The following is a 72089-nucleotide window of genomic DNA, read 5'->3' as shown; positions in this document are numbered from 1 at the left end:
CGCAAAGTCTGGTGACAGTGAATGCAATCACCATGAGCTCAGGACGGGATATGGTCTTTATGTCTATCCCTTTGTCTCTAGCCTGGCTGTTGCAGTACTCTAGCCTGAGGCTATCGACAGACTGGCCACCTGGCCTAGCCGCAAACAAAGTCAAGTCTTCGCCTCTCTTAGGCAAACCAGTCAAGAAATATATGTCCGTCGGCTCGATTTCAAGCTGGTGGCCACCAATGAAGAAGCACTGGTCCTGTATGCTCCATCTGTCAACCAACCACTGTAAGAAATCCACCTGAGCCCTCATGCCAGGAATGGCCCAGAATTTGTACAAACCGCACGCCCTCAAAGAATCAAGTGAAGGCTGATGATTCCATGCGGCAGCATCCACGTCCTCATGCTCTCGTTCACGCTAATCTAGCATGATGTACTCTCTGCATCAAGCATAAAGACAAATTAAAATGCTAGAAATTATTTTTGTGTGGGTTAAAAACCCTTGCGACGGGGACCGCACCCTCCGGGTTAGACACAGTGCGTGGGGCCGCACTTTGTCTACATGGAAGGTGCGGACCCCGAGCTTTTTCCCAATTGAGAAAAAGTCGGGGTCCGCAGGTCCGCAATGGTAAACCTGCGGGCCCCCACGCGCAGGTTTTGTGCCTAAAAACCCTCCCAAAAATGAAATAAATGACTAAAACAAAAAATTAAACGGTTAAAAATGAAGAGTGGGATGATGTGGATTACCTGGAGAAGACGGCGTTCGATTCCGACGGTTGGATTTCCCGCAATCTTCACGGGAAGTTTTCTGAGCAAAAGCACTATTTTCTCACCCAAACTCAAACGGTAAAAATGAATTAACAAAGGCCCTTTTTATAAGTTTTTTGAGTAAATAAATTGCAAATTTGTTTATGTTTCACTTTGAAAAGGTATTTTTGCGACATTTTTATCTATTTCAAACAGGTATGAGTAATGTTTGTGTTTTTGTGCAGAATAAAGGATTATTCAGGCGAAATCTATCATTTTCGACGAAAAAACATGTAGAGTCACCTTTAAGCTCTTTTCTGACTCCTGAAATATGAAAAGATTGCCGAGTGTTTCTTTTAAACTCGTTAAAACGGAATTAAAAGACGGTCCACTTACAGCTCTTTTCCGACCGTAAAAACATGAAAAGATTGCCGGATTTTTGTCGTTTCAAATTCGATATCGGTTATAAAACGACGTGTTGTTGATCGCTTTTTTACTTTTTCGGGTCAAAGGCACTAATAACGAAAAGTACTCCTTGGTCGTAAAAGATCAAGCGGTTCTCTCAAGTATTATTTTATACTTTTTCGGGCTTGGGAGACACAAATTTACGAAAAAAGGTCAACCCTGGAGTCTTCTTAAGTTTTTTCAGACTCTCTAAAATTGAAAAACGTTGAGTTTCTCCTATACTAGACTCGTTAAAATTTCACAGTAAAGGACCTGTTCAATTACAAACAAGAACGAACCACTCCTTCTTAGGGTTCGAATTTAAACTAAGTTGGACTCATCCGAAGGATGAGCTTATAATCAAGCAAATGTTATCCTCCTCAAGCTTGTCAAAAATAAATAGGTACTTGCCAGAAATGGTGGGGGAAAAGAGAGAAAAATGAGCCTGTTTGTCATACTTTGTAACCACTCTTGAACACGACACTTTTATTCACCTGGGTTGGGAAATCCTTTGCCTAACAGTTGATCAAACCACATTGAAAGTCTTCAGCCGGTTTCTGGGTATTAACTTTGGGTCAATTGTCACCAAGCCATCTGTCGTGTCGTTATGTGTTCAAGAGGTCACTGCCAATAAGCCATTCATCTGCAAAATATTTGTCATCCATCTTGACCATCCCTGAGTCAGTCCTTGCAACTAAATTTCTTCAACTTGATCTATGGTTTCGTGTTGTGGGCTTGCCTACGACGGATCGCTTTCTATCGACATCAGCTCATTATCTAGAAAGATGATCTAGGAACCGTCAGTACCTTGAGATCTGCATGCCTCAATGGCAGGTTTCTCGCCTTTGACGACAGTTTACATCATTGACTTTCGATCAAAGGATTCCGTGACATGTTCGACATCAACACATTTATTCGCATCTCATGGATTGTATTGGGTACTTTGAGAGCCATTGACATCACTGGTGGTTTCTCTCACACTTGTTAACAGTTTACATCATTGACTGGTAATCAAGTGGTTTCTACCATGTTCGACATCAACACATTCATTCGCATGGATAGAATCGTACTGTTTCGGGAAGTAGAAATGAAGACCCTGGATCTAGTTTCCACAATCCAGGCTGCGAGGAATTTTGTATTCATTATATAATGGACTATTCATAAACAGATGGCTGCGTCCATACTGTGTCCACATGAGTCTTTACTTGTGATGTTTTACAAGATCATTCCTATATCAGAGCAGTAGTTAGTTTTCTAGTCAGTTTTAATCTAAGTATGGGAATGCCTACTTCAGCGATGATATGATCTCATATATATATCTTGCATTGAATGTTTTTACAGGTTCCAACCAGGCTCTCCACAAGATGATCCTCGAAATGATAAAGTACTTCACTCTTCCTAAATGATAAGAAATCCTCATCTACTACAGACTTCGCACTTTAGGGGGCAATCTGTTACACAAAAATATTGTCACCATGATTATTTGCAGTCAGTATGGGTCTATCATCACTTGTACTATCCTCCTAAGCAAGTCTCAGACCTCAGCTCTTCAAATCAAGCTTTGGAAATGGGAGAAAGACATTAAAAATCAATGTAACTCTGGTTCCGCACTTTCTCTCATTGTCACCTGCGGTCCCGCACCTTCTGTGTACAAAAACTGCGGACCTGCTCGCTCTGTCCCTAACGGTGTAGGTGCTGACCCCTGTGAAAGTCAAAAGGCGCAAGTTTTATCTTAAAAAACTCACTTTGGGTTAATTCTAGAGGTTTCTAGAAGGAATTTTGACGTGGATTGTTCGCTCTGAGGTGGTTCATGCATCCCAAAAGAGAAGGAGCTAATCCCTTGATGAGAGGAGCTATCCCTTTGAAAGAGAGCTTTATCCCTTTGAAGGAGGACCTAGTAACCTCCCTCCATTGCACTATAAATACAGGCATTGGGCTGGTTGCTGGAGAGGTTAGAAGCTGAACATTTTTTAGGGTAAATGCTGGTGAAATCAAGACTTCCTAGTTGAGCTTAAGAGGATAGATCACATACCTTTTTGGCTTCATTGGGGAGTGAGTGAAACTTGTCAAAGTAGAGGAGACTTCTTGCTGGACCCTGGGAGGAGCTTGTACAGCGTCAAGGCAAAGGTTGTAAAGTTCTTCTTCTTTTGAATTAATACAATCAAACTCATTTTTCTCAACAAGTATCTCATGTTATTTGTTTCATGGACTCCTTGACTTTCATGTTAAATATGTTTTATGCAATTGGCTTTTCAGGTGCTATTTAATTTTTTTGCCTTGTTTGTGTTTGCAGATTCGCGACAAAGGAGCTCATTTGGATCGAAGGAGCGAGGGCATCCACAAGCTTGCGTTGGACCTAAGGTAGGCCCTAAAAACACTTGTTTGCTATTGTTTATCAAAGCATATTTAGAGAAAGATAGTGTCTGGTTGGTTTGCTTGTCATTAGGTCTTCTTTAGATTCTAGGAAGGTCTATCTTGTCCGCAAGATCGACTTATTCCGTGTGACAAAATCCAACCACTTACTTCTGTCTAACAAAACATGATTTTTACAAGCTTCATATGCCTCTTTAAAATCTAAATCTTTCTCATATAATTCTTTAAGAAAATCAAAACCCAACACTTGAATTTGACTTTCTTGAACTAAAATTCTTTTTCTACTTAAGGCATCTCCTACCTTGTCTGATTGGCCATTTATATGTTTTAATACAAAATTAAAACTTTGAAGATATTCTACCCATTTTGCATGTTTCTGACCAGGCTTTGGTTGTTGCATAATGTACTGTAATGCATGATTGTTTGAATAAAGTATAAACTCTTTAGACATCAAGTAATGTCTCCACTTTTTCAATGACTGCACAACTACATAAAATTCCTTATCATAAGAAGAATATTTCTTCTTCGATTCATTCAGTTTTTCACTGAAATAAGCTACAGGTCTGTCCTCCTAACTTAAAACATCGCCAATAGCTTCTCCACTAGCATCACATTTCATTTGAAAAGGTTTATTAAAATTAGGCAAAATTAAATTAGGTTTTTCAGTGGTCTTTCTTTTCAATAGCTGGAAGTTCTTTTCTACGTCAACAATCCATTTAAATGGTTGTTTATCCTTCTTTATAGTGTCAATAATAGAAGCATTGATCTTACTAAAATTCCTTATGATTTTTCTATAAAAACTAGAAAGGCCATGAAAAATTCTTACCTCAAAAACACTTTTCGGTGAAGACCACTCTATGGTTGCCTTTATCTTCTCTAGATCCATCTTTAATCCACCAACAGAAACAACAAAACCCATATATACCAACTCTTCCTTCATGAATGAACATTTCTTTAAATTTAATAGTAACTTTTCTTGTTGCAGCTTCTGTAAGACATAACTCAGATGTCTCATATGTTCCTCTTTAGATCTGTTGTAAACTAATATATCACCCAGATATACTATTACAAATTTACCAATAAATTCTTTTAGCACTTCATTCATAAGCCTCATAAATGTACTAGGAGCATTTGATAACCCAAAAGACATTACCATCCATTCATACAGTCCTTCATTTGTTTTAAAAGCAGTTTTCCATTCATCTCCTTCTCTAATCCTTATTTGATGATAACCACTTTTTAAATCCAGCTTTGTAAAATATCTTACTCCACTTAAACAATCTATCAAATCTTCAATTCTAGGTAAAGGAAATCTGTACCTGATTGTTATTTTGTTGATTGCTCTTGAATCAATGCACATTCTCCAGCCTCCATCTTTCTTTGGACTCAACACTGTTGGCACTGCACAAGGACTCAAACTCTCTCTAACCAGTCCTTTATCTAACAATTCCTCAACCTATTTTCTGATTTCTTCATTTTTGTGGGAATTATCTTGTAAGCTACTTTATTTGGCAGATTTGACCCTGGAATCAAATCTATATGATGACTGATTTTTCTAATGGGTGGTAACTCATTAGGCAAATCAACTACAATGATATCACAATAATTTTCCAGCATCTCTTGAATTTCAATTGGCAAATAAATTTTTTTAGGGGAAGTAATTATTACCTTGGGTTTGCAAATCAATGCAAGATTTACCTCATTCTCTTCAATCTGTTGCAAGTATTCTTTTCCACTCAACAATAGAATCTTTGGATCAGATTTTCTTGATGCATCCTCTTCTTCCATAGGCAACAATGTATGATTAATTCCATCTTTACCAAATTTGTACGTGTTCTTTTTCCCATCATGCATAGCTCCTTTGTCATACTGCCAAGGTCTTCCCAACAATATGTGACACACATCCATAGGCATCACATCACACAAAAATTTGTCTTTGTATTTTCCTAACTACAACTCCACTTCACATTGTTCATTCACTAACAACTGATGTCCTTTTTGAAGCCATGACACCTTGTAAGGTGTTGGATGTTTCTTTGTCTTTAATTTCAATTTTTCCACCACTTCTGTAGAGACCAAATTATCGGTGTTGCCACTATCAATTACCATTTGACACCATTTTCCTTGAACCTTGCACACAATCTTGAACAAAGTCTTTTTGTGTGTTGGTTCAACAACTTCCTTTGCTGGTTTTAGCAAATATTTGTTAACTACTAAAGATTCCCCTTTCTCTGGTACATTTTCTTTTTTTGGCACCTTTGCTACGTCCTCTTCAGTATGAGCAACATCTACATTTCTCTGATTTGTCCCTATGTTTTTTGGGCACTCATAGGCTTTGTGTCCTAGCTTGTTAGATCTATAACATCTGATTTCTTTTCCTTTGTCGCTGCCTCCTCTTCCTCTTAAAAACTCCTTCTGCCACTTGCATCACCTTCTGTGGGTGTATGCTGATTCGAGCTGTTGCTAGCTCCATCTCTAGGTGCTGGAGATCTTCCTCTACCACCTTGACTTCCTCTTCCTCGAAAAGTACCTCTACTTTTGGTAGATTGCTTCCTCATGAGTTTTTTTCAGCCCTCAATACCATCTGATAAGCCTCTTCTACTGTTTTAGGAGACAACACACTTATCTCATCTTAGATCTCCATTCTGAGACCATTTATATATCTTGCAACCTTCTCGTTTGTATCTTGAATTTGTCCAGCTCTTATGCTTACTTTGTAAAATTCCTCTGTGTATTCTTTCACTGTCAGAGACCTCTATCTAAGATTCTGCATCTGTCTAAACAATGATTGTTGATAATCACTTGGCAAAAACTTACCTCTCAACTTTGCCACCATCGTGTTCCACTTTTTAATTGGCTGCTTACCAAGTCTCCTTCTTTCTTCCTACACTTTATCCCACCAAAGTGTTACATGTCCTTTCAATTTTGTGACAACAAATTTCACTCTCTTTCCTTTTTCCATTTCTTCATAATCAAAGAATTTATCCATGTCATTAATTCAGTCTATCAACTCCTCAGGGTTGAAACCTCATGTATAATTTGAACCCTCAAGTCTGGGTTTAGATGTGGATCCCAACACTGATTTAAAGAATCTTATTTCAGGAGTAACTTTTGCAAGTTCCTCTTCTTTTGCAGCTTCAACTTTAGGCTCACTAACATCTCCAACACCTACATCTCCTTGATTTCCCATTTCCACTACTCCTAATATAACTTGCATCTGTTGCATAGCTTCCAACACTTCAACTTTTGCAACTGGTCTTCCTCTTCTTCGACCACCACCACGTCCTCCTCCAACTTTGAAAGCCATGTTGGATTTCTTTTTCTGATCTTTGAGATCCTGCTCAGTGTCAGTAGGCTACTCTGATACCACTAATGGTGGGCTGGTTGCAGGTGTTAAGGATAATCGTTCAAAACTAGAAACGATTTCTTCAAGTTCGGGTGGAACTTCTTCTCAGGTTTTCTTTGGAGTATCAGTCATCAACCTCCAAATTTTAACTAGCCTGCTAAAATAGCAGAACTGGTTAATTTACCCGGAATATGACAAACTTCCACTTTTTCCACGGAATCAAAAGGAAGTAAAACTGCAGTTCATATCCTTATCGCGTCCAAAATTCCACAAACCTTTAGCGCATTAAATCTCGATCGTCGATCTCATTCCTCAATCCGACGGTTATCGCTTCACCCGCTCGCCAACTAGCTTGGCCAATCCCCATAGTGGATCAATTCACTTGATCCAATATCTATCACGTAATGTCGCGTGGATTCTTGCTCGGTCGATATCAGGTCAAGGGCGCGTGAGAAAAGTAGTTTTATCGTGCTACATGTCACCCGCTAAGGGTAATCGCGTGAAATTTTAGAATACCACTTACCACTTTGAGACCGCACGAGATACAACTTACACCTACAAGGACCACTCTTCTATTCTGATTAATGTCTGTGCTTGTTGGCATGCGATGACCATTAGATTTGTCAGATCTATTCGATCAGACGATTTAGATCTTCTCCTGGATTTCTTGTGAATTTATCAGGTTTCCTCGCCAGACTTAGCACTTCCGTCAAGTTTAATCTGTCTCTGAATTATTTAAATACATAGTGAGTGAAGATTTAGATGCGACAACACAAGATTATACAAACTCAACGAAACTCAAAAATATTTCGAAGGAAATTAAAACCTTTGGGATTTGACCATTCATGCACAATATTCACAGAGATACAAAGAGATTCCAAATTTTACATTCATATCTTCTTGAGCCAAAATCTGTCTAAAATCCGTCCCATTCTACTAATTCAAAACTTACATAAATACCAATACATACAACAATCAGATCCTGAATCAATGGATCGGATCTGCCTAATCCCAGATAACATCTAATCTGCATGATATTCTCCTCGAGAATCTCAACTAAGCCTAAATACTTGAATTAATTACAAGATAATTCAAATCCTTGAATTCTAGCTCAAATCCTATCTAGAAAGCTTTGTAAAGTGACAGCTAAAGGATCCCACTCCTTTGCTTGTATTTTTTTTTTTGGAATAAAATTCGAAGCCTTTTGTCTTCAAGCCTTATGCTCCTGCATCAAGATATCACATTCTAGATTGAAAGAGGGGCTCCAATAATTCAAATAGAGTCCTTGGGCCCCCATGAAGTAAGGGATGCTTCTAAATATCAAATCTTGATGCGTTTTGTTTTGGAAAAAAAATGAAAAACTCTTTTTCGTAGGAGGAGGAGACCTCCCCTTTGATCAAAGGTTTCCAGTTGTTCTCTACCCACTACCTAACAATTATGGGTGAATGCCATAGTCCTATGAACTAACCTACCATCCTTCGATCTGCAAGTCTGAGGGATCTTGCATGCACCTGAGGAGATGTCATTGCAATAGAAAGGATCTCACCAATATTTTTAATGAATCGGGAGGCAGGAACTTTCTGTAGCTTTGGATCATTCTCCACCAACAAATTGAATGTTGTTATTTTTGGATCCATGCATGATAAAGATGTTAGATTGGCCATTTTGACCCCTTAGCCAGGGTGGAGTCCTATTCGACTGCAGTAGAAGCTCAAGCTTCAACAAGTAGATGAGAGCGAAGAAAGATCAACAAGGAGGCCAGAGGCCTCGCTGGGCGATTGTAGTTAGCCGTAGGTTTGATAGAGGCCTAGGCAATTGCTAAAAAAGAACCAATGGCAAGCAACCAAAATATGAAGAGTTCAGTGAATGGGAAGGCCCGCGTGGGGCCACAGGAGCCTCCGACTAGCCGTTGGAGACAATGGGAAAGGGCACTCAAGGTTTTAGGGCCACAGAGCGAAGAATGGCCAAAAACCCCTAGCTTTGTAATACTTATTATAGTAGTGTAAGACTACCTAATTTTGAATTTCATAACATTTTAGTTAGTTGGTATATCAATTAGTAGTTATGCCACAACCCCTATATTAATATAATAATTATGTTTTAGTTAAATAGTAATAATGATGGTGTAGATCCCTTATTCAGTTTAAAGTATAATAATAATGGTGTTGATCCTCAACAACTCACAAGATCATTATAGTTCATACTCTCTTGAGAATGGTCAATTAGATTATAAGCATTCCCTCATACCAATAGAGAGACCTGATAAAGTACAAAAACATCCAAAAGATCGAGAATAGGTAGAAAGAGATGAAGCCAAAATCATGGTTCATTCATTTATTCACATAAGAGTACACGGTATATAGTACAAGCCTACAATAACTACATTTTTTATAACTAATTATATGTTTGACTAAAAGATTAAAGTTAAATTATTAATAATTTTGTAACCATGAATTTGTCTTTTTTAATGTAAACATGGTTTAGCACCTTCAAATAAATTTATTGCAACGAGATTATATAATGTAGATATTTGATATTTTGTAATTTCATATCCAACATGATTAGTTATTAGATTTTATTTTATTTTTATTATTTTGAGTTTAAACTATCACCATTAAAAAATTGTTATTATCATAATGAATTATCTATATCATATAATTTTGTTAAAAATATTTATCAAACCATGTTTAAGCAATTATGATTGTTGGTGATAGTTTTTTAAGTGAACTATGTGTATTAGCTTCAAACTTTCCGTATTTTTAGTGGACACTCCACACATCGTCACAGAGAAATAATGCTAAATGAATGAAACAAGTCAACGAAGAGAGGAAGATAAAACCAAAGAGAAGGGTGGTCATGGGTTTATCATTGGAGGAAAAGGCTGATGGGAAAGGGTTTTAAAGTGAAATATATCAAATAATAATGAGTTAGACGTTATAAAAAAATTGGAAATTAATATAATCAATGAATTAGTGGTTAAGAGAGAGGAAATTATTAATATGATAATGTGAAATGGGTTATAAAAGTCAAAGGAAATAAATAATGTAAAACTATAAATAAACTGTTGTAAGAAGAGAAATAGAACATGCCTTAACTCAAGGTCAAAGCAATTTCCCTGAAGCTCCTCAGTGCATTGCGAGCCCCTTCCTATCCACCGAGGTTGAGGAAAATCAAGGTATTCTGCTAGGAGGTGGCCAGAACATTTCAGAGGTAAATATATCCTCCTAGGTATCCATGCAACATTTATTTAGCTTATTGGAACAAATAGTCTTGTAGGGAATAAAAGAATAAGGAGGAACTGATAGCAAGGTTGAAAAAGTTGGAATAGAGGGTCTTAACCTTGAGCAAGAAGCAATATCTATGTTTATCTTCACTTCAATTGCTAGCCTAGGAGCTTGAAGAGGAACCTAATTTAGATGAGTCCACTTCTACTCCTCTTTAGGGTAATCCCGGTCAAATTGAAGGAAAGTAAGGATAACCTCGTCAATTTTGTGTCTTGATTTTTTGTAATGTCCTATGCAAACTTGGCCATGAAGCCAAAACCAAAATCTCTTTTGATGAAGTTTATAGTTTATATAGAATAATGCAAGGACAACATCATTCCTGAAATGGTATAAAGGCTTTAAGCATGGTTTTGTTACAACTAAAGATGGTTTCTTGTAGGGTAGCCCTAGTTGTTATAATTGTATGCTTTGTATATTATGCTTGAGAATATGAATATAGTAAAGAAACTTACCAAAAAAAGAGAGAAATAGAGTAAAAATTAAAATAAAATTTTATATTAACTATATAGGGAAAGGGGGGCTTATAATAGTAAAAATAAATAAATAAAGTAAAATTAGAAATAAAAACTTTTTGTACAAGAGGAATATATTGAAGAAATTAAAATAATATTTTTATATTAACTATATAAATAAAGAGTGTTTTAATTAAAGGAGAAAGATTAAAATGACAATGTTTAGGGGGTATCTATTGGAATTAAGTAAATTAAACAAGCAAGGGAACTCAAACAACTGAGGAGTAGAGAATATGCTTCAAAATTGGTGGCAAAGAATCAAGAAAGATGAGAAGAGAAAGGTTAAAGATACTTGATAAGGATCAAAGAACAAAGAGAAAGTAGTGGAGAGGATTAACAAGGCCTACATTAGAGGTCAAGGTGATGAATGGAGGGCTTTTAGCACTGACTAAGTCTATAGCCATATTCTCTATTGAAGTTATTTTGGTGCTTTTCAATATTGAGGGCGTCACAGATAATGCAAGAAGTGCAATGAGGGAGCTGAGGCTAATATTTGAGTTTGACTCAAGCAAATTGAGTGTTTAGAGTTAAAAGAGTGTTCAACAATGCTATATTTGGTGATGTGATTATGGTTGGTCTCATCTATAATTTCCTTGATATGAGCTTTGAAGGTTGGTCCAGTTTGACTGATGTAAAATTTGCCACAAAAGTAGGGGATATGGTAAACCCCTAATCCCATCATGGGATCTAGTTTATCATTGGCTGTCCATAATAATTGATTAAGAGTTTTGTAGGGTTTAAATAGGGTCTTAATATTCTTCTTAGCTAAGAATTTGAGAATGGTGTTGATGGTACTTGGATATAAGGAAGCGAGATAAGAGCCCGAGGCTGGGATAGGGTGGAAGATTTAGAACCAGGATTCCTAACGCTCCTCCTTTTCATCCATAGCTTTTGAAGATGCTTGGTGAATTTCCAACTATATATGGATTGGTGTTGTGTCATGATATATTTTAGTAGCTTCTTGGGCTCTGGTGGGCATGAGAACTACCTTCTTCTCGAGAGAAGGAGCTACATTGCCACCTTCCCTACTGGCATGGAATTGCAAACCAAGTCAAAGAAACAAGGGACAATTGCGCATAAGGAAAAATGACATGATTATTATAGGGGAGGTGGACCAAAAGCTGAGTGTAGAGGGGTGGAAGGTAAAATAGAAGACTCAAAATGAGCACAAAGGGTGTTCACGAAGGACAAACAAGTAATGAGAATGCACGCTGTAACCATGGAGTGGATACAATTGAAGAGGACCAAAATGAACATGGTAAGGCATAAAAAGTCAATAGAAAACAATTGTCCCAATGCCAACAAGAGCCATTGAAGTAGACAACCTTGAAAAATTAAATAAAATTTGGGATGTGGTGATAGAGTTAATTGCCTTAGACCATTCATAGAGTTGCGGTAGATGGAGATGGTTCACAACTCACTGGGCTGCATGTAAGACTATGTAAATTTCCATCACAAGCTTTCTACACACCCTCTCCTGTAGAAGCCTTTGAATTTCAGGCTCACTAGCCCATCTTTGTGAGTGACCGAGATCAATTTATTGACACTGAGTTTTCTAGAGTGATTATAAATGGTGAGTCGGGAAGGTTAGGTTAGAGGGACTTGGATATTCCCCTAGTGATAAGAAGGAAACAATAACAAAAGTTAGCAATACGAGAGCTAGGTTGTCTAGATGCCTTTTCAGCGAGAGTGAAATGAGCCTATTTCCTTGTGAACCAGACATATTGGCTTGATTAAACACTTTTTGAGTTGCCCACAACACCGTCATATCTGGGATTGAATGCTTGATGTTGTGGTTGTTTGGCATCTTTAATAAGTCATGCATTGGATAGGCATAAGGCCAGGTTACCACGCCTCCCCCTATTGAAGCTCAAGGTGATGGTGGAGGCAGAGCCCTCACTTTAACTTGCATTGCTCCTCGACATTGCATTACATCACTCTGAGTGGGGAGAAACTTCTATTCTTTATTATAAATACTTAATTTTTATATTTATATAGCAATTATAATTTTCAAAACTATATATATATATATATATATATATATATATATATATATATATATATATATTTATATTTTTAAAATATTTAAAGTTTTAAAATAAGTAAGAATTAAAATCAAATTTATTTTTATATAATTTTCTTATATTTTTATATTAATTATAATTTCTAAAACTTCATAAATATATATATATATGGCTGTGTTTTTTCTATTAATGTTTCAAACATTTACATACTTAAGTTTATATATATATATATATATATATATATATAAATTATATTATTCTAAAAATATATTATTTCTATATTCTGTGATCCATAATGAATTAAGCAAAGTCTTTCGATGGAAATCACATTTTAGAAATTTCTCAAAACACTTTGGGCAATTTTTTTTTTTTTTTTTTTTTTTATCTTATATGATTTCTACCAAAAAGCTTTACTTAATTCGTTATTTGCTTAATTCATTATGAATCACAGAAACCTAAATATAGAAAATATATTATATTCTCTATTCAAGAATTCCTACCCTTATATTTCTAGGTGTTTAATGACACCTCAACCTAATACTTCATATCATAACAATTTTAATTGAAGTATTTAAAAGCTTTATTAACTCATTTAAAAAACATGTTAATTATTATTTACATAATATTTCAATATTTTTAACATTTTAATATTAGATTAAGTTTAAATTGAAAATGATGCAAAAATAATTTCTTTAATCTCCACTTTCAATACATACTATAAAATTTGAACTTAAAATTTCATACATATTAAACCTTATACAATTCCACTCATTTATATCTAATGAATATTTTATTATAACACACTACTTGTATATTCCACAATAATTTTATCTTATAATCAAAATTTGTTTTAAAATATATATCATTTAAAAATTGAGAAAATTATAATAACTCAGTGGTCAAATAAAAAATAAAAGATAATCATCAACAAAAAATGAGGATAATCATCACTAATTATTATTGTAAATACAAATTGACTCATCAATATTATTCCATGAAACCACATATTGACTCATCACTATTATTCCATAAAACCACACCGCTTAAAATAACATCACTAACTAAAATCCAAAAATGCAAATACTCATAAAAAAAACCATACCACTCAAAATTAAATATATATCTTTTAATACAAATTTTATCCACTTAAAATGCTTAATTTTTTTTTTTTTTTTTCAATTATAATAGTCTTTGTCCAAAACATTTTTAAAATTTTCCACAATCTACACCGAAAAACACTTTGACTACATTCTTTCTCATTACGAAGCACCACCCTCCCTACATATGACTCCGCTCTCTAAAATTTTCAAATGCAGGGGCTTCCGCTAATATTTTCGCAACTCTCTTGAATCTAACGTCCAGAAAACTCTCCTCATTTCTCGCACACCCTAGCCCTCGGATCCCGCCAAACTGCGTCCAAAACCCAGTGAAATCATTTCTTTTGCTTTGGACAAGTGCCTTTCTCTCTGCAAAGACAAAGCCGAAGGCGGGCCATCGTTCGCAAAGCAAAAGGCACCCCACCATCTTTACTCTTCGGCAACAGCAATTCCTCGAGCACATTCATCGTCTCGTATTTGTTTCAACGCTCTCAACGGCTGAGTGCAGAGTTTCAAGATTCACATGCATCAGTTTTCCGGCAGCTTATTTGACTTAGAAATTCTGATAAATGCCATCCTAGGATTTCGCAGAAGGTCAGTGGACGCAGTTGCCGCGTCTGAAACATTGGAAGGGGTCCAGATTCCCGAGATTTCATCAGAAGCAGCAAGGATTCGAAAAACTGCAATCAGAAATTAATCAAATCCCAGTATCATTTTTTATCGAGCTTCACAAAACCTACCGGCGAAAAAAGAACTGAAACCTGACTGTGCACGCGAGAAGTATTTAACAGGATGTCTGCCAATACGTCGGCGTCTCCGACTGCAGGAGTTGGAGGAGCTACTGTGCCGCTTCGGCAAAGTGCTCGAAAGCGGACCACCGCTGTCGTTATGCGAAACGCCTTGGAAACGGAACGAAACGTCACAGAAACTACTGACGATCTCCGGGTACTCAGGGAGAAAAATATTCACCGGGAGACTGCACATTTGGCTGCTGAAGCCGACGGGAATTTGTCGCAGGGTAAGGATTCTGGTTATGGTAGAGTTTATGTTCGGGATTTTGGGAGGGAAAATGCTTTACCTCCTCAGCAGAATGGTAAATTAGCAAACAAGGTCCATGATCATGATCAGGGGGTGAAAAAGGGGGTCAAGGTCGTGCACAGGAGTAAAAGCCCTGTCCGCGGTGGAAGCCCTCGGACAACTTCGAAGTGGCAGCTGGCGGCCAGGGTTTTTACCAAGTGGGTTATGCTTTTCATTTTTCTGGGCGGAATTGGACAGACGTTGTGGAATTGGACCATGAAACCCTCCGTCAAGGATACTGTTGGTCCTGGCAATTTCGTATCGGAGGGCCAGATTGCGGAGCTGGAGGAGTTACTGAAGACGACGACGAAGATGTTGCAGTTTCAGGTAGAATTGGTGGATATGAAGTACGGGAAGGAAATGGAGGGGTTGAAGAAAGATTTAGAGGAGAGTATAGAGGATCATGCCACTGCTTTTTACACTGAGCTTCGGAATTTGAAGGCGCAGACTGGTGACATCGAGGAATCGCTGTTGAAGTTAAGGGGTTCAGGGGTTTTAACCAAGGACGATGTGTTGGGCTTACTGAATCAGGTGGTCGACAAGCGGGCGAGCGAGGGAGAGGGACAGGCTTTGAGCTTAGATGATATCAGGGCCGTGGCGAGGCGGATGGTGGAAGTGGAGATTGAGCGGCATGCTGCGGACGGGCTGGGAATGGTTGATTATGCTGTGGGCACGGGTGGTGGCCGGGTGGTGCATCATTCTGAAGGGTACTTATACGGGAATGGAAGGAAATGGGGTCTTGCCGCAGTTGGATCTTTGCTCAAGACAGGAAGCCCAATGCATCCTTATGCGGGTAAGGTATTGGAACCGAGCTTTGGGGAGCCTGGTCAGTGTTTGCCTTTGAAGGGGAGCAGGGTGTTTGTGGATATTGCTCTAAGGACTGCTATTTTTGTCAATGCGGTTACTCTCGAGCATGTGGCAAAGGTATGTTGTGATAAGTTTGATTCTCTTCTTCGTATCCCTCCCCCTTTTTTTTCCCTGAGATTGTCCGAAAGGGTAAAGTACATTATCTAGAGTTGATTTTGGGCAGCAATTGTCAGCTGTTCATGACAAGTTTAATTCATCTGGTGTATATGTTAGTGTGAATGATATCCACTGGGCATAAGTTTTGTCTGTTTTTGAGAAGGTCTTTTCTTGATCACTGAATGGTGATTCAACTCATATCATCAAAAAATTATTTCCTACCTAGATTGGAAAAATATTAGGTGTATTTTTTCTTATACGTGGGTTCGACAATCATGTGAACTAAATGTAAGTGAACTGAGATCTAGGGTTTTATTGCTTCAACTCTGGAACTAAGAAATTTGACAAATATGGCACGGAATATGGTCACGTGAGAGAAAACCAGTCTTACTGTTGTCTCATTACATGAAGGCAACAAATCCAGTCAAACACAAATTTCATAAACTTATCCTTTGGATTGGTTCTCTTATAATATGAAAGAACAAATCCAGTCAACTGCAAGTTTCTTAAACCTATTGTTTTTTTACCCACACATTGGAAATGTTTCTAAATTCTGAATAACGTAAAAATTTCAGAAATCTATACGAGAATTACTCCTCTTTTTTGTTTATTTGAAATGCTGCATATATTGCTTTGAAGATTAATTCAGTACATTGTGGAACAGAAAAATCACATCACACAAACAACAGGGGCCTTGTGAAAATCTGACCTTGAAAATATGCTAAGAAGGCAAGCATATGAGCCTGTGCACCCAGAGAAAGGGACTCGACATCATGACAAAAAAACTGAGTTTGGCTTTCACAGTTAGAGCCAATTCCTGCTTGAAGCTCGTTAATTCCGCTAGGCCAAAAGAAGAGAAGGGGTTACAATGCTTCCAAGAAAGCCAATAGAAAACAACTGCAATGAATGCTACAGGGATTTGTGCTTGTCTGAACGATCCATCATCCAAGGATCACTCTACAACAATGCTCTAGGCTAAAGAAGAGGGAGGGGACCTCTTGAAAAGAAACTTCACATCGATACTTCCTGAGAAAGCCAATAGCAAATAATCACACTAGATGCTACATGGATTTGCAGATGTTTGAACCATCCAAGCATCATCCTGAAGAGGCATTTTCCACAAAAGCATCGTAGTAAATAACTGAAATTTAGCTTGAAACCATGCTTAGAACACTTTCATAGCTCAACATCTTTAAACAACACGCACAACTGTTTTTTCCTTGCCATGAAAAGCACAAGCAACATATGTTACACTTGCTTTATGGATCATAATCTTGACAATTGACCCATGTTGGAGTGAATGTCACCCCAAACTGTTGATATTTCTAGGCCACAAGCTAGAATATATTTTTCTGCAATAGATAATTACTTCCAATGATCAGTAAGCATTAGTTCTACGTAGCAACTATTTCAATATCATTAAGCAGTTATATAGAAGAAAAATATCAACCAACAAATATGAAAGAGCAGTAGAAAATAACCATGAAACAATGAGACAAGAGACACAGAAATTAGGCCTGAGGCCAGGGCAAAACCCACAAGGGGAAAATCCAGAAAAGTCTTTCCTTATATGTGAGAGAGAGAGAGTTCATAGTTCATCAGTACATCAGAAACAACATCAAGATAATAGCCAAACCAATAATCAAGAACAAGAGCAATGCCAAGCCATGTGCCAAGCCAAGAGACAACCCCTCCTTCAGATTTTCAGCCTCCACTTTCTGCTCCCAACTTTGCTGGATCAGAGATAACCAAGATGTAATTTGATGTACCAAATGAGGAGGAAGGCTCTCCATTATATAGACTTCAAAGGGGGGTTGAATGGGTGCCTCTTAGGAGCACAACTAACTTTAAAAAATGGTAGGTAGTCGACTTGAACAAATTTGGGACACAAAATTCAAAATTCAAATTTTATATTTCGCCATGTTGAAAAGATCGACCATGGCTACCATATTTTTCAACACTCCCTCTTAGCTAGAGAGGTATTTTTCATTCTCTCTCAAGATCAATCTCCCTGACCAGTCCATGGGTCTCATGGCCGACAACTTAAGTGAAGAGATCACAAGTACAAGTATCTCTCTCTTTCATGATCAATCTCCCCGACTAATCCATAGTTCTTCCATCCACAACCTAAGGGGGAGATCATCAATCACATCATAAGGAAAGATACATAACATCCAACCTATCCCACAAGCCACAACCCCATGGCATCCAAGTCAGTGCCCTACTGACTAGAGGGGTCAATCAATGAGGCCAAATCAATCATATGCACAGGGTACATCTCCTGGACCATAAATAAGGTCTCCCGAGCCATAGCCTAAGGGAGGAATCCCTATCTCAATTCTTGATTATTCATTATCTTGTTCACGACCTAAGGGAGAGAATTCATCCTTCCCAACCAAACCATAGGTCTCCTGACCCACAACCTAAGGAGGGGAACTCAAGTTCTGTCTCCCTGACCAATCCATAGGTCTCTTGGCACACAACCTAAGGGATAGATCACAAACTTAGTGCTTCAAAACCAAGCTCCCCGACCAGACTCATTGTTCTCTTGACCCACAGCCCAAGGGAGTGACAATCTTCTTGACCAATCCATAGGTCTCTCGGCACACAACCTAAGGAAGATTGATGATGCTATCAATCAATGCTCCCTCTCCAATGACATTCTCAGCCATTCTAGGCTTGTCATATAAGCATCAACAACTTGCTCAACAACAGAATAGTAGCCATGGTGGTTTTCAACACTTTACCAAACATTCTAGCAGACAACAACATCTAGCTATTCATTCAGCTTCAGCTGGGGCTTCTCACGAAAGCAATCATCAACAATCATGGTAGAATCCAATAGACAACAAGTGGCTTCTCACAGAAGCAAATATCAACAACTTGCTCATAAGAAGAAAAGTGTGCCATAGTCGAATCCAACAGACAATAAGTGGCTTCTTACAGAAACAAATATCAACAACCCACTCACAAATCAGCGACATTTATAGCTTCAATCGTGCTATATGTAGCAGGACCATCCATGTCATTCAAACCAATCACAACTCCCAAAATACATCTAGTCCAGATAGAGTCAACAATTTCATGTATTAGGTGGTTCAACGAGCAAGTGTCCATGGATTCACAATCCATTATGCCACAACCTTAGCAAGGATTTCACTAGGCTTGTGTCATACTATCAATCTCACAATTCTTCAATCAACTCCCTCTTACATTGGACGAAAAGGACCCCAGTCCTTGTCAAAAAGAAAAGTCGCAGGCTCTTCTTCAACATATTTGGATCAACATTAAGCTTCAAGACTTCAAGCCATCTTCTCAACTAACTTCTTTACATCATGGATCAAAACATGCTTGATCTTGTTTGCTCTCTCTAAGTCCAAAGCCCATCCAATCACGAGTCTTCTTGTCACTTTGTTCTTCCATCCATTGCCACAACCTTGTCATACTAAATCACGTTCTCGCAATCCTCACTAAGAGACCATGGAAGAACAAATACAACCAAGCAAGACATACAAAGACAAGAGACTCATAATGAAACAATAAGAGAAGCAATCAAGAAAGTACTTATCTCTTGAAAACATGTCAGCTCCCTCTTGATCTTAGTCTTCCCTGGTCCAGTCAACCTCGTTCAATTCATCAAGGAGTTAATCTCATCCACATTATCATCATCAAGGAGTCAACATCATCAAGGAATCCAAATCATCAAGGAGTCCATATCATCATCAAGAAGTTGACCTCGTCCTCATCATCATCAAGAAGTCTGTACATATATACTAATATGCCTCCAGTCGCACTTTTAGATCTATGTGCTTACACATTTAATCGGTCATGCGCACAACATCCACAAGAGATACGCGCACTTGCTCTGTCTCTACCACAGGTCTGTACATCCTTCAATCCTCAATACTCTGTACATTCATACTAGCTAAGCAAGCCATGATCACATTCTTTGTCCACAGGCATTCGTTCACACAGGTTATTGTGCACCAGATCAAATCTTGTCTTTGGCTATCACACAATATAGGGGATAGTAATTGCTTTACAAAGTGCCAAGTTCTGCACACACAATGAGCACAATCCTTCATTCGATTTTGATACAGTTCAACATGCGATCTCCACTCTATCAAAATCGCACATCTTGAGCACAATTCATTATAGAGATCGAATAGTACCAAGCAACCATCGCACCAATATTTGCTCTTCATGTCTAGCAAATGATACACTTTACCCATGCATGCACTATGTCTCACCAAAATGCGTAAGCCATACGCTATAGGAGAAAATATTCACATAGATCAACCATTTTCAAATAACAATACGGACTGCCATCGTGCTGGTGATCAAATATATTTGCTTGAAATCTGATCGTTCTACTCAAAGAGCCTTCAATTGGTATAGTCTATGATGAAACTCTTCGAATTTTCCGGCCATAGTGACCAAGGGAATTCGATGACATGACCCAGAAGTGATTTCCCTCAACGATTCGATCCGCGTCTATGAGTCTTTGCCAGTTGTCAATAAATTACGCGGATGGCCCGCATTTTGGATCATTTATAAACAAAACGGTTCTCGACTATAATTCTCGCCAGCGAATGTGATAATTTGAGCTCCAAATTTTATACACAGTCTCATAATAATTATGTTTTGTCCCTCGGATAAAACAAAAAATATAGTGCGGCCTTGATAGACAATTTGCACCAATGATGTGCGAGATATCCCACTCCTCCAAGCTGAAGATAGATTCATACGAATTGGGCACTGGTGTAATCCACCCCAGCAGCCGCTTGCTAACTTTGCACAAAAACACAATTTCTGCTGTTCCACAAATGCCTCGATTTGGATGCAGAGAAGGAGGCTCGGATGTCTTTGTTTCAACTGCTCAACGAACCATAGCTTTGATACCATGTTGATATTTCTAGGGCACAAGCTAGAATAGATTTTTCTTCAATAGCTAGCTACTTCCAATGATCAATAAGCATTAGTTCCACATAGCATTTATTTCAATATCATTAAGTAGATATACAAAAGAAAAATATCAACCAACAAACATGAAAGAACAATAGAAAATAACCATGAAACAATGAGACAAGAGACACAGAAATTAGGTCTGAGGCTAGGGCAAAACCCAAAAGAGTATTTCCCTATGAGAGAGAGTGAGTGTTCATAGTTCATCAATACATCAGAAACAACATTAAGATAATAGCCAAACCATTAACCAAGAACGAGAGAAATGTCAAGCCATGTGCCAAGCCAAGAGACAACCCCTCCTTCAAATTTTCAGCCTCCTTCAGATTTTCGGTCTCCACTTTCTGCTCCCAACTTCGCTGGATCAAAGATAACTAAGATGTAATTCGATGTACCAAATGAGGAGGAAGGCTCTCCTTTATATAGACTTCAAAGGGCGGTTGAATGGGTGTCTCTTAGGAGCCTAATTGACTTAAAAAATGATCGGAGGTTGACTTGAACAAATTTGGGAGGCAAAATTCAAAATTTATATTTCTCCATGTTGAAAATACCGACTACCATATTTGTCAACACAAACTTTGTGCTTAAAAGAAAAATGTTGTTTTAGATGGATATACACTTCCTTAATTAATGTGTGCCATGTGATCTTTCACCCCACATCTTGTTGATTTGGGGTAGCATAGGATGTGCTCTAGCCATGAAAATTGGTGGAGAGGCTAAAGCACATGAGATCTCCAAGACCCAGAAATGGTTTGGGCAGATTCTACTCAATTTAGGAGATATTAAAATAATTAATATTTTTAATGGAGTTCCTAAGTCTAAACTTAGGAAAAATAAGATATTAATGGGTATTAATATAAAACTGGGTTAAAAGGTTGCAAGCCAATTCTAATCTTAGCTGTTGATTAGAGATGTAATCTCGGCCGTTGAAGGACCAACAAGAAAAGTATGAGAGGAGGCTTGAGGGTCAGTTGGAGAACACATTAGAGTGATCAGTGATTCGATTTACTAGAGCGGGGTTTGCTAAGTAAAGTCGAAATAGTGATTAGTTTGCAGTGAGGTGCAGTGAGTACTGGACAGAAAGGCTGAGATAGTACCGAGAGACCAGCGCAGAGGCAGAGAGGCAGACATAGAAGCCAGAGTAGGCCACGCAGAGCCCAACAGAGACAACGCAGAGCCAGAAGGGCCTGCGTCATCCACGCAGAGGGCAGCATGAGTGATGCAGAGGGCCATAGAGGCTGCGAAGTGCGTCAGAGGGCTGACGCAGAGGGGTTTTTTTTTCTCTGTCTGGTGAGCCAGTTTGGCACCCAGTTGTACTCAAGGATAGACTGCATAATAAACAAACCCTCAAAATTGCTGCACCGGTCTTCCCAAGTTGGGTTTTTCCGGGGACGAGTTGTCCAAAAATAATGGTGTCACTTGTGTGTTTGCTATGTCTTTCAGCTGTTGATTTGTAGATGGTTGAGACTGTATTGTGTTTATTTTGATGTTTATATGTTTAAATAACTTGTTTGTAATTAATAAGTAGGAGAAATAAACCATAAGAATACAGATAAAATTTCTAACGGTTAGAATTGGAAATTTCAACATGGTATCAAAACGTGGTTACAGATCACAGGAGCTGAAGGCACCAACTGAAGTAGAGCATTTGCAGCAGAAACAACTTTCCCGAGTGACAAAAGCTGTTCCTAGCGGAAAGCAGCAGAGAAGGGTTGAGGCAGAGGGACTACGTCATTAGTCTGGGCTAGAGAGAGGCCAACACAGAGGTTGAGGAGGGCAAAAAAGGCTCACGTAGAGCCACGTAGAGACTAAGAGGGTTGACGCAGTTGGCTAGGGGAGCATTTCAGCGAGTGTTGGGATTGCACAGAGCCTAGAGGCTTAGTCCTTTGATTGCTAGGGTTTAGGAAGCTGTGGGTAGTTTGCGAGAAGTGAAGTTGGTGGCGTGCTGTGGATAGAACAGTACCTACCGGGCAAAACCAAGGTAGAGGGAGACGCCATCGAGGCGGATTTCTAGCCAAGGAATTCGGATCAGTGTTGCAAGTGTACATGAGATCGGAGAGGTACGACTCGACGGTTGGCAGGCGAATTTCCAGGAGGGAAATCGAGCAGAGAACTTCTAGACAGGAAGTAGCGACTCAGAGGGAGTCGAAGAGAGAACTTCCAGAGGGAAGTAAACACTCGGAGGAGTCGAAAGGAAGAGTAGAGAGATGACCATGAATGGACTGAGGGATCGGGGCAGGATGGATGGGGCGTCCAACTTTGTGGTCTGGAAGGCCAAGATCCTGTCCATTCTAGATAGACGTCGCATCAAGGCCTTCGCCTTGAGAACAGTGGCTATCCCAGTTGACTCGGTTGATAATGAGAAGTATGAGGAGGCAATGGCCAAGGCAAAATGCATGATCCTTGATGGGGTCAAGGATCATGTGGTCCAACATATTGTCGAGAAGGATACGACAAAGGAAATGTGGGACACCTTGAAGATGTTGTACCAGCATACTTCCGTGCAGAGGAAGATGTTACTTGAGAATCAGCTGCGGTCATACCAGATTTAGAAGGGGGAGCAGATAAATCACTTCCTCGGTAGATTGAAGGAGATTCAAGACTAATTGAATTCCATAGGGGCCACACTGGATCAGGAGTTGATGGTGAGGATTGCCCTAAACGCAGTTTCCGAGGAGTGGGAGACATTTATCTAGAGCATTCTGGGCAGGGCGAATCTTCCAGATTGGGAAGAATTGTGGGTAGCTCTTCGCTAAGAAGAGATCAGACGATTGAACAAGATGGGAAGTAGCAGCAAAGGAGTCCGGATAAAGAAGGAAGAGGAAGAGGAAGAGGATGCAACTCTGGCATCTGCGGGGAAGCAGAAGAAGAGGAAGAAAAAAGACCTCTCCAAGGTCAAGTGCTTCAACTGTGGGGAATTGGGGCATTATGCGAATCAGTGTCTGAGGAAGAAGACTAAGGGAGAGGCATCTGACTCCAAGGCAGTGCCATCGAAGGCGGAAGAGGAGGTAGAGGAAGATGATGATTGTGCCATGAGTGCTCATGTACCTCTAGAGAAGAGGTGGGGAGACATCGAGGTGTAGTTAGGAGGTAGGAGGACTACAAGCGGTGAGGGGCAGGATCCTTGAGGTACCCAAACTCTTGGATCATACCTAGCTACGGGAGCCTCGAAGTGAGAGTAGCAGGATGGCGGTGTTGGTAGAAGCGGATAAGTGGTAGAGAGTGCTAGAGTGCAGTAGTCCCAGGTAGCGCAGAGAGGGTTGCAGCAGTGCGAGAGGCACAGAGGAGGTTGCAATAGTGCAGGATGGCACTTAGAGTTTTGCAATGGTGCGAGAGGCAGGGAGTTGTTGCAGCAGTGTAGAGGCAGTAGAGGGAGCACTTGATAGTGACAGAGAGAGCTTCAGCATCGGGAGTGTTTCTAGCCTGACAGGGATGTTAGTAGTTGGGTGGATCAATTACTTACTTCTCAGTAATTGAGTTGCAGTGCAGTAGCGGTTAGCAGTAGCACGATGCAACATGATGAGAGGGGGTTGCAGTGCTGATGCAGTGTTGGGAGAAAGGACCAGCAACAACATAGATGCAAAGGGAGTTGCTGGACAGACGTAGCAGTGGCAGAGGCAGAGCCATGGGCAGCAGTATAGAGGATGTTGGGCGGGTAGGCCTAGCATCAGCATAGGTACCGGTGTCGTATAATCAGAGTGATACTCAGTTGGAGTATTGCTAGAGCACAGTCCTTGCTAAGAGGGAGTGTTGATTTGGGGTAGCATCGGATGTGTGCTCTAGCATTGAAAATTGGTGGAGAGGCTAAAGCACATGATATCTCCAAGACCCACAAATGGTTTGGGCATATTCTACCCGATTTTGAGATATTAAACTAATTAATATTTTTAAGTGGTTTGAGGAATCAAATAAAAAATGGAGGCACATTGCACCACAATTGGAAAAGGGGTAGAAACCTGATCTTGGAAAATTCCTTTTGTTGGACATTGGATAAACCAACGCTCCTCGCGTGTTTCGCGATATGGATTAACCACCTCTTGTGGATCCTTATCTCTGGCCATGCGATCATTGACTAACACTTGTGGGTTTTGGTCTAACGACAATCGTGATTCCCAGCAAGTGGTATCAGAGCGTAGGTCACAAGTTCGATACACACACGACTCGCGTTTGGGGGGGGGAGATTGTTGGACATTGGATAAACCAACGCTCCTCGTGTGTTTCACGACATGGACTAACTACCTACCTCTTGTGGATCCTTATCTCTGGTGATGCGATTGTTGACTAACACTTGCGGGTTTTGGTCTAACAACAATCGTGGTTCCCAACACCTTTGTTCCGGGCCAACCATATACCCCAACAGATAATTGGGGGTATGTTCCTTAACTGATCTTCTTTTGAATTAAACCACCAATTTTGCCAAGCTTCCACCAGAGTAGAACCATTCCAATTGAGTCTGATACCCAATATATTCAGGGAAATCTCCCAAGTTTTTATAGTAAAGGGGCAACTTAAGAATAAGTGTGATGAATTTTCTTCAAAATTTTTGCATAAAATACACCATCCCGACCCGTGCTTGTTCCTTTTCTGCAAGTTATCCCAAGTAGGCACTTTGTTCTTTAGTATGCACTAGAAGAAAAGTCTGGATTTAGCAGGGCAACCTAATTTCCAAAGTGGCTTGTGCCACCACCTCCGATCCCCACCAACCCTTCTATTCATTTGAAGATTATAACCAAACTTTGGAGCATAAAGGCCACTGGGGGAATGAACCCACCGGAGTTCGTCTGCCCTATCCCTAATTCTAACATTTGTTCTCTACAATTCCTTGGTATAGGCATGCTAGACAACACCCCACTGCGGCTCAAGGTTTAAGTCCTCAGATGACTTCTAGCCCTGATTCCAAAACAAAGTGTTTTCCTTGTTTGCAATTTGATTAAGATAATAAATGACCCGAGTATTGAGATGCTCCCTCAAATCCCGTGGAAGAGTGTAGTCTTCGTAGCAGCCCACCCAGGGATCCACCCCCACTCGAAGCCTAGTGCCATCCCCAACATGCCAGGAAAGACCTTCAGCAATAAGATCAAACGATTCTATGGTGGCCTTCCAAATGACCCGAAGGGTTTTTAGAATTCTTGTCCAGGTTGCACAACAGTCATCCATAGCCATTGGATCAATATATTTCCTTTTTATCATTGATGTCCAAAGATTGTCCTTAGTTAGAAGGCACCACCCATATTTTGCTGCTAATGAGCGTGAAAAGTTTGTAAGGTCCTTAATTCCCCACCCTCCCCAATCCTTTGGGTGAGCAATTTTCTCCCAGGCAACCCATGGAAGAACTTCATCTTCCTTCGAACCCGCCCATAAGAAGCGACCACAAACTTTCCTGATCTGTGCAAGAACTCCTTTCAGAACCCATGTTAGAGCGATCCAGTATACTGGAATTGCAATTAAGACAAATTTTATAAGGACCAGGCGCCTTGCCCTTGATAACCACTTGTAGCTCCAATGCTTAACTCGCTTTTCAATTTTTGCAACCAACCATTTCCAGTCAGTTTTCCTGTAGGAATCAGGCTTAAGGAAAAAACCCAGATATTTGAGGCTTTTCGACATAGGATTAATTTCGAAAGGAAAAATTGATAAGATTTTGTTGATCTCCGCCCCTGAGAGCCCATTGTGTGCAATAGAGGATTTTTGGGCGTTTATACTCATCCTAGTTGCTTTAAGAAATAAGTCCAGAACTAGTTTCAGCTGGGATAAGTCTCCCCTTGATCCATCACAAAACAAAAGGATATCGTCAACAAAGAGGAGATGAGTAATAAATAGGTTTATAGCAACTTCAATTCCTTTGTACTCTCCCCTTTTGATGGCTGCGTGAATTCGTGGGTTTAACCCTTCGGCTGCAAAGACGGAGGCCTCGCTGACTAGAGAAAAAGGGAGAGGCAACACCATTAATAAGAACTGCAAAACTCACATTTGAGATACAACCCATGACCCAATTAATAAAACCAATGTCAAACCCCAAATGAGTCATCAAAAGACGCAAGTACATCCAACTGATCTTGTCATAGGCCTTTGAAAGATCAATTTTGACAATCATTCCCTTCTTGTTGTATTTTTTGATACTATGCAAAGATTCCTAGGCTACACCGATGGCTTCATGAATCTGCCTGCCATCTAGAAACCCAAACTGTTCCTGGGAGATGTTTTTAGAAAGGATAGGTTTTAGACGGTTTGCAATTGTTTTGGCTATAATTTTGTAAGTGCAATTGCAAAGGGAAATAGGTCTGAAGTCATCAAAGCTCTGAGGATCATCAGATTTTGGAATTAAGGCCAAAAAAGTAGCATTGAGGGGCTCGTGCACAAAACCTCTAATCTTGGATTCCTCCACCACCCCAGCCAAATCATCTCCAAGAAGCTCAAAAAAATGCTGGTAAAATTCCACCGTCCATCCATCAGGACCCGAGCTCTTATCCTTTTGCATAGATTTTAGAACCCCTTCCACTTCCCCCTTTGATACAGGTGCCAAGAGAATATCATTGTCATCCTCCTCTACAAAACTTGGAAAAGCAACCCGGATTACTTCGGCAATTGTGGCTTCAGATGGAGCCTTGAACAAAGATTTGAAATGGCAGACACCTAGAGCAAGAAAATCGGCAATAGAATTTGCTGAACCTCCATTAACTTTTTCATTTCCCAAATAGTGTTTGAATTCCTCCTGCCCTTTGCATAGTTTTGGAAAAATTTGGAGTTTTCATCCCCAACCTTGCCATATAACCCTACTTTTTAGCCTCCACTGTTCTTCAATATCTTTCAGAATCCTATGTCTTTCACCCTCCATAATTTTTATCCTTTCCTTTTTCTCTTCCGTCTCATACCCATCCCCCTCTAGGCTTTCCAAAGCCTCCAGTTCTATCTCAATGTTTTTTAAAACAACTTCATCCCTTAAAGTTTTTTCCTTTGCCCAAGATATCGTTGCATGTTTCAATCTTTTTAGGTTTTCCATAAAGGACTAGGCAAGAGAAAAGCCTTGGGATCTGATAAGTGGTCTCCATATCTCACGAACAAGGCTATTATAAGACTGATCTTTTAGCCAGGAGGAGTTAAATTTAAAAGGGGAACCAAGCTTCCTACTGGCCCCTTTTAACTCCAAAAAAATAGGAAAGTGGTTAGAATCACCTCCGGAGCTAACCCACTGTCTGAAGAAAGGAGTTTGAGCTGCCAGGTCCTCTTTTATCAAGAAACAATCCAAACGCTTTGCCACCCTAGCCTCTCCAACCCTCCTGTTCCTCCAAGTGGGCTTATCTTTTATCAAATCAACATTGATGAACCTGCCCATCCAAAGTTTTTTTAAGAAGAAGTCAGCCAAAGGGTTTGCCTGGGCCAGTGGCCCTCATGATTCTGATAGACCTAAGGAGACATTTAGATCCCCTCCCACCACAACCTTTGAGTTATTCAGCAGAGATTTAGAAAACAAGTTGTTCCAAAAATGAACTCTTTCTTGACACGAGCCATAGATGTTGACAAAGATCAAAGGAGAACACCGCCGCCCCTAACACCAAGTCTGATCCCCAGGAGTTTAGGAGTTTTATACTACTATCCCTAAAGCCCATAGCTAAACCCCTAGATCTTCCATTCGCGTCAAGTGCCACAAAAGACCAACTAGGCAGCATAAGGCTCAAAGATTTCATCACAGACTCCCCAGCTCCAAGGGTCTCTTGGAGCATAATTACATCACAGTTAACATATTTAAATAAATGTTTTAAAGCCAACTTCTTCCGGGTGCTGGCTAGACCTCTACAATTAAAGGACAACAAAATCATTTAGAAACCACCACAGGGGCCAACACTGCTCTAAGCGACCCTTTGAGGTATAATTTCTTTCCATCAGCAATATCAAGTTTAGCTTTTATCTGGGCCTTGGAGATGTTCGTTTTCTGGCCATGGGTCTTAGGAGGACCAACAGATTCCTGAAGGAAACCAAGACCACCCACAGGTTCATTTAGGAATTCTCTTTTATCCCAAGGGCGAAGGTTGTAATGAGGTTCTTTAGGAGGTCGCTCTGATGAGAAGGGAAAGACAAAGCCTGAATGGGGGGGACCAGATAAATTTAAAACCGGAATGGATGTAATAATGCTATCTAAGGCCATAGAAATATTGCAACAAGGGGGAAGGACTTCAGATGATGGCCTGGATGGACCAGGCCTTTGACAAACATCCAATAACGACATCAACTAAAACTGTTAATTTTAGGTATGTTCTATGCTTAGAGCCATTTTTTTCAATTTTCACAATTAGCTCAATATCTTTTCCAGATTAACAATCACATCAGCATTAAAGTAAATTGCAGATAGAACATAAACATAGATCGCAGAAGACAAGCCAAGACAAGAGGACACAAGATGTGGTGCTAGCCAGGGACAAACCCCAATGTGGGGAAACCCTTGATCAATTCTTCTTATATGTTCTTCAATAGTTCAACATAGAGAGAGGGAGATAGTATGTATACAACAGAAGTCAACACTTTGACTTATCTAAGTAAGAGCATAGATCATCTCTAAGTAGATGATACATGAGGTAACTGAACTCAGTTGAAGACATGCTGCTTCAACTGATTCTCCTAGGTGACTCCATCACCATGCATTGTGCTGTACCTCATCATCACGCTTCACCTCACTGTGCTGCACCCATCATCACTATGCTGGACCTCATTACCATACTGCTGCACCTTCCTGTACCTTATGATCTTGTTGCACTCACTAGTGCTGCCTCATACTGTACCTCACTGTACTGTGTCATGTACCATTGCTGTCCCATGTGCCATTGCTGCACCTGTTGCCACATTGCTGTCCCATGTGGCATGCTGTACCATGTTACCATACTGCTGTTCCATTTGCTTGCAACATCATGCTTGCCACCATGTGCTTACTGCACCTTGCCCAATGTGCTCGCAGCACCATGCTTGCCACCATTTGCTTGCTGTACATTGCTTACCGTACTGCTGTCCCAATTGGCTATTGCTGCACCATGTCATAGTGCTGTCCCATTTGTATTCCTGCTATCCCAATTGTATTGCTGCTGTCCCAATTGTGCCATACCATAGCTGTTGTCCCAATTGTATTGCTGCTGTCCCATCACAGTTGCTGTTCCAATTGTGCCATGCCATAGCTGCTATCCCAATTGTACCATGCCATAGCTGCTGTCCCATCTTCCTTTGCTGCACTCATGTGACCTTGTTGTCCTATCTTTCTTGCTGCCAACACACCATACAAATGCTACTGATTGTCATGTCATTACTGCTGTAATTTCTGGGGCTGGTTAGGGCACGCAACAGTCCCTAACCATCCTCAAATCTGGCCCAGAATCGCCCTCATGAAATGCGGCCTATGCTAGTGTAAACCCTCTGCCTCCACGCTGAAGATGAGAGTATAACATGACCCCAAAACTGCCTACGCTGTCCCATGTATCTTTGCTGTAGCTTACGACTCACACATCAAACCCAAACAACCCTCCTCTGCCTCGGCCCCCCTAACAACAAGTTGGCCTTCACATATGACCCTGAAACAACCACCAAAAACCCACGCTGTTCGGTCTTCCTTACTGCGGCTAGGGCAGGATAGATCTGCTTATTTGGGCAGCATGAATAGGTCTTCTTCACTGTGCTATGTCTCTCCTTTAGGCAGCGTAGAGGGCAGGTTGGGCAACGTATAGAATCAGGGGTCTTCTCCCTTGGATTGCAGCTAGATCATCCACTTAAGGACTGCGGCTAGGGCATCCTTCTCCTAGATTTCTCTTCCACTAAAACCCAGAACAAGTGGAGAGAAATCAAGAGTGAAGTGTGTGTAGAAATGACTATCAAGTCATCTCTTTTTATATTAAAATGTGGAGCACATGTGTAGGTTATTTGGTTGCTGGCCGACCTTGACGAATTGTTTTATAACACAAATAAATTTATAACTCCATGAATAGTTATCGGAATCAGAGGATCTTTAGATCAATCCTACACCTCCCAATGAGAGGGATCCAAGAAAAATATCAGCGGCCATAAATAAGATGACCCACATTGAGTTTGCCCTAGTTGCCAATTTTAACAGAAACGCATGAGAGGAGAGAGGGAGAGAAGCAGTACCCGCGAGTTGAGATGCTTGACCCATGTATTCCACCTCTTCCATCTCTTCCTGCATTTGATTGATCACAAGGTTTTCCGCACCTTCAGGGATCCCCAATTGGACCTCCTGTACCTCTATCTGAACCAGAACCTCTTCTTGTTGAACCCTAGCCACTTCCTCATCGGGCTGTTCCGGAACCCATTGGTCCAACTCTCCCCTTTGTTTCCTTCGTCTTCTAACCCCCAAAGGACAATCCCTCGCCAAGTGTCCATGCTTATGACATCGGTGGCATCTGTAGGGAAACTGTTCATAATCGAGTAACTGGGTGAGAGAATATCCATCAACCTGTATCTGCATCATATCTGCCAGACCCTCCCTCGGGTCCAACCTCACCAAAATGTGAGCGACCTTCCTTTCCTTGGTCGAATGAAAAGACATATCTGCATCAAGAAAAGTGCCCAAAATGTTTCCAATAGCCCTGAACACATCCATCGACCAGAGCTGAGGAGCTAGAGCCGGAAGGCGCACCCACACAGGAATTTCTTCAAGTCTTTCTCTTTGGGCGTCAAAAAGAGGAGTCCATTTTTTGAAGAAAATCAGAGCTTTCCCAAAACCCTAATTTCGTTCAAGTACCCAGTCCACTGCTTCACCATTCGAGAATCTAACCATAAACCATCCTCTAGTCAGGAAAATGACCTTCGTCTGTGTAGTCGGACCCTCATTCCACTCCTTTTTTATCCATTCTGAGATATAGTTTGCTGAGTATTGCCTGCCCTTAACTCGCCCCACCAGAATACGCTCTGAAGCATCCATTACCTCGTCCATCTGAATGTCAACCCCAAGAATCAAATTTGGTCTTTCCAATTTCTTCCAGATCACTTTCCCCTTCTTCCTCTTCAATCCCGATGACTATGCATTCTCGGTGGGGGATTTAGATGAGAGTTCTTCGCCATCTTGAATGTCGACCACCGGGTTCACCCTTAGTAGCTCCTCTGACCCTTGATTTTTTTGGGGTAAAACCCCAAAATCCAATGACTGCCCGACTGTGCCAGAAATGAGATATTGACTACCCTCCTTCGACCCCTGAGGGCCGAAACCCAATTGACCCACAAGTTCCAAACCCTGACTTGAAAGAGGTGGAAACCCTACGCCTTCCTTCCCTGATTCTGCCTGAATGCTCTGAACTTCAGCATCCTTTATGGCCGGAAAACCTTTGAACGAACCCTCCCTAATCACCGCATCCTCTGCTGCTAAAGAAAAAGACTCTGAGAAGGTAAAGGCGCACGTCGAGACAGGGATTTTGCACTTCTGCGTTCTTTTCAGAGTCTGGCCCGAAACTAGGTGTCGAAGCCTCATATAAACAAGATTTAAGTCCTTCCTTTCTGTTAAACCCACTGCTCTTAACAATGTCTTCAAGACCACCCATTAGAAAACCTGAAACAAGAGCTGTAGTAGGGGTTTTTGGACTTACCAGTAAATCTACCGACGGCCCAACAGTTATGCCGACCAAGTGCGCTGCATTCTCCTGACCAACTAGAGCTCCAGTGTCAGGAAGCCAACAAACTACCTTTGTGGAGAAGGGTTTTGACTCCTCCAGCAACCCTAAACCGCCGCCAACGTTCCATGCTAGCTTCGTACCGCCTCTTTTGCCAAGTGGAGACCTAGCTGGCAAGACTACCTTCTCCAAGTTCTGTTGAGTCGGCTCCAAGCCCCAAACTGACAAAATATCCTTCGGTTCTGGCTCTAAGTCCACATAATCTTTGGGACTAACCATCCTGCTAACTGTTAAGGTGAGAATAAACTGAAGAAACCTCCACGCTTACTGTACTGACCAGGAGACTGGCACGAGTAGCGAAAATGCCTAAGGTAAAAAATGATGGGCGAAAACTCCGCAGAGGAGAAAAACATAACCGGTGACCCTGCAGCGAAAAAGTTGCACAATAATAAACGAACCCCTCCTCCAAGATAAAAGGGATATTGGTAAAAGAGTTAATGGGGTTCCTTCAGGTAAGAAGACCCATGGAAATACCGTAACCAGTCACCCTTCAGCAAGATGAAAAAAACCGCACAGTAAAGACAAACTCCTCCTCCAAAACTAACGGGGTTTAATAAATATTTTAATGGTGTTCCTTCAGGATTGAATACCTGCGACAAAAGTTCCCCTTCACCCAAGACCTCAAAATGGCCAAATCTTTTCAACTGGCACCAAACCCTAGACCAGGGCCATTGTCGCCCTTCATTCACCATCCCCGGAGCTCCAATATCTATTCTTCTCACTACCTATTATCACTTCGCCATAACTTGTTTCTTAACTCAACCATCAAATTATTATGCCCTTCTTCACCGGGATTGCAAAGCTTGCATTTTCCAATCGAAATCAGTCACGAAAATTTGTTTGGCAGCGTTCACACAACAGGGTGCTCTGGTTTTCTGTAATAATGCCCCGTTTGCTGTAAATTCTATGCCTTCACACTCCAAAAACACAGGTGATTTGCATATCTTTTATCATCATTGGCAGATCTACTGTTTGGTAGAACTATTATCTGGTAGATATATTGTTTGGCAGATCTATTGTTTGGCAGATCTATTATGTGGCAGATCTATTGTTTGGCAGATCTATTGACAAATCTCATAACTCGTTCAACTCTCGCATCAGTGGTTTCTGCTTTTGTTATTTACTGCTGTTAATGCTCTCGTTCCAGAGAAGTATTATTGCAATTGGTATTTCTCTCACACTAGAAGTATTTAGCTCTTGTATTGATCTCGCTCCAGAGATATTCTATTCTTGATATTGCGTTTGCACCAGAGTTTGATTGCTGGTGTATTGCCCTCGCTTTAGTAATATTTTGATCTTGCATTTGGAGAATATTGCTCTTAGTATTTAGCTCTCGTACTTGTGCACTTTGTTCATGCACTTGTGTCTGCTGCTCTTGTTTTGGAAGCTTTTGGAGGCTTGTGGTGGTATTTTGAAATTGTCATATTAAAAAGGGTTGTTACTACTATTATTTGTAAAAGGGGTTTTGTACTCCAACTATGTGTCTCTGCTGAACATTTGAAGATGATCTAATAGAAGAGCATTTTAAAACGGGTCTCCTCCCATTGTGGGGTTTTTCCTTGGTCTTGGACCAAATCTCGTGTCTTTGCTGTTCAATGACTGTCTTCTATGATTTATGATCTCAGAAATTAAATTTTAAATCTGTAAAATTTAACATGGTATTAGAGTTGTGGTGAAGATAAGCTAAAAAACACTAATCTTAAGGCAATTATCTGCTTAAAGACCTTATTTGCTGCTCAAAATACAATAGTAGATCAATTCAGATGGCTACATCCTTCTTCAAGGACAATGAGAAATTGACAGGGGCTTCAAATTATGCTGCTTGGAAACTCAGACTGGACACCAACTTGGATGGAGAAGATGTTCTAGAGTATGTCCAAGGAGGTGTACCCCAGCCTCTTGAAAATGCCCTTGCTGCTGCTAAAGCAAGATACAAGAAAGGTGAGATCAAAGCTCGCAAAATTATCATTGATTCTTTGAAAGACCATCTTCTTACCTGTATCTCCAAATTGAAGACATCTAAGGAAATGTATGATAAGATTGTTGACATGTTTGAAGTCAAAAATCTGAATCACGTCCTTGACATGAAGAAACATCTCAAAGATATCAAGTTGAATAAGGGAGAATCTATTCAGTCTTATTTTATAAGGATTAGTGAACTCAAGGACCAAATTTTGTCTGTTGGTGAGCCCCTGTTTGATAGGGAATTCGTACACACAACCCTTGATGGACTCCCTGCAACTTGGGAAGTATTCATTACTACTATCAACAATAACAATGTTCTGCCAACTTTTGATTAATTGATCAGAAGATGCAAGCAGGAAGAATCAAGGATGATTTCAAGGGGTAGAATTCAGAGACATGAAGAAGGAGAACCATCTGCGTTCACTGCACAAGCAAATAAGAAGAAAGGAAAGGATTCTTTGCAGTCCTGAACCTAAACTGAGGTTTGGTGGTCACTTGCTGCAGATGGCTTTTGAGCATCCATATTAGTTGTTTTGGTAACAAAGTTCCGTTCTCTTGCATCTATCCAGTGAGAACATCATTTTGACCTGTAGTTCTGAAGTGGTTGGAATTCTCTGTTTGTACGATGAAGGATTTATAGATGCAATTGCTTTGATGAAATTTTTTTGGGCATAAGGTTTTACAACCGCTCTTGAAACTAGGTCTGAGGCACAAAAGCATTTGAGTTCCTGAGGTGCTTTCAAAAGTCTTGCATATACGAATGTTTGAAATAGTTTTGGATAAGGCATTGGATAGAACCTATAACCATGGCACTGCATTGCACTGAAACATAAGCATCACACTCACAACAATGACATCGCATCGATCATTGTGATGGATTGAAAATTTGAGCAAGGAACTTGTGGAAGTATACTCATATTTTGAAGGTAGCAAATTGACCTGAGAATCCTGTTCCAAACATTGGTAAATCTCTGCGATGGTGTTAATAAGAATTGGGCTTAAAATGTGTTATTGCAATGGTTTAGGAATGAAACACAAATTTGAAATCTATTGCGAGCTCTTTTTGCTGAGCGAGAATGCTGAAAGTTAAAAGACAATAAAAGGGTTGGCCGAATTGTGCAGTTGAAATTTGATTGAGTTGAGTGTTGCAAGATAGACTTTACGTAGTTTGCTAAATTGACGTCTGTTGACCACTACGTGTGAACGACCCATAGCAATACACCTCCTTTTTTCACAAAAGGGATTGCGCTTGATCGATCTGTCCATGCCGTTCAGCTATCATCATGAACTTGATCATCATCTTATAATGTACACTCAGTCTGCATTTGTATAATGTAAATAATCTCAGTAGATCTGTGTCGTGTATGTAATTACTTAGGTAAACCTACTTTTTTGCTGACGATCTACATTCCGGGAGGTTTTTTGTCTCACCGATCCATTTTCGGATGGTCGGCAGAGTTTTCCTTCAGCCTTACCCCAAAGTCGGAATGGATTTTGTCACTGGGATCTTAGGGGAGTCCTAGTGTTCTAGATCGAGTCTATGTAAAAATGATTTGGGAATAATCTTAACTATTTGGTTAAGTTATTTTATTACAAATTGTTTGATCTGCTAGCTTATATTTTTGTCGTAGAATTGGATAGTCTGTGAGGGTTTTTTGCAAATAGGTTTTCCCCCTTGAGATGTAAAAATGTGAAAATGATGATGTAAAGTGTCTTGAGGGTTGGAAAAATAATTTATCCCCTCATAGGTTAATTACTTAAATTTTCTGGCCAAAATTAAAATCTTAAGCCAGAATTTTGATTAATTATAGGTCCTAGGTAAATTTAAGTCATCAAAAGGCAAAATTCGTGGGTCCTTAAAATTGAAATTTTAAAAGGTCCCGAGACTAAGGTAAATTAATTATTTTGCTAAATTTTAAGCCTTTGGTCTCTGGGGTTCAAGTCAAAGTCAAATTTTTGAGGAAATTAACTCAATTTTTGTTTGTTTGTTTGTTTGTTTATGAGTCAATTAAAATGCATTTAATTGAAAAATTCAAATTTCCTCAAGAATTTAATATTTCGACGGATGAGATTAAAAGAAATTTTAATTTTCATCGACGGTTGAGATTGCTTTGACAAGCATCACTCGAATTAGCTGTTGGGAGATTTATCTTTAAATAGGAGGTCATTTGTCAGTTGAGTGCATTTGATCTCTGGATCGTGTACTAAGCTCTCAAGCTCTCTTGTATACTATTTTGAATTATTGCAAAAGTCTTTGGGGTTTCAACGCGCTGTAGTGTCCCTCTTCATGAATTTATGGTAACATTGTTTTTAATTTCTGTTTAATATTATGTGAAAACTGTCAATCAATAGCTCTCTTAGAATAATCTGAATACAAGTATCTTATTCGGTTTGATGGATCTAGGGTAACATTTTTAATTTTGATTGAAGTAGCAGGTATCTCTATTTCTTCAACATTTTATTGTTGTTCTATTTCTCTACTTGATTTGATGGTTGATCTAGTGTTTGCAGAAGATCTCTCAGGTTCTCATTGAGCGTTTGGGGATAGTTTTCGGTTGGACCAGTCAACTCTCAACACATATTTTCTAAAGACCCTACTTCATATAAGCCTTAGGATTTATCTAACGATAATCTTTTTTCTGCAGGGTGTTTTTGGGCTAGTACTTCTCTAAAATTTCAAAATCTTTTAAATATTTTGTGGAAATTTTGATAGATCTGGCTATTAAGAGCTTTAAATTATCAGATCTGGGAGTGGAGTTGGACTTATACTCCTCAGATCTAATAGATCTGTAAATTATTTGTATAGATCTGTAAATTATTTGTGTGGATTTGTTATTTACTTGTGTAGATCTGAAATTTTGTAACATAATTTTGAATTTTAACACTTGGGTTTTTAGGATTTTCTCTATTTTTGTACATATTGGGTATTGGGTTTTTCTCTTTTCACTTGTGCAGGAATAGATTTGAGAAATCAGCCAAGAAAATTTTCAGATCTGAGCTAGATCTAGACCTTGGAGGGCAAGATCTGGGCTCAAAGATTGTTTGCAGGAATAGATATGGGAAATCAGCCAAGTAAATCTTCAGATTTGAGATTTTTTCAAGCAGATCTGGGGGTTTTGAGACAGATCTAGGCCCTGGAGGGCAATATCTTGTCCCAAATATTTTTGCAAGGCCAACCATTAAAGATTTTGCAATAAATTTGAAGATCTGAAGAAAAATATTTTTTTTAGAACAAGGGTTTCAAGTTTTGGGGCTCCTAAGCCCATATTTGCCTTCTCCTAGCCCAACGCTAGTTTTATTGGGCCTAGTGCTAGCTCTCATTGGCCCTAGATTCCCCTTGCTCCATTTTTGATTTGAATATTTGATTTTTTGAAGCTAATCATTGGTGGGTTTTTGCAGAAAATTTGGTAAAAATTTGTGTCTCAGGTATTGAATTGTTCTTGGCAATTTGGGCAAATGATCTTCAAGGCCTAGGGCCTAAGGGTTTGATCTCTAAACCATCTTTTTCCTCACTGTTTGCTACAACAGTCATATACCTTTCTACTAGCGGTGAGAAACACGTCTAAGTGGTTTGAAAATTAACTAAAAAAATTGCTAAATACATTAATAAGTCATTTATGTTTGATGATGTGTATCAAAAATTTGGCCTAGACCTACATTTTGGGTGACTGTTATCTCTGAATAATTCTGTTTTTGAAGTCTGAAATATAAGAGTGGCAAAATTTCATGTGGGTTAGCCTAAAATCAGTTCCTAAGTTGTCTAATACATTAAGGACTTAATTTCTTGAGTTGGGCATTCATCATTAGGCTTATTTCACGTTTTAATCGCTGGCTGTAATAAGTATATTAGATCTGATATAATTTTGGAAATCACATCGTAATAGGTTGAAATTTTTTATAATTCATGTGGGCAAGTTTGGAAACTTTTCAGTGAATTTTTTGGCATAACGATATCATTGATAGCTTATTGTTTTCATTGTCATATTGTTGCTGTCATAAAGTTTTTCTTACTGCTGTCCTAAAAACTAATTTTTGAAAATTAAGTACTCTGTCATGGAAGTACTGTTTCATAAACTGAGTATTTTTTGAGCATCTGTTGACATTGATTGCAAATAAGTTTTTGTTCTCTTTGAGCTATAATTGTATCAAAAAAATTTGAAATAAGTTTGTGGGTTAATTGTAATATTTTCAAGGGTTTATTTTTAAGTCTTCATCCAATAAAACAAACAATTTATTTTGGTGATTAAGGGCTTTTGCGACACAAGTGTTTCTAATCTTCGGGTCTAATTTCTTTTCATCATTTGGTGCATTTGCATATAAGTTAGTTTTGCATAAATAAAATTATTTCCCAGCATAAGCTTGGTCGATAGAGAGATAGATATCCATCCATTTTTGTTTGAGAAGCCTGCTTTTAATAGTACTTAAAACGGTGACCTTGCAGTCGTCAGAGCCACAACTCTCTGCAGCGTCGGAGGCACCGGGTATGTTAGATTTTTAGGAGAGGTATCGTTAATCACACCTTAGTGTGCTTCACCTTATCTTCTTTCTGCCAATTACTACGAAATCAGGGTCAATATAGAAAGGATCGAAGGGTTAAAACTTAGATAGGCATTTAACTAAAATTAACCAAGATTCTTGCATCTCATATTAGCTTTAGGATCTGCACTTCATATAAGATAGTCATTCATCCAAGCAGCAGTTGCAAATCAATTACTTGGTCCTAAATTTCCTAGCAAGATAGTTGACTCCATAAGACATTGGCATCAATTGCTTAAAATCTAATCAAATCTTATAAATCTTGCTAAATCTAAATCAAGTACTTGGTCGCTTCACAGAGTCTCCTGAACTGGTTGGTTTCCAACTAGTTCTCTTTCATTCCATTTAAGTAGGGTCTACCCCCCTTAGCCTGCTGTAGGAAGACAACTTAAACGGAGAGATTGAGGATCAGAGTGACAGCCCCTGATCTGAGCCGTTGCCGCGGTGCCTAGACAATCTGTGCGACAACAACGTCCAAGGCTATCCGTAAGCATTCTTGAGCAAAATATGAGCCACATACATATTCATGGGCATTGTGGAAAACAATATCATGAGGCGCTATTCAATATAAAATAGATCCATGACACGATTTGTATCATATGACAACACATTTGCCAAAGTATACATAAGACTTGTTGACTGTCCCAAGATCCATTCCGTGGATTGACAAAATTTGTTGTCTCAGAATTATGTGTGCAATAGTAAAATAACAAAGGAGCAACACTAGTACCCTAATGCAAGAAGATTCTCAAGTGATGAATGTTGTTTTTCCATGATACTTGAGTTTAGGTTAGAATCTTACAATCATTGACGCTACCTATTGAAGTATCACAATGCGTGCACAAATATAGACAACTTTTTACAATTTTTAACTGCCCAACTTTGTTATATTAACAAATTGATAATGCAACGGTCTAGGGCTCACGTACCAGGGATAATGGCCCTTATACATCCACTGATACAAAGATATACAACTGGGACTTGGTGTCAACAACTATGACAATCAAACTGCCGGACAAGATACACTGACCCTTTCACTGATGTAGCACGTTCTCTTAACTCCCCTTGGTCGTACCTTGAACACACCTACCCGGTCCTTCGACTCTTGATCTGCAACAACTCCAACCTGCCTCTATCTATGAACCAACTCCATTACGTCACTGAACACAACTCCAATTGCTCTCTAGTTGACCATTCGTCCTTCAACGCATCAACACATCAAGACTCCTGCCGAGTTGTTCACAACTCTGTTTGTGAACAAATCTCAATTGCCCACTGCTGCTCCTTAGCTCCTTTGGGACTACTTGCCCACTGGTTGCTCCTTAGTCCTTCGAAGACACAATTCTTAGGGACTTTCCACTAGTGTCTTCCTGTGCTGCCCAATGAAGACATACTTAGGGTACGGAGGATTGCCACTTATCACTGCAAGATGTCCTTCTCCAACAATGAACTTGGGATGATGTGATCTTCTCCCTTGACCTCCTTTCTTTGTCCTTCAAGAATTAGTCCCAAGCTCATGTAATTTTGCCTCTCCTAGCAACTCATTTGTCCTTCAATGACCTGCACTTAGGGCTTGGAGCAAGTCACTACAACCCTTCTAATTCCTGCTCTTTTGGCTGCTCCAACTCTGTCCTAGAACAACATCCTCTAGCAAATCATCAACTCAAGAAGATGACATACCTGTTCTGCAACCTCTTGCTGCTCTTCTTGACTTTAGCACACATGCAACTGTTGTTGATGAACTTCCTTCTTAGGATGTTCTTCCACTGGCCAAATTGGTCCTCTACATCCACTAACAAACCAACATCAACAAGAGGTCAACTCACTTAGCTGTCTGCAACACCTGCTGCTCTCCTCTTGTCCTCGGGTTCTGTGCCTCTTTAGCTCTGGTTAGGGCACACTAGCTGCTCTAAAAAACTGCTCCCAATTCTGTGTTTCCCTTCTTCAATATGCTTATCTTTCGCTGTCCATTATAGGACTCCAATACACTGTTTTGGGCCTTGGGATCCTCAACAAGACACCCTACAGAATGCTAGGCCAGAACAACAAGAGATCCAAGCCTGTCTTTAAAGGAAAACACCCTCCATTATGTTGTGCTATTCTTGTTGTGCACACGGCTTAGAGAAAAGACCCTTACTAAGCTTGTCGTCCCTCCAAACAAGGGTCTGCACCTACAAGACTCCCAAAGATACCTACGGCCTAGAATAGAAGCCGAAACCAACCATAATTCATGCACAAAAATCCCGCCTTCTCCTCTAACATATGCAGCCTCCTCAACAGATTAACCTGCAACAAAAATCGTCTCTAGAAATGCCAAAAGGTCCTTCTCCCTGCCTTCATCTTGCTGCCTCAATCCTGCGCATATTTGAGAGGGATATATCTTGATGTGTTTGCCCATTGGATGTGTCTCAAATAGCCTCCAGAGTCCACATACCCTTCACTTATATGCAAACCATGGGTGTCAACAAACTGCCCTTGTGCGCTTATCTTAACTCAAGCCGACCTGATTTGTTCACTAATTCACCCACCAACATACAAATAAATTTATTTCTGCACTTCTAGACCTCCGATTTCATTGATTTTTGTTGCCCCTAGTTCCTCTAGAGGACCTCTATCATCTCCATTGGTAAAACCATCAAAAGTCAACTTAGTTTTGACCCAATTCCTTTGGGTGCAAAACCCCCATGCTTGGGTTCTATGCCCACAAAACCCTTTTGTGTGCCCGTTCCTCCAAAACCCATTAGTCTAGGGTTTGAAGTGCCTCCCAAGCTACAAATCTCAACAATGAAAGGGTCTGTTGATTGGATCATTGGTAATTTGATATCTATGGCAACGCCCTTTTAACAGTAGCAATATATCCTTGACAATGATTGTATGACTGCTTGAAAGTCTAGAATTCTCATGATATTTGACAATGAATGATGTATTTCTGATAAAGTATGAATGAGCCTACTGAGGTTATAGCATATCAGAGTAGAGGCATATGACTATTGATAGACTTGTCTCCAAATTGAACAAGAATATCAGAGAAGGTTTTGGCAGTGATCCTGTGACTCTACAAGACTTTTGATGACTATGACCTTGTTTAATAATAGTGACCTTGTTTATTAACAATGACCTTGAAGAACAATGATACAACATTGGTCTTAATAATAGCAATGGGGGACAATATACCACAATGATGTTTTGAGCATATAACAGTTGGATTAAGGATAATATCATAACATTACTTAGCAACAGTTAAAGAAGCCTTGGCATATTTTTTGTGCAGCAATGTGGTTTTGATTCTAGGATTACAGTGCTGTGCATGGTCCTTATGATTCTACAACAGTAAAGGTTATTGCAGAAGTTGATTGACTTTGTCTTATGACCGAGTTATTCCTGGACTATCTTTTGTTGATTCTACCTTTACAAGAGAACGCAATATGTTGTGAGTGTTGGATATGGGCACCTAGGGTTTGGGTTGAATGTGTTAGCAACTTGGAGGCATGACAATAAACCTATTGCATGATGGCAACACTCTAATCTTGATGACAGTTTGCAGACCATGAATCTAGAAGCAACCTTGAATTACAGATTGGTATTAAGCAGTTTATGATCTATGATGTTGATTGGTTATAGCAACAACAGTGGTAACAGGCGTACCAAAGGCAACAGTGAAGTAGCAACATACAGTAAGATCAGTGTGTGGCAACAGCAGTAGCATGCAACAACAGGTGGAACAATAGCAACAAAGACAGGAGTAGCAGCAAAGGCAGCGTGGACAGAAGCAGTGGTAGTAGACAATAGCAACATGAGTGGTAGTGGAGTGCAGTAGCAGAAGTAGCAGCTTATTGTAGTTGGGCCATTGTCCTTCGTACGAGAGCCCAAATTATTTTAGGGAGCATTTGCTTCCTTCCAGCCTTGCTGGTAAAACCCTTGGGGAGTCTTGTACTTCCAGATTTATCTGGTAAATTTGTATGTACTTCACACATAACACAACATTTGGTTGAGACAAAATTTCTGAGTACTATTTATTGATGTGATGGTGATTCTTATGATTGTTTTATGCTCTGAATAATTAAAGGATTAAACTAACCAATTGTGATAAAAAGGGAACTACTGATTCACCTCCCTCTTAATATTTCCAACAAGCAACAGCCAGAAGAAGCACTGCTTTTGTTGAGGAAATTGATTGGGAAGATCAGCGTTCTTGGGCTCAAGATCATCTTCATTTGATAGTCCTTGTCGTGCCGATTCCAACGATAGGTGGCATGTCGCATAACTCCCTACGGTTGAGGAGATATGACTAGTTAAAGTTTATGCTCCGAGCATATGGTCAAAGCCCCCAAAATGAGGTGATGTGGCAGCTTAACGATTGGCTAAATAATTGATCAAGTCAGGAGTCCAAGAAGGATTATTATTGAAGTTAATAAATTTTTTTTGGAGGTTAATTTTGCTTGCAAAGAGCACCTTGAAAAAGGGAAATTAATTAATTTTCGGGAATTAAGTTGACTGCAAAGAGTGATTTTTGGATCCTGGAATGAACAAAGTTCGTTCTTCAAGTGAAATACTCCAAAAGACTTGGAATATGTAGATCTACATTGAAGATACCAGAATATATATTAAAAATGTATGAATGAGAATGATTGAGTTACAAATGAGGGTCTGCTTTATATTCCTAGGCAGGTACCCTTTCATGAATGGTCATGTTCTTAGGGACATGCCTCTTGATTAACTAATTACTATTTAATTAACTACTATTTATTATTATTATATTTATATTTTATTCATAACATTGCCTTCCTCTTCAAAAAGCTTTGTCGCAAATCTTATTGTTGACAAGGCGTATCATCTGTTTATTTTTCTTTTAACCTTTATGCATATTTCAGAACTCTTTGAATTCTTGGAGTTGCCATATTTATTGATACAAGATGATAGGATTTTTTAAGAGATAAACAAAACTATCTCACTGAGAAGGGGTTTGACCATCCTAAGTCAATCTTATGTGGAATCTTGCGGTTACTGAAAACATGAGATGGATTTTTATCACCAGATTGAATTATGGTGACATCGATGTTCTTGGGAACATAAGGGAACATAAGTCACTTGTTTCTGGTTGAGATATCTGCTTTTATAATTTGGATGGCGACAAGGAGTTCTTGTGATGTGATCTCTCAATTTGTTTGTGGTAATTTCATGGTTTATTGAAGGAATCTGATTCCTTTTAGGTACAAAAGTTGCTTGATTAATTGTGAAATCTTCGCTTGAAATTTCCATTGCTTGAACGACAACTTTTGAGTACATCTTTGCTTCAACTGGTTTATCCTCTTATTGTATTGTGATATTGACTGGCTCAGTATTCGTTCCCTTATTTTCAACTTGGACTGTTACGACTGGGGATTTCGATACTTCTTCTTGAGTAAGATGTTCTAACTTTTGTCTTTTAGCAACTTTTTGTCACTTTTAAGCTTTTTTATTTGTGTAAGAAGGTTTTGATTATGATTCCTTAGACATGAAAGTTTTTTGTTTTTTGAATTGTTGACTTTAGCCTTAATATCCTTCTCTTCATCTTTTAAACTTTTGATTTGTTGTAATAATTTTTTATTCAAGCTCTTTAAACGTAAATTTTCCTCCTCTTGTTCGGATAGGTGCTTCTTGAGTTCCTTCTTTGTGACCTTAGTTTTTTTGACTATGCAATTAATTTTTTAACGTGGTCCTTGAAGTGAGAAATTTCTTCATCCTTTTCCATTACATTTTTGTAATGCATATACACAAGATCTTCATATTCCTGTTGTAACACTTTCTTGTTTTGTCAAAGTTTGGTTATGTTGCCTTTCTCTTGATTTTCCAACTGTACTTTCTCGATACACTAGATTACATCGTTTTATAGGAGTGATGATGGGCGTTCAACTTGCAATTTGGATTCCATTTTCTTTGTTTCCTTATTAAAATCTACATGTTGTCGCTTACATATTGCCATTAATTGTTCTATATCTCTTGCGATTGATTATTTTTGTGCATCACTTAGAGATTCGACTAAGGTAAAATTTTTGTAACATTTTCTGCAAACCACATTTTGATTTCAGAATGACTCTTGACAATTAGAATATCCCTCTGAACAAAACAAACATTTTGAAAAAAAACCACTACTTCTTGTGGACGCCATCTTTTTGTTTTTTCTTCACTTATTTTATCTCCTTGATTATTTACTTATATATATAGACTTTATAAAAGTCCTTAATATATATCACCCTTCTTTTTTTTCTTTAATGAGCTTTGAGAATATAAAAATATATTCTCTTTTTAATTTTCTTCCATCTATAATAATATTTTAGTAGAATTTCAAAGAGTAACTCTTTTAATATTCCACTCACTTTTAAAGTATTTTGTGAGTGTCTTCTTATAATGCTTCCCTTGTACTTTGCTTTGAATTTTAATTGAACAATATATATATATATTATTTATTTTTCTTTTAATAATTTGACAATTTATTAATAAAAGCACCTCTAAATTTTCTCTCTCAATATATATAACCACTCTTATATTAAAATCCCTTTTAAATAACTTAATGACTTTATTATCTTATAATAATAATAGTTTCATTTAACTTCTTTTTAACTTGTAAACAATTGTTTTTACTCTTAAATTCCACTAGACAAGAAGTCAAGCTTGTGATTAAATTATAGCGTATCCATAATAGATTCAGCACCGCAATATTTCTTTGCTTAATTCGATGGCAAAAATTGACGACTAATGGACTCAATTTTGATACGGTGGTTGTATATGGAATTGGTACGATGTTTGTGTACGAATGGTGGTACGATTGTTATCAATGGCAGTGGGTTCTTAATAACTTGGAATTGCAGTTACGTGAGTTTATATTTGGATTAATGTAGTGGGTACACTTCCACAATGGTCCACTGCCCTTTGATTGACTTAACTTTTAGTGGCAGTTAATTTTAAATTAACTAAAGTTTTTTTTATCTTTAATCTGTGTTAACCTATTCTTCGAAGGATGCAACCCTTTGTGGGCTAGACCTCCTTTGCAAGTTAATCTTTGTATTAACTCAACCTTGTAGGATATATTTTACACAACAGTTGCAGGTATATCTTCACAATGACTTGTTTTTTGTTTGAAACTCCACAAAACAAAACAAAAGATAGAAAAGAAAAAAAAATGGAATTGGTTTTAAGGATTATGGGCAGTTTCTGATGGTAACAATGGTGACTGCACAAATGTTGTATGCAGGTTTTGCAGTGACGAAAAATTCTATTTGTTTAGGCAGCTATAGTGGTCAGATGGCCATAGTCAACAGGGATGGCGACAACCACAAAAGACACGACGTGCTAAGTTGGGGTGGATAGAGGTCGGTGGTAGCAGAGGTTTTGAATAAACCTCTAGAGTGCAGAACTGCAGTAGAAGGCTTAGCTTTCAACTTCGTCGGAAGTCAGGGAACAACGTACCACCGATGTTACAAAAGCAACATCGGCGGTGGCTTGGATGGGTGGAAGATGGCATGCTCGTCAAACGGGGATGACGACAGAGCAGGAGCTGCGGTGAGCGGGTAAGTGCTTTGGCCTTTTTATATATTTTTTTGTTGTAGAAATTTGGTGGCGAAGCTATGGTGCAAGGGCATCAAATTTGCAGAAATTGGCCATAAAAATCCTAAGTCAAACATGTAGCTCTTCAGGGTGTGAGCGTAATTGGAGTGTATTTGAGAAAATACACTAAAAAGGCGCAACATGTATAATTTTGAGCTTCAACCTTCAGTTGAGCAATTACGTTTATTGTAACTTTAATTTATGACTCTCAAGTGCCAAGAGTCAAGATGCATTAGTTTTTTTGACACTCTTATAGGTTGGAGTTCTCACGCCTCAATGATTTAATGTATGTGCATTACAATCTTCGACTTCGAGTGAAGCAAATAGAGAAACCAATGGATCTAGATGCCATTTCCTTAGACAATATTGATGTATTGTCTCAGTGGAGGGTGGAGTCTGAGGTGGTCATCTTGGAGGAGTCACTTGCATGGTTAGAGCCAGAGGAACCATTAGAGTAGGGGCAACAAGAGGAGGAGGACTTGGGGGAGGAGCAACACGAGGAGGAGGAGGAGATTGTGGGAGCATCAACGTCAGCACCATTTGGTATAGATATAGGAGAGCACAACTCCATACCCAACAATCATTATTTGACATTAGGTGCAGGGTCAAGGCCTTCTACTGCTAGGGGCAGGCCTAACAAACAACCCATCATATTTTCCTGTAAAAGGGGGAGAGGGCACTGATCTCAAATAGCTAGCTGCTAGTTTTATTTGTTTTGCTACATATAACTCATGATGATGATATACTTCTATATATGTGATATTTTGTATTGGTTCTCCACATTTGAGTCCTTGATTGGACAATTATCAGGGATCAACAGGATTTGGTATCACCTTTGATGTATCATTTTTATTTTACATCGTCTACATCATATATATCAGTGCTTTCTTCATATTTATGTGCTAATGTGTTTATTTCATGTTGTTATTGCTTTATATGTTTAAAAATCTGAAAAAAAAAATGAATATATTATGCATTTTTTATGTTTGCCGATATTTTCGCCGATAAGATGTTTTCAGGACCCTCGTTGATATTTTGCTGATATTGATATTTTCAACACTAGATGGATGGGTTCCTCCAGGAAATTGGTTTGCATAATGTGGTGCAAATCATAACAAATAATGCAACTAATTATGTGGTTGTTGATAAGATGCTTATGGACAACCAACGGGCACGCTGATTTTTTTAGACTCCATGTACTACACATTGTAATGATTTGGTGCTTGAGAATATTGGAAGTTCTCCTTCATTAAAGAGGTGATTGATATGGCTAGGAGTATCCCCAAGATCATATATATAACCATGCACTTGTTCTTAGCCTCATGAGGAGATGCACTAGAAATAGGGAGTTGTGACATTCTACAATCACATGTTCTGTCAACAACTTCATTAATTGAAGCGAACAAAGTTCTTTCTGCAAATTAATTACTCCAAAAGACTTGGAATATGAAATTATCCATTGAGGATATAAATATTATATTAAATATATGAATAAGAATGAGAATGAATTACAATGAGAACGAGACACTTGCTTATATATCAGGCAAGTGTCTCTTTATGAAGAGTCATACTTGAAGACAAAAAAATCCATACTTGTCTTCATATATGGTACCTGATCCCGAGATTCGCTACACAATCAATCACGAGATAGAGAAGAATTAGGATGGTGTTGGACTATTTGGCTTTGATGATGTTATTCATGAAATGACCACCCTAATGCCACGTAAGTGACAAGTCATTAGAATTTAGAACTTTAGATTTCTTAAATTCAATTATGTTTTATTTAAAATCTTAATTACATTTTCTTTATATTTTATTTTCCATTGCAATGAAATGTAATTTAGTTCTCTTTCTTTCTTATTTGTTGAAGATGTTTGGTGGCAAAACTATGTCGCAAGGGCACCAAATTTACAGAAAATTGCCATTAGAATCCTCAGTTAGACCTATAGCACTTTGAGATGTAAGCACAATTGGCATGTATTTGAAAAAATACACAAAAACTCAACAGGTTAGGACTCTGAACTTCAAGTGAACAATTAAATTTATTGTAATTTATGACCCTCAAGAGTCAAGACTCATTAAATTTTTTATGACACTTACAAGTTGGAGTTCTCATGTCTCAATGACTTGGTGTATGTCCATTACAATCTCTATGGATAAAAAAAATGGAGAGAACACTGGATGTGGATGCCATTTCCTTAGACAATATTGATGTATTCTCTAATTGCAGGGTGGAGTCTGTGATTCCCATCCCAGAGGACTCACTTGCATGATTAGAGAAGGAACAAGTACAACAATAGGAGAAGCGGGAGGAGGAGGAGGAGGATGTGCTAGCATCAACACCACCTTCACAGATATTAATGAGCATAGTTCTATACGTCTCAATCATTCCTTGACATTTGGTGCAAGAAAAGGGCCTTCCGTTGTTAAGGGTTGGCCTAACAAATAGCCCATCATCTTTTCCCATAAAAGGGGAAGAGGGCATTGATCTGGGATAGCTAGCCGCTAGTTTTGTTTCTTTTGCCATTGTACCTACAACTAATGATGATGAGATACGTTTATATATGTGATGTTATTTTGTATTGTTTCTCCACTTTTGAGTCCTTGATTGTGTTGAAAAATGTGTAACTAGGTTTGGATTTCCTAAGTATGAAATGTATTTTTGTAAATTATAAAATGAAAAGAAATTATTATTATTATGATTGGAAAACGGGTGTCATGCTCAAGTTCTTTTATTTTATAGGTCAACCACCCATTGGGTGCTTCTAGGGTTTGTCCTAGGTCTAGAAGTCAAAAGAGTCATCGTCATATATTGAAGACCCCAATGGGCACATTGTAACTTGTTAAGGAATTTTTTTTTGGTCTTTAAAGAGTCGGAATACCCTCCAAGATCAAGTAGGCCTAGAAGTTGTCAAGTCGGCCTAATTGAAGAGCCATGTCTACCCCCTTGAAGAAGCCTATATAAGGAGAGGAACTCGTCCTCCAAAAGGACACTCACTCATCTCTCATTCTATGCAAAGAAGAGGACGAAAAGGAGGACGAAGAAGAGGTCGAAGAAGGACAAAGTGTTTTGGGCTAGTTCTCTCTCTCTCACTTGCTAGAGAAAGCTAGGGTTTCTACGCAAGGGTTTCATCTAGTTCGATCTTAGAAGGAAGGAAAGAAAGCAAGCAAAGGGTACTAAGGGCATCTCTCAAGCCCTAAGTCACAAGGAAAGGAAAGCGAAGGACAAAAGAAGGCTCTAAGAAGAAGATCAAAGTTCCCACGTGTGGCAACAACAGTTGCAGGGAAGTCGGAATTTCAGATCTGCAGTAGGAGGTCGAAATTCTTCAGCAGGAGGCCGAGATGGTGCAATTGGCAGAGATTTATTTGGGTTTAGCTAGTACAAGGTTTGCACATTATCTCAAGTGGTTGATCTTGATCTTGGAGGGTATTGGTCTGAGTCATAAGGTCCTATTATTCGTCAATTGAAAGATCTATAAGAAGAGAAGAGATTTAAAGGTTTTTCCCCTCAAGAGGAGGGATTTTGGCCCTGGCTTGTAGCCTATATACTGTATCACTACTCTTATTGTTTTGGTAGCTGTTTGATGTTTCTCACATTATAATAACAAGGAACAAAGCTAATAAGTAAAAAGGCAACACAAACAATTATCAAGTTGAAGGGAATTAACATATTCATTGCCCTATTAAATTCTCAACAAATTGGACAACTATCATGGTTCAGTATGATTTAGTATCAACTTTGATGTATCGTTTTTATTTAGCATCCACTACATCATATCTATCAATGCTTTCTGCATATTTATGTGCCAATGTGTTTATCTAATGTTGTTGTGTTATATGTTTAAAATTCTAGAAAAAAACTAAAAAAATATCTAAGTTGTATTTTTCAATGTTGCACGAAGTGGGGACGTTTTTTGGAAGTGGGGACGCGGAAGCGTCTGCTATATATATATATATTTTTTTTGCATTTATACTCTAAACAAACATCCCAAATACCAAATTAGTTGTAGAAGACATGAAAACATGCATATTTTTGCATAAATCAAGATAGATATAGCATCCATTGTACATTAATGATTAATTATTCGAGCATCAACCATTTAGATGCATCAACCTTCTAGAATCTAGATTCTTCTCCTCTTGTCTAGCCTTTGCCTCTACCTCAATTGTCTAGGGATATTAGTCAACATTGCCCAATTTTGATAAAATAACCTACTTCAAGACTTAAAATATGGTAGAAAAAGCTTAACATGCTTGATCGATGATTTTGACTTGATTGAAAGGTAATTTTTTGCTAAGGGTGTGCTGCATGACAAAGGAGTTCAACAATTAACACAACCAACTCTAGGGTACATATAGGGCTTGGTGCTCTTGATTAAATGCTAATTGCATACCTTCATACTTGATATAATCTAATGAAATGCCACAATCCCATTGATCATGAATTCCTGAAAACTGTTAAGTTTGCTGAATTTTGAATAGGATATGAAATTCTATTTTCTCCATATGAAGTCCAATGAGGCTGGAACCACTCTCAAACATCTTGAGTCATTTCATGGTAATGTTAAAAATTTAAGTAAAATGATGAAAATGAAAAATAAAGGAGAATGTCACTTTTACCTTAAGAATTTAACATTACCATGAGGGAGCATTTGCTATGTTTATATTTTTTTTGTCTTCATTCCTCACCCTAACCCAAGGTGGATCCACCTCCAACAAGCAATCTCACTTAAAATTAAAAAAAAAATATTAAAAAAACGATTTTCTAAACAGCGTGGAGTTTTTCCGAAATCGTACGGGAAGTGTACGCTTCGCCCTCTGAAGCGCCACGCTTCGTACAGCCGAAGCGCCATGCTTCGTACGACCGAAGTGCCGTACGAATCGTGCTTCGGAGATTTGGAAGCGCGCTTCGGAAATTTGGAAGCGCGCTTCGGAAATTTCCAGGAAGCGTCCAAAACAGGTGGAAGCGCGCTTCCAAATTTTGGAATTGCGCTTCCGCGGACGCTTCCTGGACGCATCCGCACGGGACGCGCTTCGGGCCTTAAAACCGGGGGGGATGCTTCCTGCAACATTTGCTATTTTTTAATGTTTGCTATGATTGTCCAACTTTTGTTGATGTTTTCGCCAATGTTTCCAAAAGGATCTTTATAGGCCTTCGTTGATTTTTTGTCAACGTTGATTTTTTCAACACTGCTTAAACCAACAACCATCTCAAGCCTACTCATGAAAGTTGTTGAAAACACAAATGCCTATACCTTTGATGCCAAAGTGAGTCAACATCCAGGAGCACTTCAGATCCAGATGCCCATGCTAATGTGAGATACATGATTTGTTCCACTACCTGCTTAGAGAGTCTTGTAGCTCCCTCTCCACCTTATTCTAATATCCAAACCAATGGTGCCTAACATTGTACTTGGGAGAGGCCCTTCTTCCCACAACTCCCAATGGATAGGGGCACCAAGAGGATAGCAGAGGGCGACACCATTCTAGCTCTCGGATATATTAGACCATGAAAGGTAATGCAACCCCTAATAATGAGACCCATGTGGGAGTGCTGTACAAATGTTCAAGACTAGCATGCGCATAGCCAACAAGCAAATTGCCTCCACCAAATCCAGATGGCATTTCACCTCTTCTATACAAAAGGGCACTTATTGGGGGGATCTAGTTCCTCCAGCTAGATTCTTATACAAATATTCTTTCCTTCTTCCTCGAATGGTAGGATAGGTTCTCACTTGACTTTAGATGTTGCCCCTCACTCTCCTCAACCCAATCACAAATTCCTAGAGAATTAAGGCTCTTTTCCAAAAGCTCGGCTCTAGGCATTTTTTTTTTGCATTATAGTAGTTGTTCTTAGTTTATATTGATCAATTTGGTTTCTTTCTTTTATACGAGTGACCTTCACACTCCCACTTTGTATTTCCATTTACGTATTGAGTATTCCCATCGACCTAGTTTTTGGTCATTTACTTGACACTAATAAACTTATTTTTTCTTCATTTCCACTACCACATCTCCAAACTTGTGCAACCCATGCTTTTCTACTCTAAAGCTAAAGCTTTCTCACTCCTATTCATCACCAAACATCTACTATTTTGAACACAACTTGTACATGAGCACTCTGCTCTCCAACCTAATAAAGTAAATTTCTACATAGACTAGGAATGTAAATTTCTTATTGCTTATCAATTGTAATTGTGCATTCCCCTCACTTCAATTACTTGGTTGCTAAATTTGCCCAGTGCAAGGTTTCTTCAATGGACTTAGATTCAATAAAGGATAAATATGAATCCTTCCTAATCATCATATGATTTGAGATGCTCACGTCTAAGTACTAATTATCCATCTCATACAATGAAAGAACTACATGTCTCCAATGACCATAACTCTTCTTAAACTATGCAAGTATCTTGTAAGTAACAATTGACTCCTAAAACAAAATTAACTTACCTCCAACATTGTTATCCCACCACTTATGGGACACAATAACTATCATTGTGGCTATGTCTCGCAGTTTTTTGTTACCTCTAGTTATGATCTCTTTGTTGGAAACACTGAGAGGCGGGCTAAATCAGTATTTTACTTCAATTAGTTAATTTTAGCTTATAGAGCATTAATTATCATTGGCATTAGATTGAAACATAAATCAACAACACCATTCAACAATGCACAACATCAAGACAGTACACCGGAAACTTTTATGTGAAAACCCTTCCGAGAGGAAAACCACTGAACGCTTTTAATATAGGTCTTTAATGATTACATCAACAAGAAGCTCCAACTTCCAAGATTTTCAACACCAAATGAAGGAGGCTCCAACCCCCTGGTTTACAGGTCTAATAGAGGACACCAATAGAGGACACATATATTAGGCTCTCAGCCAGGGCAAAACCCCTCGAAGGGGAAAACCTGGAAACTCTTATCTTCTTAGAATTCGCTTTAAATGAGATACAAAGGCCCAAACCCTAGACCAAGTCCTCCTAGTACCAAGTCATCCCTTCCTCAAGTCCCTCCTTGATTTTGCACCACACTGCTACACACTGCAACTTTGACCTGCCAGCTTCGATGTTGCAGTTTGGCCTACAACTTTGACTTTGCAATTTTGACCTTGCAGCTTCTCTGGAAACCCTAATTCAACCTCCTTTTGTGACCATCCTAGAGCAAGACGTCTCCTCCAAGGTCAACGAGGTCAATGTAGGGTTTTCTCCTTCCCAACTACAAGATTCTGCACCTCATCCTACTGCAACTCGGATCTGCAACTTCGGCCTCCTTCTGCAGCTACAAAAAGCCTAGAACTTAGCATGCGTGAGAGAGATAGAGCCCAAAACAAAGATTTTTTTCGTCCTTCTTTTCTCTCCTAGACCTTCGCTCTTCTTCTTCTTGCTTTCCAGCTTTAGATCAAACTCTTTCTTGATAGATTGAACTTGTGGAGTGAGTGTGTCCAAATGAGGTCGAACTGCTTCCTTGTATAGCCTTCTCAAGGGGTCAAATTCCCTCCTTTAGTCCGACTTGATGTTCCCAGACCGACTTGTATTTTGGAGCTTCCAAGACTTTCTAGACTCAAAAATAATTATTTTTACAAATATATTTTTCCTAAAAGGGTCTCATAAACATGATGGCGACTCATTTGACTCATGACAATAAATCCTAAGACCTAACAAACCCTAGAAGCACGAACAACTTGTTTTTACCTAGAAGACCATCAATAATGAGCATGAAACCCATGCTTTAATAATAATAACTTTTTCTTTTCTTTTCTTGTTTGTTACATAGGATACATATTGAAATGAGTACAAACAATTATGAAGCCCGAAACTAGTTACATTTCTTAACAAAAAGCACAGCCAACCACAATTCTTCATTCAACATGATTAGCATGAGTAGAGAAAATGAATGCTGCAGCATTTAAGTAAATTAACATCAAGTCGAAGATTCATGGACATGAAACAATGATGTGGACAGAATATAATTGTAGTCCTTTGCAACTGGAATGTCTTTTGCAAAGCCATGCAACATATGTTTTAGTCAAATATTGACTATATAGGGAATTTGCAAAGTATCAGCACATGTGAAATGTGGTTGAGCCGTGACAATAATTAAATTGCTCCCAGAGCATAATAAAGATTATGGTGAAATCACCAGCGCCATCCTGTCTCATTGAGGTTTGGGCTTATGTTAATGTGACATGAGTGAAAAATTACAATGGCCAAAAGAGACTTGAGAAGTGGTTATAAAATGCATTTTTTCTTCCTCTTCATTGCTCCCTGGCTACCTTTCTCTTTGTCTCTCTGTTCTCAGTTGATTTTGCTACCCTTTTTATTTTGGGACTTGCAATTTGTATAACACGTACTACCCAAACACTGACATTACTATTCTAGTGAGGTTTAAGTAGTTCGTGTTTGACTATAGCATGGATTTTACATTTATTTGAAGAACAACATGGTTCTTGGAGTCTCGGTGTGTCAGGGATGCTTGTTTAATTGGAGATCCGTGGAGATTAGGTTGCTGAATAACTAGTGTATATTATTCTTTGTAGAGGATTTTGTCATGCTTTCATCTGTCATAATCCAAAGACTTGTGATTTGGGTGTCTCTTGCTTTTCTTATGAGTAATAGCTTGCATGCCTCAGCCCGTGGAGAAAAAATGATAGAAACTGCTGACAAATAGTGCATAAGTGTTGATGGATTATTTATTTATTTATTTACGATGTAATCTTTAGTAAACAATCGTTCTAAATGCCTATAAAGGCGACGTGTTGTGGATTTCTGACAGTGCAAAATAGGCTGTCAGTGCGTGGATTATGGGGTGATCTATGCTAGGTTAAATTGTAGGGGTGATAGACTGAGCTGTAAAACTTGACATTGAAATGCATGCTTTTGCCATTTAGCTCTGCATTGTAGATTAAAAATTAGGCAAATGTGTAAACAAAATTCCTAGATTTCGATAGTATTAGGCTATATGCAGTATACAAGGATGTATGGAAGGATACACATTTGATATGCAGTTTGCAAGTATGACTGCTACCTTTTTATTCTCCTTGTATGGAAGGATACATAGTTGATATGCAGTTTGCAAGTATGACTGCTACCTTTTCATTCTCGTAGGACGGCATAATAGAGTTAATTTGATTACATAATATAATATAGTGTTCCACATGGATGCATCCCCCAGGGTGAGGGGTGTGCTCCCCACATTTTCCATGATCCCGGTATGGGGGGACACTTGGGGAAATGTTTTCCCATGTCCCCCTTTTGGTAAAACTCGGGAAGACACAAGGGGAAATGTTTCCTCAATGTGGGGGATGCATTTCCCCAAAAGGGGTGCTTGTGGGTGTCTCCCCTTGAAAAGGGCAGGCCATCCCTCTTGAATCATGCCTGAAAACAATAATTTATGAGTGGGGAAGCCTAATATTCAACCCTATGGCCCTACTAATGCTATGTAATTAATCATAATGTTTAAGAATTAAATTTAATGGTAATTAATGGTAATGTTTAAGTAAAAGTGACATTTTCCTTTATCTTTCATTTTCATCCTTAAATTTTTAATATTACCAGTAAGGAGCAATCTAACTATCAGACATTTTTGTCTTTTCCGCTGGAATCTGGTGATACAATTTTTGGAAAAAACATGAATTTAAGTTGTTTGAAATGTGTCTGTGAGTGTATAAATAAATTCAGTGCCCTGAAAAACTCCTGGGGCACTTGATTTCTGCAGATTACACCACTGAAACTTAATATTCCAAGGAATTCATGCTGGATTTCTGTCAAAATTGATCGGAAAAGTTGCCCAGAAAAGGGAAAAAATGTCTTAACAGTTAGACTACTGTTTACCATTAATTGTTTCAGGATGTTTGTGAGTGGTTCCAATCTCATTGGATTTTATATGGAGAAATTAGAATTTTAGATCCCACTTAAACTCCAGCAGACTTAGCAATGTTCAGGATTTTATGATTTGGGGGATTGCAACATTTCCATTAGATTCTATAATCTACAAAGGTATGAAACGAGCATTTAATCAAGAGCACCAAACCCTCTATGTACCTCGATGTTGGTGCCAGTGATTAGTGAACTCCTCTGTCATGACCCTAGTAAAATTGTACCCATCACTCAAACAAATTTCAACTTGGCATGTTAAGCTTTTTTTATCTTTTAATGCTTAGAGGGTGATATTGATAATGAGGGTCCCAATATATCCGATGATAAATTTCAACTTGGCATGTTAAGATTTTTCTATCTTTTAATGCTTAGAGGGTGATATTGATAATGAGGGTCCCAATATATCCGATGATTTTGATGATATGTAGGCATTAGTTGTAACATTATTATTTTTGGACTATAGAGGCTATCTAAAGCCTCTTCGTTGATTTATTTTGATTCAAATATGGATTGCACTTGTTGCTATTTGGGTTATATTCACCCTTGCTATATATATGAGAAGTTATGCATATTTGTGTATAATGGTTAGAATTCATCTAGATGCACATGAATATTAATGCATTTTTTTTTCCATTTTTTTGTTTATTTATTTGAATATTTATGTATTTTTTGGTTGACTGGTTTTTTGGTTCAGTTTTTTTTTGATTCCCATTTTTGGGGTCAATCAGTTTGATGACCAATCCAGTTCTGATAACATTGTTTCATTCTCCATTGTTTATTTTCAGTTTTAAGTTTTAACTTTTGAGTGTTGATGCTAGATATTGATGACCTTAGACCAAGCATTTGACATGTCACTTTTTACTATTTTTATTTCAATGACTATTCCAGTCTTTGGATATTAGTATCTACTATTTTGCTTAGTATTAATCACATTTTAGGATCATAAATGATGATTTTCCCTAAAATCTGGAGGTTATTCCATTCATCCCCCCATGTATCTCCGTTCCCGTGTCCGCCCCCCCACCTTCTCTTGGAAACATGGTGTAACATTGATATAATTTCTATTCCCAGACCTCCCTGTTTTGTATGTTATGCAACTACAAATTAGGCTACCAAAACGGAGTTTGTTTTTATGTCCAGTGACATGTTGTGCTATCTTAATGCCTAGACAGTTCGTTCCTAGTACTATTCTAGCTTTGGTCAAGCTATTCTCACAGCCAATTATGTTCTTCAGGCACATATTAAGTATTTGATTGTTTTAAATGGATTGCAATTTGCTAATTTTTGCTTGAAATGTTCTCTACCTTTGCAGAGTGTTGCTTATGATAGATCAAGTGCTCCGAAGGAATTTCGTATCTTTGGATGGCTTCATCAGCAAAAGGAAGAAATAAGTGAGGAAACCCAGCAAATGTTTCTGCTGGGGGAATTCACTTATGATCTCGAAAAGAGCAGTGTACAGACATTCAATCTTCCACTTGACTCAACGGGAAAGCTTGTAAACCTGATCAAGTTGGATGTGCTATCAAATCATGGAAGTCCTTCACATACTTGCATATATCGCTTGAGGGTTCATGGTTCAGAACCTGAAGTCAGACCAGCAGCAGTAGAAGCTTAGATGCACGGGAGCCTATATTTTTCATCCCTCAATTGGGGTAAAGTGTTGAAATATTTTGATGGCTCTTTGCTTTGAGGTGTTCAGCTAGAGATCACTTTATTCATCGAGAGGTGCTTTGTCACCAATGGAAATGATTGTGTACTGAAAACATGCTTTGGTATTTTCCCTGTTCTTTTGTAATTTAATTGTGTATCATTGATTTTGGGTTCTACCTTTCTGCATTTATGATCTCTTTGCATCTGAAGTTGGAGTTGTTGAACTGCAATCTCATAATCTGCATCACATATGGTCAAACAGTTTATTAATTTATTGCTTAAAGAACAAATACTTCCTAAGTTTTTCGCAGGAAGAACAGAAGTATGTTTTTTCTGCAGGTTGCTGTCACGCTGGATGGAAGCCAAAGCTATGGTGTCAAAATAAGGTATTTGCAATAATGGTTATCTACACATTGTGACTGTCTCCAACAAACTCATTTTGCGATATTTAATATGTGTTCTTTACTTTCTCATTTTATGTATCATGAACTCTCTGTTTCTGAAAGATAAACAACGGGGAAAGCGAACTTGAAAATACTAATGATACTTGCTAAGGCAGTCATTAATTGAACAAGTTTTAAGTGTATTTTGTTCTGTTATTTGTCCTTAAGGTGATAAGAGTCACTGTTTTAATATGCTCACATGGGGTTTTAAATTTGAAGCAAAATTTTAAATACAGGATTCCAAGTTCTATTTTTATTGCAGTAAAAGTATTATATTTTTTGAAATGCTGGATATATTACTTAATTGAACAAGTACACCAGGGAACAGAGAGAATTACATCACACAAACAACCAGAAAAGGTTTCCGGGTGTTCACTGGGTGAAAGGTAGAAGACTTTCGTGTAGTCTATCTGTTATATTTTTTGGAGGGTTTTTTGACATATTTTCTGGTTTAATTTGCCCAGAATCCAGTAGGGATTTGTTGGAATCATATGTTTGAGTTGTGAACTCTCCACAATCTGAGTGCATAGTGGTTTTTCAGGGTGCTGAATCTGTATATACAATTAAAATACAATCAAAAACCGATTTTAAGCAACAACGATCAATATTTGGCTAAATTTTTTTCACCAAATTCTGACGAAAAACTCCAAAAATAATAATGTTTAGACAATGCTGAAGACTTTGACTTAATTATACCTGGATACCCTTTCCGGTCACAGGAGTTTCGGTGTGGCAGAAACCAGCACGGAAATGTTTCGGAAACTTCTGGTGAAATGTTTCTGGCATTCTCCAGAAACTTTTCAACTGCTTGCCAGTTTCTGGCACTAAATGCTGATGCTTATTTTTAAAGCAGAAACAAAAAAGGGTGTTTGGCAGTCCCACGCTGTCCTCCAAAGCTTAATTCGAAAAAAGAGAGGGAAATTATTATTAACGCCTTGGTTGAACCATTCATCTTCTGCACTTGCAGAGAATCCCGTGAGTATTCACAGTGAAAGTCTCTTCATCTAGACTTGCAAAGCCTTGGAACAAATGCCTGTATAAAGTATTGATAGTCCGCGGTGGTGTGTGTGAATTTGCATGAGAAGCCCAGTAGTCTGCCTTTCTACTGGCTTTCTATTACATCTGCCATATCTGTATGATGAAGGTGCCATGGACAGAATTCTGCCCATATATTGAATATTGCGAATATGAACGCTAAGATAACCGCATGAAAACCAACAGAATCCATTGCCTATGCCATCCGAACTAAGTAATTTTTGGGTTTCTGAGTATTTTTTGTCCCTGTGAAGAATGACGGTCTGGTGCGGATTCCATAGCAAATATTTGGAGAATGTTTGAACATCCAGGTTCGCTGGATGATTTGGTTGTGCAGCGTTTGGTTATTCAGAATGGGCTAGAACTAGATCCATGTGATCAGAATTGGCCTGAATATACCCCATCCAAAATTCTTGAAGGTATGCACAGCACAATACAGATATATGCAAAGTTGGGGCAAGAGTGGACAGGGTTAGAGCCCATCCATTCTGGATAATTCATTGCAAAAATCTTCTTCTTCCTGTTTTCGGCAACCGTTTGATATGTTTCTCATCATTTCCTATTGAGGCTATCCCAACATTTCCAAAATTTCGGGTCCTGGCCGTTCTCATTTCCAGAAACTCATTTCCTGCCGTTTCCTGTTTGTGGACACTTGTGTACATAGCTTGCACTATTCCACTGTCGAACGCCATGTTACTGTATCAGGGCCCACTGGCCCTTGGATCGATTGAGATCAGTACCAGATATATATACGGTTTGAATTCTACCTGAGTTTGTCTGGGATCTGCGTTCATTTTGGAAATGGGAAGGATCTGTTCATTTTGGAAATGAGAAGGACCCATACAGGATTCACATTATAAAACTTTTCAACAACATCATATAACAAGGGCTCTCACAGATTGGACAACTAGTCTGGCAATACCTCTTTTCAAGAGTGGTGATGTCAATAATTCCTTCAATTATAGGATCATTATGATAAACCCTTTGTTTGCAAAACTATTTGGAAGCATTCTAGAAAATAAAATTAGCAAGTGGGCAGAAGAAAGAAATAAGCGTGTTAAAGGGCAAACAGGTTTTAGACCTAAACATTCCAAAGTTGATCATTGTATAACTTTAAGGCACATCATTGAAAAAGTTTGGGAGAAAATGAAGAAGTCTTTTGTTGCTTTGTTGATTTCAGAAAAGCATTTGACACGGTTCTTAGGGATAAGCTTTGGCACATAATGGAGGAACTTGGGTTTCCTAAACATTTGAGAGCGGCTGTGCATAGGCTGTATGAAGAGGTGAAAGTCAAAATTAGAACTTCAGCAGACATTTTTGAAAGTTTTAGAAGCGATCTCGAAGTCAAGCAAGGTTGCCCGCTATCTCCTACCATTTTTGGTTATATATCGACAAGCTTGAGGAGTGATTAAATTCGCAAGGAGGTGATGATATCTATTTGGGTAAGTTTGTTACAAGGCTTCTTTTATATGCAAATGACTTTATTTTGATTGCTAAATCGGCTTTTGGTTTGCAAGAGCACTTACTATCCCTTGGGCATTTTTGTAGAAGTGTGAGGATGCAAGTCAATATCAGCAAAACGAAAGTAGCGGTTTTCTCTAGAAAACGAAAACATAACTAGCATAAATTCTACTTTGAAGGCAACACCCTGGAAGAAGTTGTGGATTACAAATACTTTGGAATTAACTTTAACAAAAATCTATGTTGGGATGGTTGTAGAAAGAAAAGAACTTTGGGGGGTTGGAAAACATTATATGCTTTTCAAAATAGCTGTAGAGAGGTAGAGTTATGGGATTGGAAAACCACTCAAACTCTTTTTGGGCTTCTAGTGATTCCAGTGATTCTCTATGGTTGTGAATTATGGTCCAACGTTACATCCGACATGCAACAGAAACAAATTGAGAAAATTCAGAAGCGTTTGATTACAAACAAATTCAAGATTAAATGTGCAGTTCCTTGTGCTATCTTGTTAAGTGAAACATGACTGCTCCTATTGAAGCAATTGCTATGGTGCGAGTCATAAGGTATTTTAAAAAAATTGAGCAAATGGAAGAGGGTAGATGGCCTAAGGTTGTCTTTAATGACAGATTGTGCAATAGAAAAAAGACTTGGATGCAACAAAATAACAAATGGTTTAATGAATGGAGTATTTGCTTGAACACGTGTCCCATAAACAACAAATAGATAAAAGCTTTTGTTATGGATTATTTCCACGAGTGTACTTGGGATAAGGAGCTAGGGAGAAAGAATAAGCACTATATTGAAGTGTTTAATCCCACTTATAGTCATCAACCAAAAGCATACATAGAGGCCAATATCTCTTGGAGAGCCAAAATTCTTATTGCTCAGTTAAGGGCTAATTCTCATCAACTCCGTTGTGAAACGTGATGCTGGAAAATGTCATATTAAGTGTGGGAGGAAAAAGTACACATTTTTTGTTCTTCCTGAAAATTGGAAACAAAAAAGCTTTTCATTTTAGAATGTGAGATTTTCAAAGACAACAGGGAAAGTTATGCGGAGATGCTGGTAACTAACTCTTGGGATAATCTATATTTAGCAAGGGGTTTGTCAAGAAGCTGGTAGCATTTATTGTGAGACTTCATAGAAAAAGGGCTGAATACATCAAGCATATGAAGAAGCAATCTGTCCCATAGACTATCTTTAGCTTCGTGGACGTAAAAATAATTTTCTTTCTTTCTTTTTTCTTGGATCAAACTCTCAATCATAATACACAAGATACACGATCACTTAAGAAAGCAACCTATTTTTCAGTGTTCTATATTTATTTAATTATTCATACATATAAGCATAGATTTTATGTGCTTAATAGTAATGAGTATAAATATGTTTATATTATGATGAACATGTTTATCACATGTCATTGATTTTTCTTTTCATATCATATCCTTTGGGGTTATCTGTGATTATGATTATTGTGGCTAGTAATTAAAGTGCCCATCACAATTACCCATCACTCTGGGTATTTTAGGAAACGAGAGATGCTACTAAATTTAATTTTTTATATTTAAATCTTCTTGGAATGAAAGTATCATGGATGGTAAATGGGTAAGCTGTTGGTCTTGATCATGGGGCCTTGCCTGAAAGGAATCGAAGAGTAGAACCTATGATCAGTAACAATTAGCAACAAGATTAAAGTTAAAGTTATGGAGTGTTAGATATACTTCAACATTGAATACAAGGATTAGAATTTGGATTAGACAATAAATTCTAAGGTACACAATGTAAAGAGCTAGGCATTAAAGACCTATGATCAGTAACAATTAGCAACAAGATTAAAGTTAAAGTTATAGATTAAAGTTAAAGTTATGGGGTGTTAGATATACTTCAACATTGAATACAAGGATTAGACAATAAATTCTAAGGTACACAATGTAAAGAGCTAGGCATTAAAGACCAGTGATGTAATAACAAATTGTTAAATCAAGCATGTAAGAGAAGTTAAAAATTGAAGAAACTGACCAATGTCAAAAATAAATAGAGGTAACATGCAATAAAAAGAATTGTCCGAGCAATCAATAACGTTGGATTAACATAATAACACTAGTACAACGTAATAAAGTCCCATTATATTGTAACATTGATATCATTGATGAAATATCTCCAACATTGTATTTCATGACTTTCTTATATAAAATTTTATATTTCACATTCTCTTGTTATTCTAGGTTCATCTTTTTAACATGATGTTAGAGTATGTTCTCCTGAAATAGAGTTTATATATTGCTATCTATATCAGAGTTGCTAAAGTTTGAGAAGCTAAAATTTTATTTATTTAAAAGAAATTTATATGCATTAATTTTAATTTCTCGGAAGAATTTGGAAATAAAACACAAAAGAAAAATTGCAATATTTATTGAGAAAATTGAGTTGGTAGGAAAGATATTTTCCTGTAAAAGTAGTGAAAAAAAGATAATGCACATTGTGGAAAGGAAGAGGAAGCTAAAAAGAAAACTTATTGCAAGACACAACCTATATTATTCGGATATTTTCATACACAAACTGTATTATAGCCCAAGAAATATGCTAGAAACAAATGTTTTGACACCATAGAGAGAGACAATAATTCTATACGGTTATAGGAAGAGAAGTGGGATTTTTTACTCATTGAAATGATTTTAGAAATAGAACTGGTATAGTAAGAAAAGTTGCATGCTTTAGCACATAGAACTCTAGTAGTCTCAAAGAGACAACTTTGAAGTAAGAGAAAAGTTGGGTGCCTTGTAATTATAAGCTGAGCAGTCACATAGATTGGTGTCTTTTCTAAATTTTTTATATGAGCATTTTATTAATCGATGATGATGATGATTGATGTCCACTAAGACCTGTATGATTTACTAGACTTTAAGAAGGTAACAAATTAATTTTAATTATTTAACATTTTATTTCTATGCTCAAAAAGCAATGAGAGAAACATTCCAAGATCACTATAGATCACTATAGTTCTACTCCCTGAAAACGTCAAGGACGTTGATAGCGTGACAAATATTTTGAAAATTAGATCAAATGTGAGTATGAGATGGACAATCTAAGAGAAATTTCATTTCATCTTCCGCCCTCTTAGTATTGCAAATGAGACAGATGACTCCATCCCATGAAGTATGAAAAGTCAAGTGGATGGATGATAGAAGAGAGCAAAGCCAAATCAAATATTGGTATCTAAATATCAATACATGGATCTCACCATTTAAATTTGTCAAAATGATAACAAGAATTATGGACAATTAAATAAATTGTTTGGATTAAAATTTCATAATGCAAACCATTTGCTAATAAAGCAATTTTTTGAAGTCAAAATAAGGAAAGATGAATATATTTCTAGTGACATTGATGCACTCAAGGCATTTATACATCGATGCATCAATACAACATCAGGCAAAAATTAGAAGATGACGAAAGCACTGTTGTTTTACTAAAAAGCTTACTCTACAAATATAGTGACATCAACTTTATATTAGGCATGATTTCAACTCTAATCAAAGGGAAATCATGAGAATGGTGAGAATGGTGTTTTGAGGCATGAGGAAATGCTTTACTCAAATGTAGAGCAAAAACGATATAGATTATTATGAAAGGACTCTCATAATCACTCACTGATTGTAATAACCATCATAATAATCCTTTAATTATGAAAGGGTTCATTGCCATGGATTATTATGAACAAATGATTATGGAAGGACTCTCTTTGCCCCATATATATATATATATACACACTCCAAGGTGATGTTGTTCACAATCAAGGCTCTAAATCAAGGGAATTTCATGAGATGCGTTTAATGTTCCTCATGGAAGTCTCCATCAACTAACAAACCTTCCTAGGCATTTTCTCCACTTTTTCCACTCTAAAGGAGGGATGTATATGCGTGCCAAAAATTACAAAATCATGAAAAAATAGATCGTTGAAAATCAAATTTGTAATAAAGGCAATTTGGGACAGTTGAAACTCCATTAATATGCATAAATATGAAGTTCACGTACATATCATAATCTTATCACTAGGCTATTGCAATCATCCAACTCTCCAAAACCCTAGATAGGGAAAAATAGTGAAAACTCTAGCTCACATTAAGGAGCTCCAACAAACTACATGCTATCGACATGCCCTCGTAGGCAATTCATCTCCTTTTCTTCTTCATTTCACCAAGTACAACCTAGGGTTTCATCTCAATATCATGATCTTCAAGTCTCCAAGGATGAAACCTTAACCCTAGTGTTCAAGATGCTCCAAGAAGCTCCAACAACCTTAGTAACTACAAGACAAGAGAGATAAATTGCATATGAAAGTCCAAGAGAGAGAGGAAGACTAGTGTGATTCTCTTAGTCATAACTCTAATACAATTTATAAGATTGAATATGAAATGACTCTCTCTCTCTCTATATATATATCAATCAGAGGGAAGGGAGGCCAACAATACAAAGATACATGTAAGATCACCCATGTGGAGTGACACACTACAAGGTTACATATGTTAGCCTACAAGGTGATGTTGTTCACAAGCAAGGCTCCAAATTAAAGGTAGTTCATGAGATGCGTCCAATGCCCTTCATGCAAGTGTCCATTGACTCCAACAAGCCCTCCAAGGCATGTACTCCACTTGGTCCACTCCCCTTGTATGAACACTATTGCAACTTTGGCATCCTCAAGTCAATTACGTGCTTCCATGTAAGCATCCAAGCTACTCGATATTTTCTAGGATTCAATACCCACCTCTTGAATGCCATATGCTCTAATGCAAGGAGTTCTCCAAGAAAACTACCTCCTCCATGTGGCTTGCATGTAGAATGATATTGCACTATTTGAGGATTTCCAATGGTCTAAGGAAGTATGCCATGCAAATACTTAACAATGGTTAAATAATCACTGACCATGGAAAATACTTAACAATGGTTAAATAATCACCGAGTAAACTATCTACAACGTGCAAATACACAGTATACATCAAGTGGCTGATCATACACCATGTACCCGAAATCCTATAATGCATCCCAAACACAATGGAAATGGTTTTAGGGTAACCTTGAAAGCTAATATCTTGACCATACCTATGTTACAACCAAGTTTCTATACTATTGCTAGAGTAGCTATGAGCCTCAAATGGATACATTATATAATATACCAACTTTTCCATTCCTTCTTGTCTATAACTAAAGGAAAGCATACAAGAAAACATACAAAAACAATAATAATTTGGTGTGAACACTAATAACTATTTTGGGTTCTTAGCAATATTAGTGTTAAGAATGTGCTCCTAGTTTTAAATGCTTTTGCCACTTCTCCACATAGTACATTTACATTTCATTTTGTTAATTTGATAAGTTGCATGGATCATCTTTTTAAATGTAATATATTCCAACTTGGCAGTTGGTTATGTGCTTTTGTAACAAATTACTCGAGTTTTTTCTTGGAGGGAAATGCTAAAAATAATATTCTTTCCAAATAACATAATTGTCACGTTGATAGTGGGAATATTCAAAATGTTTGGCAAGGCATCGGGAATTGAAAGTGTTAAATTATGAATTGAGATGTGTTACTATTGGCTCATGCATATATGAACTCAAGAAGTGATATTTTTTTTAACATTTTATATTTATAAATCACAAAATGCACTAAATTTGGCTAATGACGTGAAGGCATGATCATCTCCACATTGAATTGATAATTATGGTTACTTTGATATGATGAATTGCACATTTATGATTCCAAAGTGAGACAATTATTTTATATGAAACACCCAAATTATTGACAAAATATGTGTAGTATTTGACGAGGATATTAAAGGCCATTAAAATTCCAAGCCTATAATACATTCATTTAGAACCATAAACTAGTTGTCTTGGGACTCTAGTCCATGCTCAATATTCTCTTTTCCAATATCCATTTTGTTTTTTTTTTTTCCATTGGAATCACAAATGATAAAACCCTAAAATTCTACTTTCTTATTCATTACCTATATATCTTATCTCCTTATCTATATATAATGAATAATATTGAATTACTCATGAATGAGAAAGATGAAGATTTATTTTTCGATCCTACTTTTTTCATCAATATGTAATTACATACCTACTTGACAAGGACAATACCATTTTTTGTGTGAGAAGGGCGAACCTTTTTTTATGATAACAATGGTTCCTACCATGTACCCTCCTTTTTAATGCATTTTCCCTTCTCAAAAGTTTTATTTTCTCACTTTTGTTGAAAGCTCTTGCCTTTTATTTGTGTTTTGCAAAGCACATATGCAGAGAATTGTCTTAATTTCTACTTTTTTCATTTTCTTTGCATTCATTGCTACTCTCTTTATTGCATTCTCTAGATTGTTTCTATGTCACTTATTGTCTTTTCTTCGTTCTATAGTGACACTAATGTATTTTTTCACTTCACTATATTTTCTACTTTCTACAATGTCCTCGTGGTTTCTTGCTCTACCTCTCCATGCCCATCACCACCTTTGCCTCTATTCAATTTCCATAGCAGCAAATTTGGATAAAAAATTTATGGTTTTTATTGCAATAATTTGTTTATGAGAAAGCTGCATTTATTGCATTGGCATTTGCCCACTCATAAGTATTTTATTACATAATTCTTACCATCTAACAAAAAAATTGTAATTGCTCAAATGTTATCATCATATATTTTAATTTCATACACCTATAATAAAAATGATAAAAAATAAATTGTCTTTTAAAATATTATAATTTTATTAATAAGAGTGAAAAAAAAGTTAATATTAATTCGAAAAGAAAAAATAACATTTTAAAATGATCTAAACTCTATTTAAAATATTTGAATTATTCATCACTTATTAATCTAATTTTTCAATTTATTATTAAAAATATTTTTATAAAATTATATAAAATAAATATTATATATTTATTTTCAACATTATAAAAAATAAAAATAAAAATATAAAATTGGTTGTTTAATATTTAATAAACATATAAATGTTGTAACTTTGCAGGGGGCATAATTCTCCTTTCTCAATTGCTACTTGCAATTTCACATTCTCGCACTGTTGCCCATCAGTAAAGTGGATTACATTATCGAGATTGCAAATTGTCTTAACTATTAGGAGTTTATTTCCTTTTGAGGACTAGAAAATCATTCGTAAGGAGGTGCTTCTCCTCCAAAACATTGAAAAAATAGTTTGATTATTATTACCAAAATGTGTAACATAAAATAATATTTTATTTAATCACATAAAAACATTAAAATCACTTAAATAAAAGTAATATTAAAATTTATAAATAAATCATACTTAAATGATATGATAAATCTTTGGAGTCATTATAAAATATAATTTATCAAATTTTGCAAATCAACATGCTAAAATATAAAATCCATACCTCCAAAAGATACATAAAGAAAAAAAAGAAAGCTCAATTCATATGTTCAGAGCAAAGGAAAGTAAAAGTGATGATTGTGGGTCATTCAAGGGATTTTAGAGTAATTTTTTTTAAATCAAGAGGTATATAGAGAAAACATGCTCGAGAATTTACATGAAAATGAGCCGTGGCAAAATCTACAAAATCATAATAATCATGTTTCCTCTTAGAGTTTCTAGAGGAACATAGAGATAAAAAAAAGTCAAATAAATCTATTTGCTTGGAAACATTACAAGGAAGTTTTAATGAGTTATATCTAAATATTTAATAAAATGAAATGCATTCACTTTTGACTGTTGGGATGGAGAATCTATAGACCAAATTCATAGACAAGACCTTTGGTAGAGTATATTAGAAGAAATTAAGCTCAATCAGGGTACAATGAATAAAGAAATTGAACTTAATTAGTCAGGGTACAATGAGTAAAGAAATTAAACCCAGTCAGGGTACAATGAGCAATGAAAGTAATAGACTAAGGTGGAGAAGATATAAATGAAAATGAATATTTTTTTAGACTAATAAAATTTTGGAAGGAGATAATCTTAGAAAACAACCTTTCTACCATAGTTAAATCTTAATTTATGTTTGAGTGAATTAGTTGAGATTGTTGAAGTTGGTTAGGATTAATAATTGAAGTAAAGAGTTGATCAATCCATTTTTTTTATAAATTCTCATTGTTAGTCCACAATGACCTCTTCATTAAAATTTACTTCAAGAAAATATTCATCAACTTCATGAAGTAAAATTTACCATTCATTAATCAATGAATTGATTTCCACATTATTGATGAGAAACTTTGTTAACTATTTTCTAATTTCAACATCTATATTTTCTTTAATTGATCAAAACTCATTACTACGTCAACATTTTCTTCCACAACTTTAGCCTCATTCTTATTCAACGAGTTGTTTTCCTTCATTTATACATTGTGGAACCTATAGTTTTACATTGTTTTTCCTCAGTAAAATCTCGCATCTCCTTTGATTTATCTTAGCATAATTTTGGATAAGTTGTCTTAAGAGTTCTTACAATTTAGTTCCAACATCTCCAAATTTTCTTTACCTTGTGTGAAAAAGGCAACATTTCCTTCCATTTTTTAAAGGTATTTAGTGCTTTCACTTTATGAAACAAACAATCTAACATATCCTTAAGAGTTTCTACCCTCATCTTCTTTGATTTATCTCATCACAATTTGGGATCAATTGTCTCAAGAATTCTTAGCTAGCAGTTCCAACATGTCTAAATTTCCTTTAGCCTTGTGTTAGAAGAAAAAAAATTCTTCCATCTTTTAAACATATTTAGTTTTTTCACTTTATCAATAAACAAGTTATCATAGTTCTCATTGAATTTTCTATTGCTCTAATTTTATGCTCAATATTTTGTTTTAAAACAAGAAATCTTTGGGAAAACATGTAGGTTTTGTTAGCTATGCCACAAATATGGATGAAGAGTTTAGTCCCATCTTCGAGGTAGCTGTCAATAATTCTTTTAATGTTAAAAATTAATTCTTTTGTTGCTCCAACTTTCAACATTTTATCTTATTTTCTATATCATTAGCATGTATACAAAGGGGCTTCTTGACTATAGATTCATGTTTACAAACACTATCTAGTATAAACCTAGTCTTTAACCTTTGATTTGCAAGTATTTCTCCTGCATCATATGTTTCAATGAATCTCTAGTGACTTTAAAAATTCTAACAATGCCAACAACCTTTAATTGCACACATCAAAATTACCTAGATTGTCTTCCTTCAAAATAATTTTATCCTTTTCCTTTATTTTTGACATGCAACTTCTTCTTCCATGTATCAAAATTGACATTGTGTAAAGTAACTTAGTTATCCTCAAACATAGGGAGATATTGCAAGCTTTGAAATTAGGTGATATCCCATGGAGAAATCCCAGTCAAATCAATATTATTTTGATCATCATTTACCTCTAGGACTTCAATCCCTTCAACAAGATATTTATTAATAATCTTTGGTTGCTACCATCTTTAGATATCTTCCATTCAATAAGAACTTGTGTTGAATGCTCATTATTTATTTTAGTTTTCTTGGGGTAGTCACCTAATCCATCATGCCTTGAACTATTTTGATATTTTTCTTATTCATCTCTAACACATGATGTATCAATGTCCTTTTAAGTAGAATTGGTATCACTCGGACCAAGACTTGAATTTTTCTTCTTAGTGGTGAAATTAGGGTCCAAATTACTAACCTCTACCTTGACCTTTGGAAACGATACAAGAAGTATTAACCTCAACAAATATATGTTGTATTCTTTGACATCTTCAAGAAGGGACATTAGAGTTTGAGTTATCCACAATTTGACATCTTCTTTGGGGTTCTAATCCTCATAATCACAATTAAAACTAGGGTTATTAGAAGTCTCTTTGTCTTCATCAACTTCATTATTATTTTTCTTTGGTTTCTTAAACAAAATTTTCCACTTTGTCTAGGATTTTAGAATTTGGGAAATTAGAACTATATTTAACTTCCATCATTTAGGTTTTGAATATCCTTTTTGGATCATACATTGGGATTTCTTTAGTTTCCTTCAAATTGACAGTGTTCATTTACCAAGCCATGCTTTGCAAATGTCCAATGTTTAATATCATATCCAACAAATTCAAAAGGCATATCAATAAATTGCTTTATTATTTTGTGATTTTTATAAATTAAATCCATTTTAGTCCCACCCACAAAATTACTGGAAATACTCAACATGAATTTGTGAAGTAATTGAAGTTTCCATCCATAACCAACATAATCACAAGTTTGAATAATAGTAGTATAAGCAGTTGATCTTGTTGACTGAGTTAATTAGAAGTAGAAGTAGTATTCAAGTTAGTTTGAGTTCTGGTTCAACACCATGTAATTGAATGTAAGTTTTCCTATTCTTGTAAAATATTCTCCTTTTTCCCATTAATCTTTTCTACCTTCGATAGATAGTTTCTCTAGTTCAACCTCAATTAAAAATATTTTCACTACACAAACAAAAGCATTGTGAACTCTATAGAAGTGGCGATGAGCATTCTAATTGCATAATATTGAGTAGCACAACTATACATAATCAATTTCATTGCACATATTGCCTCAAACAATCATGCTGTCAAACATGTCGTAGAATGCTCAGGCATAAACTTTTTATCCCTTATCCCTTGTGCACTCTATAATTTAGTGAGAAATCTCATTGGGAAGAAGCTTCCCCAATCAAAACCCTCATTTCTCAATGGAACATTGTAATAAATATAAGCCATGTAAGCCACATACCTCTGAAATTAGGTGGTGAATCTATGCCCAATAATGATGGGAAATCCCATAGTATTTCATGATATGAGTTGGAAAAGAATGCAATATTTAAGATATGCTTCCAATTGGCCCTTGTTTTGGTTCAACTCTTCACTTGTTCCATAAATTGCCACCCCTAACATTTATGAAGCCATCTACTTATAACATTTTGAATTATTAGGTTGATTGTAGCACTTTGCACATCCTAATAAACATTGTTGCTATAAGAAGAACATTGAATACCCCTTGTTCCTCAAATTTAATGATATATGCTCTAGGTCAATGAATTAACACACCAAACCACTGCTTCTGTAAAACTAAAAAAATATCC

The 72089-nt window shown here is 37.6% G+C and overlaps 1 protein-coding gene across 1 annotated transcript; it reads left to right on the top strand.

Annotated features, from left to right (window-relative positions):
* Positions 1 to 14020: 14020 nt before the first annotated feature.
* Positions 14021 to 58260, top strand: LOC149170692 (SUN domain-containing protein 1-like). The gene is made up of 2 exons (XM_089423987.1): positions 14021 to 15813; positions 57747 to 58260. The coding sequence occupies exons 1-2, from the start codon at positions 14605 to 14607 to the stop codon at positions 58047 to 58049; spliced, it is 1512 nt and encodes a 503-aa protein (XP_089280113.1). The 5' UTR covers positions 14021 to 14604; the 3' UTR covers positions 58050 to 58260.
* Positions 58261 to 72089: the final 13829 nt, after the last annotated feature.

Source organism: Pinus tabuliformis, chromosome 4_2 (assembly GCF_031772625.1).
Source record: "Pinus tabuliformis cultivar Carrire ecotype Pingquan chromosome 4_2, CPIR1, whole genome shotgun sequence".
In the NCBI taxonomy this organism is placed as follows: Eukaryota; Viridiplantae; Streptophyta; class Pinopsida; order Pinales; family Pinaceae; genus Pinus; species Pinus tabuliformis.
Note: the sequence above shows the minus strand (reverse complement) of the source record. Positions and strands in the feature narration are given on the sequence as shown.

Excerpts from the sequence above, each read along its gene's own strand:
- LOC149170692 (XM_089423987.1), top strand. The coding sequence starts at position 14,605 with ATGTCTGCCAATACGTCGGCGTCTCCGACTGCAGGAGTTGGAGGAGCT. Across the intron at positions 15,814-57,746 it reads CTCTCGAGCATGTGGCAAAG|AGTGTTGCTTATGATAGATC; the intron begins GTATGTTGTGAT and ends CTACCTTTGCAG.